The 72,089-nt window shown below is 32.0% G+C and overlaps 1 protein-coding gene across 1 annotated transcript; it reads left to right on the forward strand.

The window, feature by feature from the left end:
- Positions 1-8,124: 8,124 nt before the first annotated feature.
- Positions 8,125-51,588, forward strand: LOC129220533 (tachykinin-like peptides receptor 99D). Its single transcript, XM_054854962.1, has 4 exons — positions 8,125-8,832; positions 42,762-42,862; positions 47,373-47,463; positions 51,475-51,588. Exons 1-4 carry the CDS (start codon positions 8,269-8,271, stop codon positions 51,586-51,588), a joined length of 870 nt encoding a protein of 289 aa, XP_054710937.1. The 5' UTR covers positions 8,125-8,268.
- Positions 51,589-72,089: the final 20,501 nt, after the last annotated feature.

A 72,089-nucleotide genomic window follows, 5' to 3' on the forward strand; every position in this document is an offset into this window, starting at 1 on the left:
TCAAAGTTGAAGTCCCAAACTTTTGTGATCAACATTTTCAAACCAGGATGCGTAGTAATGGTTAAGTAATAGAAATCAATCTCCCCTCCATTGATAAATTTCTGAATCCGCCCTTGATTGCATACTTAGATATAACTGTAATATAAAAATGTAATCAAAAAAAGTAAACAATAGAAAACAAAAGAAAGTTACAATAGTAAAATTGTATCTTTTCTGTAAAAGAAAGTTTTCTGTAAAAAATAATACTACTACTTGCCCATGAAAGTCTTTTACCATCTTAAATACTAGCAACAAAAATGCCAACAGGTGCAAAGAAATGTAATTTTGTGCAAAATAATGCAGCAATCTAAAATTTTCTTCACAGCATCGTCAATGTAACTTAAAATGAAACTTCGGTTAACAACACGAACAATCTCGAGGGTGTATTGATTTTCATCCGAATATTCTGTACACAGCGAGCATTGTTAATATTGCAATCTTTTCTTTGAAACTGATGTAGCAGATGAAATTGCTAGGAAAACAAAACTCTTAGATTACTTCATTTATTTTCTTGCAGGATACTGCATTTCATTTCATCTGTTATTACTTTTGTTATTAAAGTTCAAAATGGTAAATATCATCTTGGGATACGCTTAGCTAGGAAAGAAATATGTTCCGTAGAAAGTACACTGTGTTTGCCCCCTACATTATTAATTAAAGTACAAAGTATTTTCAGTTCGTGCTTAAATGATGTATAGTCGATGAAAGTATCTAAGTACTTGGGAAGAAGAAATATTGGAGAATATTCAAAAACTATATTTTATTGGGGACTATCAATGATTTTACAGCAAAACTGTTAAGTAATGGAGGTTACTATTGTTTTTAGTGCAGTAATCTATACATAACACATCAATAATAATTAAGAATTTTCAGCATCTTTTCCAACGATGCAAGAGTTAAAAATAATTCAGACTTGATTTATTCTTCTTCAGAGGACTGCCACTCGATATGTTGTTTAAGTGCTGTCTACATTGTTGTATTCTTCTTCAGATTACTGTCATTCGATATGCTGTTTAAGTGCTGTCTACATTGTTTTATTCTCCTTTAGATTACTGTCACTCGATATGCTGTTTAAGTGATGTCCATATTATTTTATTCTTCTTCAGATTACTGTCACTCGATATGCTGTTTATGTGCTATCTACAAACTGAGAGGTTTTGCAAGGTATATTTCTCGAAAACTGGTAAGAAATATATCAAAGTAATCTTATAAAAATTTGCAAAACTAGCACAAATTTACTTTATATAGGCGAATATAACAGCGCTTTTTATTATAAAGTGATACAATAGAGAAACCATTTAAAAGAAAACCGCATTCAGATATTTTGCTCGCAAACAGAATTTTTACGAAGTTAACAGTCGAAAGCACCATAAAAATGTGCTCCTATGAGCTAGAGTTTTATTCTGCCTCTTTTAACCCGAATTTTCACAAAAGATTTCCTCAATAAGGATCTATTTGCGTGAATAGGTTTCTGCGAAACGTTTTCAGATAAGAGAAAAACAACTTGAATTTCTTGGGATTGTGTAAAAAAATTCAATTGAAACTATGACTCCCGTTCCATTGTCGTAAGCCACACAACTGATTGCTTAGTCTTTCTTAAAGTAGCTAAGCAAACTCAAATAATATGATTAAATGTTTTTATCAGTTCTCTCAAACGAGAATTCTCTCTTGTAATGCTTTCTAATCGAAGATTAACCGTTTTAGGCGCTACTCTTTTTTTTCCATTTTATCACTTTGAAAACATATTTTTCTATTTTTGGTTCGATTAACCCATTTAACCACATTTGAAACAAAAAATAAAGCCATAGGACTTACTTAAAAAATAATAGAAAGAAAAAAAAATTAAACACATATAATCACACTTAATAAATGTAAAAAAAGCGCCTAATGGATGCTTTGGACGCTTTAAAGCAAGACAATTATGGCAAATACATTAGCTATATGTGTGTGAACGGTTTTAGTTCAGTTTATATTTTACTTTCAAAGTTCCAATCTGAAACCAAATTTTAAAAAATATTGATTTCAGTTTGTTTATTTTCATGAATTCCTATTACCTACGATACCCTTTCACGGCAGCAATAACAGTTAATGGAGAAAATGTTAGTTTTGTGTTTAGTTTTGATTTCGGTTTCTATAATTAATTAATTTATTTATTTTGAAAGAAAAATAAAAGTATTTATCAATAAAAAATAATATAAAAGTACAAGACATATTTTAAAACGTTCTGACTCGTAATTAATTACCAGACGGATCAATTATTTATTTTTTCCTACAAGCACAAACATTAGTAATATTTATTAATTTAAAATTTTACGAAGTGATAAACGATTGAAATTTGTATCAATGAACTCCAATTACGTTGCAAGCTTTGATAAAACGTCTGTGAAAAGTTATAAGTGAATTCCTATTGTAAAAGTTAAAAAATGTTTTTAAGTAAGGTTGGTTTAACATTCATAGCAATTAGAAAGATTGTGCTGAAATTTATTTTTGTATTTTAATATCATGTATTTGAAATGCGGGAAAGGGTTAAAATGACCATAATCATGTTAATGAACAGGAGTTGGCTCTATTCAATTTTAAGACAGCTCCCAATTATACTGATAAATAGGATAAAAGCATCCAAAATGGAGAAGCATTTGTCCCGTACACCTAACATGATTTATTAAAAAAGAAATTAAGTTTTATATTACACTCAGGATTCTGGAATTAGAATCCTGTCAGTTTAAAATTCATATCAAAAAATTTAGCCGTGAATTTAAAAAAAAAATATTAAAAAGGTGTGTTTACACAATATGTCACAATGGGGTTGGTTCCATCAGCCAAAAGTATTACTTTTAGTCACTGAAATTCATAGATTGAAAGCAAAAAAAAAAAGAAACGTGGAGCGAGAAAAATCTTTTATTTTCCAAATGTCTACTTTTTGATTATTTGTTTAAAATCTCCGATTTTTCAAAACACGCGTTTTTTATGACGTCGCAAGCGATGCACTTTGGCGCGCACTCCAGTGGCGAGCTGAATGTTTACACTTGCGGTTTACCGCGTTTCCAGATTATGATAATTCAGAAGCGAATTAAATATTGCGCTCTACGCTTGCTATCAACCATATCGTTGCCAGTAAATATGAGCAAAGAAGCGAATTAAATATTGCGTTCTGTGCTAATGGCATCAGTGAATGCCATTTCATCACTTGTGATGTCATGTTCAAAGGAAAAAGAAAGGAAGCGTGAAAAAGGAAATTAAATCTGCGCACCGATTAAGATATTTTTTAAAAAAATATTAAACTTAGTGAAATTATTTTAAAAAAAAATTGTTAAATCCAATGTTTTTAAGCATGCTCTTTCAGGGAAAAATACTTTTAAAATTTCAGCAACAACCCCATCACGAGATGCAATAAAAAAAACAGTTGTCTGCTGTGACAACTTTTGATATTTCAATAAATCAATTATTTGCACTTCAAACAAACATTTTTTTTTTCGATTACCAGCGTAATCTATATGATCCTATTTGAGTCGCCCTTTTTGACCCCGAATCCACCGTCCACACGCAGGTCATTTGAAGATATCCTTTTTGATGTATGATTAAACACACAGCACTATTTTCATGTTAACTTTCACTTCTCAATTCTTCCTTTTCTAAAGAAAAAAAACTTACCCCCCCCCCTGTTGCGTATTTGGTTCGCTATTGCACCTGACCCATTTTGCGTGCTTCTGTAACTTAATTTTCATTCCTAAACTATTAAACATTTTGTTGTTCATAATTATTTAAAATTGGGATATTATGCATACGTTAGTTATGACTAAAATCAAGTTCTGAAAAAAAAACACGTATTTAACGTTAATAAAGAAGAAATGAAAGTATATAAAATGATAATTTCTAACGTATAACGGTATAATCTGATTTTGTTGGCATGCTAAAAATTTTTTGAAACTATAAAACAAGCAAACAGATACAACTTCAACAAATGCAGCTCAGATCTGTGTGTCTGGTCATGTAATTGAGTAAAACCGAATCTGCAGCATAGTGAAGGCTGCGCAGATCCTAATCACAGCATTATAGTGGCGCCATGTTAGGTTTACCCCAATAATAGTTTGGACCTTCTCCGTAGATGTCGCCTGCATACATAAAAATCATATATGATTCATATAAGGAAGTAAAGTCCTATTGTGACTTGTAAAAAAATTTGTGTAACAAAACTCCATAAAAATCGGTGGCGGCTTAGCTGCCTCCACTGCTCTTTAGTAACTTAACTGATATAACTGGCGTAAAGTTACATATCGTTTGTGGATGGTTACACCATGATAATGTAACTATAGCGTAACGTCTTACTAATTTCTGCGCAAGGTTACACCTGAACATTCTGTATCCTTTCAGATAAATTAATTGAAAGGTTACACATTAGCAAAAATTAAGTTTTTATCTAATTTTCTCGAACGCACACTCATTTTTAATTGTAAGTAGACTTATACTTCAAGCTAACTATTCGATAGTTTAAATTATCCAGATGCATTAAATGATCAAGTAATAATTTCTTTTTATACGTTTAAATTGAAACTATAAAAATAAATTAGTAGGTTACAATACTTGAAATTTCATTACACCAGTATACGAAACCCCCATGTTTTTTTTTTATTTTCTTTTCAGCTCTTGTTTTCAATCATTCGTTTATTCAATATTTATCAAGTTATGATTTTTCACAACCATTATACACCAATTATTTATTTATTTATTTTGATCTACAAACAAGACATTTTTATTGCACAAAGAGAAAAAGTAACATCCGGTGTTCTAAAATACAACGCGAATAGTCTCACAGATAGGTCGCAAAGCAGGCGTTTTTACCGCTCGTCCATTAATGCCGGTTTTCGTTTCGCTAATAAGAGTTTACCAGCTCTGCGCCGATGATGGTTTTTATGCATGCGCTATGAATTTTGCATAAACTCATACTGCAAGGTTTCTCCAACAATTTTATTTAAAAAAAAAAAAATACTACACACTTCAGAATTCGTGTAACGTTACTCCCATCAACACCGGAAATCTTACGAAAATTTTTGTATAATGTGTGACTAATTCTTACAACTGCAGTTTTACCGCTAAATCGTACTTTAGCAATGTTAAATGTATCCGTTAATGTCTATTGGATGTCAAAGCCTCATAATACAACTGTAACTGATTCGTGATCATAACCTGAAAAGAGTAATACATTAATAGCTTTGAAATCCATTCATCACAATTAAAAGCCAGTCTTTACATAAAATGATTTTTAAAAAAATTATGGTGGTTAAAATTAATTCTTATTTTTCGGCAATTACAAAACTTAAAAATATATATATTAAAAATTGGCGCATTGTTTATGTTTTTTGGTTTGTCCTTGTGAATGCATTAGTTAGAATTTTACGCACGTTTCAGTAGTAGAAAATAATGCCGTAATTTAAATAGCTATGTGATTTAAGAATTTTACCTATTTACAGATAGGCACAAAAAATAAGGAAAAAAAGTATCCTACAAATGCAGAATTTTATGTATTATTACGTCTGACACACTGCTGCTTTGTAGCAGAACTTGTCTACATTCTGAAAGTCACAAGTTATTATTTAGTGTTATATATATATATATATATATATATATATATATATATATATATATATATATATATATATATATATATATATATATATATATATATATATATATATATATATGATCAAGTCAGATATTATTTACTATTTACTTCCTATAAAAAACCATTTTATGTTGTTACCTATCTTAACATGCATTTGTTTCAATTTCGCACGGTCAACCACTCCCCCCCCCCCCCCCACGAATTAGAAACCTGTGCCGAATGCAAATGCTTTTCGTGGTAGTTATGCGGATTTTCCGTTTACCAAATTCTTGTATTCTGGTATTCTTCCTAAACAACACAGAATCAAGTTTTTAAATGCAATTCCTAGCAATGATCCGCCTTTATAGCGAAACCTATTCAAGAATCGCCCCCTCCCTCCCTCCCCCCCCCCCCAAAAAAAGGAAAAGAAAAAAGAAAACAATAATATGACGGAATCCCTATGATCTTCAGAACGTATGTTAATACCATAATTATATGCATATCAAACATAAATCACTAATTGTAGTTTCTTGCATAAATATATATTTCTTATTTTAACATTAAAAAGCTAATATTGACACAAGACAAAAAAGTTCTAAAACTCAGTTTGTTTTACAGTGAAAAACCTATGTTAATAAAGCACAAATTTTGAAGAAAAAATTATTCAAAGTTTGTGCTTTATTTACGTTGGTTTTTCACTTTAATCATAGTGTAGTACAAAGCTTATATGATAATTTTTCTTTTAATTTATTTTACAGCTGGAGTGTATCCAGTACAACACAAAGAAATGTTGTGTTTTACTTAATGTCTTTCAGAAAGCAATAAATAGGGCAAAATCAATAAAACCTTCGGAGCTTACTTTAATGCGTCAATAAATTATATTATCTTTAATTTGTAAAATATCAAAATTGTTAAAAAAAAAAACCTACAGGAACTAAAACCCCGTAACCTCCTACGCAAATGAAACCATTCATATAATAATAATGAGGACAAAAACGATTTGTCTTTCTTATTAACTTGAGCATAAAATTTAATTTCGCTTAGCTTAAATCTGGCGCTTACTTGTCGCAAAATATTCCCTCACTTCTAAAAAGTTGATAGCCACTTCATCCAATCTGTTGCTACATCGCTAAGTTACAAAAATAAAACTCCGAATCGATTATTCTGGATGATGCACCCATTAGTCCAACATAAGCGTCCACGGCTCTTCATTTTCTCCGGTGAAACCGGAGTTTCTCAGCGCCATCTATTGGACAAACGGAAGTCCACAACAGATCAAAAGTTTTCCCGATGTTCACCGGTTCGTTCGTGAGCTGCTGACAGAAACCATCGCGCTTTCGGAGGAGTTTCGCTCGGAATTTGCTCATTAGTGCTTTTCTACTAATTTCCAGAGGCTACAATGGAAAAGTTGCTTTTGAGAAAAATTGCTGTAAAACAGTTGTAGAGAGGATGAGTGAAATCGTATGAGTTATTTAGTGTTTTTTAACAAACGAGGTAAATTGTGTATGCAAGCAAAGGGTTTTTTTTTTTTTTTGGAAAATTATTTGTAATGCACAGAAAAACTGTTAAACTTGCTCAATCTTTTGAATTCAATTAACCAACTGGAATTTATCAATTAAGGTAAATTAAATTTGAATACAAGAAGCATCAAAATATTGAAAAAAAAATCTACATTTTGGATGATGTAAAATTTGCTTGTTTAGATAGCACAAAGTTTTAAATCATCAATTTAAAATAATACGGAAAAGCGAAAATAGATACTACCTTAAAATCTCTATACCTTACATAACTTTCAAAGTGCTTTTGCTTACGGCAACTTCAGCAGAATAAGTTATCCTGCGAAAAATCTAAGCCGAATTGGAAAGTAATGACTTTTTAATAGTTTTTTTTTTTTTTTTCAATGAAAGTAGTTCAAAAGTATCAAAACAATTTATTCTGCATGTAAAAAATTGCAGATTTTAAGTTTCAGTCACAATATCAAATTACCATTAATTATTGAATTGAAAAGAATTGTATTGATTTTCATAAAGAATATAAGTATGGTCTGCATAGCAGCTGTTACAGTTTCATCTCATTGAAGAACTAAACTACTTGTTTGATATTAGTTCACCTGGTGCGAAAATTACATTAATAAAAGCCAGAATCTAACATGATTACTCGTTTTAACTATACGTGCATGGCTTGTGCATTTATGAAACTATTACTATTCAATAAAATTTCAGTTCATATTTAGCGATTCTAAGTATCTGAAGCATATTTGTTGAAATAAATATGAAATATTTTTTACCCTTATTTAGAGCAATCATTTATTGGTATTGATTAAGAAATTGGAACAGCGTAAATTAATTGCAAAACATTTCAGTAAATAATATATCCAAGTGTACTCATTTTATAGTTGTATTAGCCATCATCGGAAGAAAATGAGAATGTCACAACATCTGCAAAACTACTCTTTTTTCAACGTAACCTTAGATTTGATGTCCATGAATGATACAGCTGTAGAGAAAGACGACCTTTACGATGTGCCCCCTTTAATAATTGCCCTGTTGTCGTGCTGTTACGGATTGATTTCATTGACTGCCATTGTAGGAAACTTCTGTGTACTCCTCATAGTTGGAACCAGTCGTCGGATGAGAACAGTGACCAACTATTTCATCGCCAACTTAGCAGTTGCTGACATAATAATCGGCTTATTTTCGATACCGTTCCAATTCCAAGCGGCTTTGCTCCAGAGATGGGTCTTGCCTCCGTTCATGTGTGCCTTCTGTCCTTTCTTTCAAGTACTGTCTGTGAACGTGAGCATAATCACCCTGTCAGCAATAGCTCTGGATCGCTATCGGGCTGTTATGTATCCCCTGAAAGCAAAGACATCGAAAATGAGTGCCAAGGTGATCATACTTGCAATTTGGTTTTTCAGTGCCACTACCAGTATCCCATACGCTGTGGCTTTGCGAGTGACATTGGTGTATGATCCACTGACGGGGAATCATACGAGGCCGTTTTGTCATAACGTACAACTTAGTCCGTTCGTGTGGAAAGTGTACAATCACATTCTGGTAACTCTTCAGTACTTCTTGCCATTGTGCTTGATCACGATGGTGTATATAACTATTGGTATAAAGCTGAGGGATACCAAGACGCCTGGGAATACTCAAAGTGACAGAGATGCCAACATACTAAAAAACAGAAAGAAGGTAAGTAATAATTAATTATATACTAATCCACGTATTAAACGGATAACCATTTGTACAGACATAAGTAACAATTCTCATTTTAGACAGTATTTTGAGAACCTATAAAATATTTTTTATCGAAATATGTTTTAGTTTACTTTTCAAAACAGTTTCATTTTTAGTTACAGAAATTTGCTAGTAAATGCTTCAAATGCAAACTAAATAAGTATATATTCTGTTAAACGAAAAAATAATTAAATTCACGCGAAAAAAATTTGAAATAGTACTGCTGTGGGCATTAAAAAGGACAATATCAGTAATTATTTTCATTTATTTTTCTTTTCTTTTCTTTTTTTTTTTTTTTTTTTTTTTTGTGTTTGTATTTTTGTTATATGTTGCGCGATAGCTTTATTGTACAAGCTTGCTTATTTAATTTCCGCTAAAAATAAAAGGCCGAAATAACCCGTTTAATTCTAACTCTTACCTTTTGTTAGTACTTATTGAATCCAAAACGCGTTTCTTGAAAATCTCGAAAACTCATTTCTGCTGATACTGCTGTTTGCCTTTCCTCGGCAGAATATATGCGTAACCGCAGTTTTTAGTCATGAGCCATCGATTTTATTTGCCTGCTTACTCTAAATTTCCAGTACTTAAAGGGTCCAAAGTAGTAACTAAAGTTTTTAGGAGAGTGAGTACACCTTGCTATGGTACGTAACAATGTATTTCAAGATACAATACTTCCGTGGACAGGTAAAGAGCAGTAACTGCAAAATTTTCATTTTTCATTTCTTTGCATTTTTGTCACCTATTGTACGTCAGGTTTATTGTACAAGCTTGCTTATTTGGTTTTCGCTGAAAAAAAAAAGCGCGAAAAAACATGTAATTCCCGAATTTCCCTATTATTAGTATTGAATCCAACACACATTTCTTCAAATATCTCAAAAACTCATTTCTGCAAATACCACCTGCCCACAGCAGAATGTGCACGAACAAAAATATATCGTAGCTATGAAACGAGACAAGAGAATACTGATATTTACAAAACTTTACAAATGAGTTTTTTGAAGCGGTAGAGAGAGAGAGAGAGGGTGTAACACCTTGACGTTGGTTCGAATCAGTAGACTAGAAAAAACATTATTGAAGCAAAAAATGAGTAATGACAAAGAAATTTGAGAAGATAAATCAGTCCTACTACACTAAAAAAAATAGTATTGTTGCATATACTAATGTACGCTCGTTCAAGGTCATATGCATTTTAAATGTACACTTAATTTTCCGATTTTTTGAGCAATCACATTGCTTATTTTTCTCATTTGACTGTTTTGATGTTCCTATGATTTTATTTTTCCCCTCGCCTCCTTTTGCACCACCACCATCGACCGGCCCCTGCCGATGCTGCTCCTCTAGCGAAAACCGTCTCCAGGTTGCGTCCATATCCTACACATACATTCACACACACACACACACACATGCAAACACATACATACATACCCACACACACACATACACACAGTGGCGGATCCTGCCGATTGTTTTGGGAGGGGCCATCCAAAATTTTTGAACAAACTCCCAAGGGCTGAATTTAGCTCCATGCCGCCCCTAGGCAAATTTGAAATCTGCCGCCCCCCCCCCCAAGAAACAAAATATCCTTGACTCAAAAACACGTAAAAAAGTGTTCCCCAGATTCAAACTGTCAAACTTATGAAGAAATGATGGCGTTTCACATTCTGAGGCGCCCCGTTGAAATAAATGATCACAGTGATCTCCCATAAAATTTTTCGTTCGGCGAATTTTGCTGACGATTCGGCAAATACCATGATTGAAAAACATTTGACTTTCATAAGATGTGGGAAAGTAATCATTATTGAATGACAAGAAAAAATTGTCTCTGTGGAAAATGAAAGAATGCTAATATTTTACTTTCAAGAACAAGAATAACAATTTAATTCAAAAAATGTGTATTATAATAGCAAATTTGAAGCCCCCTGAAAAGTTTGCCGCCCTAGGCAGCTGCCTACTCTGCCTATTGGAAAATTGAGCCCTGATAACTCCCCAGAAATTTTATTAAAATGAAGTCTTAAAAACTCAATTTTCGGGGTATCGGGACATTAGGTGAGAGGTTGGATTTAGGAATCTCCCTCGAAAATGTTTCAAAATTTAAATTTCCGAGTAATTTTTGAAAATTCGGAAACTAAAAACACATTTTGTCTATTTTTGATGATGTACGGAGAAAAGTCAGGTTTCGGGCGATGCCCCAAAAATACTTTTTGAAAATAAAGCTTAGAAACCAAAATATTCTGTCATTATACATTGAGAAGTTAGAAGAGGAGGGGTGCCCTTCTAGCTCTTCAGCTGTCCAGCCTAAAAATGCACTTTTAGGTAATGTTTGCTTAAATTAAAGGAAGTGTAAAGGTGCTTAGAATCCTTCCTTCCTGGAAATATTTTGCCTTTGAGGTACTTAAAATTCGATTTTTAATTATGTTTATACATATTTTAGAAAGGGATGGAAGATTCGTGAGCTCCTCCAAAAAACCTCCTTTTAAAGCTATCATCACGATATAAACTAGGGAGGGAGGGGGTCCTATCAAAACTCGTTTGTAATTGAAGTCCCAAAAAAATTCATTTAAGTTGCTTTTAAGCAAGTGAAGTGATAAGGGCTGGATAAGCTTGTTTCCTTTGACATTTTTTCCAAATAAAAGACTTAAAATGCAATTTTTTGCTACATATCAAGGCATTTGTGAAAGATCATGAGAAAAGGGGGTTCTCCCACTAGTTTCGAAATTAAAGCCATAAAAACGAAAATTTAGGCTCTCTTTGGTCTTGTGAACAATAGGTATACTCTGAGAACCGCAACATTTATAAATCGTCCAAGTGCCTGTAGTTGAAATCAAGAAATGACGTAAAAGATGGAGAAAAATTTTGGAAAAAAAAAGTTTTGTTTTGAAGATAGGAATATAATTTATCTCCCAATTAAGGCCTATATTTCTTTTTCAGTAAAAAACATATGTTAAATTTTGTTATCTTCTCATAATATTTTTTCCTTTTTTTTTCCTTAAAAAAATTCCTACAATCACAAGGCTTTGGGGGGGGGGCATGGCCCCCATGGCCCCCCTCTAGATCCGCCCCTGCATACACACACATACATACATACACACCTACCCACACACAAACACAAACACACACGCCTACATACACATACACACACGTGATTGCGAAAAACATAATTTGAATTTCAGCTGTCAAAATTCAAATTAATTAACTTTTTCTTTCTTTTTCTTTTCTTTTCTTTTTTTTTATGAATTCTTTCCTACACCTATTAATTATACAAGGGGTTCCAAAACTTTGACGATACGCGGAAAGCGTTGAAAAATAACAAACTTCTCACGGCAATCCAATCTATATCTGGTGCATTGTACACATATCGTCGCCTCAGAGCAACAGTGTAATATCTTAGTGTTATTAATGGGATTAGATGTCTTATTGTTGCTTTGAGACGACGATACATTGATTCCGTGGATACTTCGCGGCACCCCTGGCCTTCTCTTGCGGCGCAACAGGGTGCCGCGTCGGCACCTGTTTTGAGAATCCTTGCATTGTAGAAACATAGATAGTGGTCCTTTTAAACTTAAAACTTTCTGTGTGTGACTTCTGAACCTACACTGTAAAAACGATTCAGAAACGTTTCTGGAAAATAATGGGCAGCTGATGTGCCCAATATGTGCCAGTAACATATCTTGCAAATTCCAGGAACTTTTTCCGCTAAAATTCGGTAACCTTCCTGATATTATCCTGGAAGCCTCCTGAAAAATTCAAAAATCTTCCCGTTTAAAATCAGTCTTGTCCGTGGAAATAATATCTTGGCATCATTCTGATTTATCAAGGAAGTTAACAGAGCATTATTGCAAACATGCCCAAAGCTTTGCCAGAATTGCAAGTAAGTAACGAGAATTTTACTTGCCTGCAAATCAAGCAAAACAATGCACTCCACACTTTTGCTCTCCCATTGGGAGTTTAATTAGCATGGATGGGCCGTACTTGAAGTAAAGCCGATACACTTTATAAATGCGCTCAATTAATCTTTAAACTGGGAGCTAAAAATATTTTTCACAGCAGTGAAAAGTCTGCATTCTTGTGACTTGTAGCAATTCGGGAAACTTTTTGTCAAGAATACTTAATTTTTCCAGGAAGTGGATAAAAACCATTAAAATCCCGAAACGTGACACGGAAATACCCAGTAACGTTTCGTAATTTTTTTACAGTGTAAATGGAACGAGTGAAAGGACCAAAAACAAAATGTAAGTCTTCCTTCCTGGATCAGGGAAGCCCCGATGGGAGGTCACGGGAGATCATTGTGACCTCCCAAAAATATCTTTATCCGTACATTTGGTGAGACGATTCAGTAAAATCGTTATCGTTTGGAAAAATGTGTCGTTCCATTCGGCAAAATTATCCGCATTCGGCAAAATTTAGAGTTCCACTTGGCAAATTCAAAATTTCCGCCCTCGCAAAACTTTAAATTCAACGTGCTCATGTCTTGGAGCGATGAGAGTAACATTTTAAATCATTTAATTTCTTAATTTGCTGCGAGCTTATACATGAGTTAATTTTTGAGATAGAAGATGGCAATATCCACTATTCTTACATTGCTTCTTAGAGAGTGTCAATAAAAAACGTCAAGGTCTTTCAAAATATTAAGCTTCTTAGTTCTGTATCCAAATCTGTTGCGAAATCGGCGATTCATTTCCTGGTGCACTGTAAAAATGATTCAGAAACGTTCCTGGAAAATAATAGGCAGCTCATGTGAACAATTTCTTTCAGTAACATATCTCGCAAAAACCAGCAACGTTTTCGCTAAAATTCAGTAACCTTCCTGAAAAATCCAGAAATCTTCCCGTTTAAAGTTTGTCGTGTCTCTGGAACTTCAGAGTAATCTTAGATAGGGATAATATAACAGCTTTTGGAGAAAATCTGTATTGCAAACACGGCCAATGCTAAGCCAGAATTGCAAGAATCTAACTTGATTGCAATTCTTGCAAGCTACGTAGACCTTAGACTTATTCGCTCCCTTTGGGAGCTTAATCAGTCTGGACGAACCGTAATTGAATTAAAGCCGATACTCCTTATAAATACTCTCAGTTTATTTTTAAACTGGGAGCTAAAAATAATTTTTACAACAGAGAGAAGTCTGCATTAATGCAACTTGTAATAATTCAGGAAACTTTCTGACAATGATACTTGATATTTCCAGGAAGTGTATAAAAGCCATTGAAGTCCCGAAACGTTACACGGAAATATTCAGTAACGTTTCGGATTTTTTTTACAGTATGGATAACTTGTGACCTCCGTTTGATTTGAATTCCGTCCTTCATATTGATATTTTATGATCAGCGTGGACGAAAAAAATAAAAGAAGCAATCTTTAAAAATATTTGCCATTGACATCTCAGATCTGAAATATCCTGTGATTTGAACGATGTAAATAACAAAGTTTTTAAAAGGTAACGGAAAAATTGTGTCTTCTACACTTGTCAAATTACGTGAATTTTTGAGATAGATTGAGTGATGCCTTGAAGAAAATATCTTGAGAGGAATCAACAAGAAATTAAGATTGATTTATTACGAGAGAGAAGAAAAGAATCTTTTTGAAACATCAAATTGCTTAGAACTAAAAAGTATGGGACTCAGATAAACACTGATGGGGTCCAACTAGAGCCGCTATACGTATACAAGCCGACGCATCAGCTTAAGTTTAGACATTTTGGATCGGATTTTTCATCGTTGCGGAGCTATGGTTTCAAGAGCAAAGTTTCTGCTCTGTCAAATCGACCAAAAATTATATTTAATTTTATAAACATTTCATGTGCCACTAATTATTGCTCGAAGTGAAAAATTACCAAACGCAATATTTTGCCAGAAAAGACAACCACTTAAACATGCGCTCAGATTCGAAATTCGAAATGGCTGAACTTGAGCTGATGCGGCGACTCATATATATATATATATATATATATATATATATATATATATATATATATATATATATATATATATATATATGTGTGTTAATTGCATTCTTCTTTTTCTCCGTGTAATATTTGTGAAAACATGTTGAAAAAAATTCGATGCAAAAATGTCGAATCTCAAGTCTACTTTCCCTAACATAAAAGGCACACATGATAACGAAGCTCCAGTACTTTTAAAGGAGGAATGCCACTAAGACTAAACTTAAGTTCCAAGAAATACACAAATACATATATGCAATTATATTTAGGCTGTTCTTGATTTCTTAAGGGGCTCATTAAGTTTTATTCTAAGATTTTTGATAAAATTTCTCTTTTTTCTGAGAATGCTCTGTAATAAATTGATTGAGGCCAACGGACTTGGCATTACCCACATGATTTGGCTACCAATTTAAAACCACATGTTTTGTCTTTGTTTAAAATTAGAATTTAAGTCTCACTTTTCTTTGTTTTTTCGTTGATTTAATCATTATTATGATTCGCGGGGCGTAAGACTACATTTATGTTATTTTAAGTAAGGTATAAGCAGAGAGAAAATTTCTTTTTAAATTGTTACCATATGCACTGCAGTTATATTATTATTTAAATTCTTGTTTCACGTAAGTTTCATCGATTTTTTTTCTAATTAAAAAGGCATGCTTCAATTTAAAAAAAAACTATTTAACGTGCCGTTTTATGACGTTTTTTTTCTTTTATTTTTTGAAATTATTGAACTACCTGAAAACTTAAGGTAGTTCAAGTAAGGGGAATTAATTAATTAAATATTAAGGGGAAAATATGTAAAACTAGCAGTACCCGCACGGCGGTGCCTGTGCTAAGAATTTAAAGGAAGTTCGTTGAATAAAAAAATCCAGAATCCGTCCCACCTCTTCTAATGTGATATAATCATTTTTCTTCAACTAAAATGCGTACAAATATTTTCAAACACCTAATAGAGGCTCTTTGGAATTTAAAACTATTCGCCGAAACACATAATAATATTAATATTAGCTTTAAAACTCAAAATAATCCTTCAACTGCGTCGCTTAACGAGCCAAGCAACCACGCTACCGTAATCCTACCCTTTAGCGGGTGAAGTGGTTTTTTTCTGCAATTTAATATGTTTCGCTAAATAAACAATACTATAATAAGAACGTGATAAAGAGCAAACACAATTGACTAATACGACAATTAAAATTATTGTCTTAGATAAATGACTATCTTCAACTATAAGAACAAAAACAAAAGATGTAGGAATAAGGAAAACAAAACCCGGTAGAAAAATCCTACAAAATCAAATTATGTACTTGAATATCGAAAAAAAAAGCAGTCAAAAATCAGTTCGCTGACCACAACAGTCTCACAATAGCGTACCTATCGACACTGTCAATGTCAATTGGTATCTCGTATATTAAGGGGGTCCGGGACACAAAAATCTTCTTTTTTTTTTTTTGGCATTTGAAAAAAAAATTCAATTTTTTTCTGCTTAAAAACACGTTGGAATCTTGCTTCTATCTTAATTAGAACGAGAGATATAATTATTTTTGTTGCCTGCATTTACATAGTATTATATTTAACGTTAAAACTTTAATCGCGTTTTTTTCCATGATGCAATTTTTCCTATTTTTTGCACTAAAACTCTTATAAATCAAGAACTAATAAAGATAAAGTAATGAAATTTAGAGCATATCTTTTTTAAACAGTTTACTTTAGTTTTTATTCGGTGAATTTAAAAAAAAAAAAAGCGTTTTTTGCAAAAAAAATATGATTTTTTTTAACGAATTTTTGAATTTTTTGGAGTTTTTCTTCAAATATTTTTTATTTTTTATTGGAAAAATATTTTGTAAATCGCCGAAAAAAAATTAATGCTGAGATATTTCAGCATAATTTTTTGAAAATAATTTAAAAATTGACCAAGAATATTTTGAGTTTTAGCAATTTAAAGCAACCCCATTTTGTTAAAAAACAAATTAAATTTAAAAGATTAAAAAATATATATATATATTTATGTTATGATTTTGTTTATTAAATAGATGTTGAATCAGTGCAAAAAATTTCAAAACTCTAAACAGTTTAATAAAAGTTATTTCAAAATATGTCCTGGACCCCTTTAAGTTTTTTTTTTTAATTTATTCTTTTGCCGGATGTATTTTTATCCATTTTAGCTCAGATCCTATGCATTAAAAAAGCGTTCCTTGTAACGCCGAAACAAGTGTCAGCACTAATCTGCAATTTGTGCTATTTAACGTTGTTATTTCTTATTTTACTTGCTTGTCTGTAACAAATATGTATTTCATGTCCATTTCTTACTTTTTTCCGGAATCGAAGTGTTTTTTTTTATTGCGAAACAAGTTGAAAGTAGAAATTCACGATATAAATTGAGCTATCTTGAGTACTTAGCACTTTTTTTTTAAATCTCTTTCTTTCAGTATTCAGACTTTTTTATCTTCTATTTTTTTTATTTCTTATTTCCATCAGTAATTCCAGAGCAAATTGTTCATGGCGCATCAATGGTAGATATTATTATACAAGACACATACGTCAGCTACAATTATTCATATTTTTTATATATCTTGTCGGGGCTTTTGACTATCAAAATACGAATAAAAGACTGATAAAAAGAATTTTTACTAGTGAAATATCACTGTATCAATATTGCCTTTTCAGTTGAAATTCCAGGTATTCATGTAATTCTAAGAACATAATTAAATTAATAGTTAAACTTTTTTGCATTTTTTCTTACCACCTCCTTTTTTTTTTGAAAAGCAAAGTATGTTTAAATAGGACTTACATATTGGAGAGCTATATAAATATATTTGTTTCATCCCGTTTGAACGTATAAAAGAGTTTTCGGAAGAATATAATTGCAATTTTTGTCAGTTTTAGAAAGAGTCTTACGTAAAACGTTCATTTTACTTAACAAAGGATATCTGTTCAAAATAGAACTTAAATGATTCAGCTCTTTATTCTCTTTTTATATTGCTCGGTGAAAACAGTTTAATATATTCGTATAACTATTTATTTAAAGTTAAAAATAATAAACACCACGTACATTTATTAGCATATACTAATTATAACAAATAGGTTGATGTAGTGAGACCCCTTTTCAGAATTGTTTGTTTTTGAAACCTTATACAAAAGTTTTGAAAGAAAAATTTAAACTTATTGTTTTGTTTTATCTTGGACATTATCAATAAACAAAAGTTGATCGTTTTTTTCTGTAATGATGCTTTAAGTATTGTTAGTGATTATATTTTGTAAAAAATCGAATTGATGTCCCACTTAACCCATAGTAAGGGGTAAGTGTGTCACCCCCTTTTATTTAAATTTAAATGAGGCATATCTAAAAAAGAGGTAAGAGGTTCTTACGTGATAAAGTATGTAAATTTTTAGTGTGAATTATTTTTTTTCTGTAAATGCATCCATTTATGAGATATTTACTGTCTTTTAAATCTGTATCACGGAAAATTTCAAAACGAAAAACAAAAAAAAATTATTTGTGAAATTTATTGAAAGTCTATAGGTATATATTTTACTTTTACATATAAAGGTGTATTCAATGAACGTAATACAGTTGATTAAGATCAGTTTGAGCAAATTAGCCAAAACTACATGTTGGAAAAAAAATTGGAAACACTAAATGACTGCGTCTATGTAAAGTTGGCTAATATGAAGAACCATTATCGCTTCATCCTCGGTAATTATTCTTATATCATCTGCACTATGCCAACAAAAAGTCACTATTTCTATTCGTTCTTGCAAATTCAACAGTATCTTTCAACTTATCATCAACTTCTCACATTAGACCAATTTAAACCTTAATGATTTTCCGTTACAGTAAGGTTAACAAATACATAATCACCAGCTTTAGTAGTTTTTGTACCTAAACTATCAATTCCTCTTAATTCATCATAGTTGATTTGTATTTCATTAATACAAATATTTAATCAGAGTTGCTTTTGATTTTGAAATCCCCAGAATAATAGGGGGACCCTTTTACCCCTTATAGCAAAAGTGGACCCCTTCTCTTAAACACTTATTAATAATATTTTATACAAAAATTCTTTTTGCTGTATTAAATTTAAGTTAAACTATAAGTGAAAAAATAATTAACACAAAAAATAATAAAAATTAATCTTTGAAAAATGTCATTTGAACTCAAAAAAGTATTTTTTTTTTTTTTAGATTTTTTTGACTAAGTACTATGACCTAGGAAAAAAATCCACGAAATCCAAATTTGTGCAAAATCACTCACTGTGATGAAATTTAACATGATCAGTGCAAAAAATTTGAAAACTTATGCATATTTCAGTTTTAGGGGGGTGACCCACTTACCCCAACCAACCCTAACTAAATAATACTTATTTATTTTTTGAACAATTAAAACTCTGACGAAGCATGTGTAGCAGTTTGTGATGCGTATTCAAAATACATCATTTTCATTGGTGACCCAATTCGTTTTATAAACGTTTAAAAGTGGTTGCCGACATGGTGAAACCCGTTTTAAAACGTTTAATCGTTACGTATACGACCAAGGGAAATTTTTCAGTTTTATATTACACATGCATGCAAATATTATCAGCTATGTCAGTAAGTAAAAACGTATTTAAATGAATCTTTCGACAAGCATAATTCTCATTACTCTCCAAAAATTTAAATCTTGGTCTCATTTCAAATATGTTTCCCCCTTGCTAATTCCAATCTGTAAAACGCAGATTTACTTATTGCATTCTCTTTAATACTTTTTGCGGTGAGTATTGTCAATGCCAATCTGTTTCTTGAAGATAAAGCTTTTTTTTTAAATTGAACGGTTTATTTTATATTAAGTTCATATGAGAAAAACAAGCAGAGTCAAATTTCTAAGCATATATTTCTATGTATATGCGAAAACAAGATGGTTAAATGGCTTTTAAGACATTTTTACCCGAATCCGCGTGAGCAACGCAAAGGAGAGTATGTCTACGTATGTTTGTTCCTATGTGGCGTTTTAGAGGATAAACGCCGTGGCTAATTTTGATGATTATTACCTCAATAGATTAGTCGTAACCTAGGGAGTGTCACTAAACACATGACGATGTGTTCACGATATCAACAACCAGTTGCCTTTTTATCAGTTTGGAATTTGTCGCAAGCTACCTGCGTGCGACAAATGCAGGTAGCGTTTTCACTGCCTGAAATTTTTGTTTACTAAGTTTACTAATTCAATTTTCATCTCTACCAAGTTGCATTTGTTTTTGTCGTGATTCGGAAGTTTGAGTTTCGCGACGTGTACTTTTTTGAAGGGAGTTTTTAATTTTGCGGGAGAGATTTGATTGACGACGTTTCCAGGGTCGTGTCATCACGAGCTACACAGGCTTTTAATATAGCTGTGGTTGACTTAAGTTAGCGCATTTTTGCTAAAGATCAAGCATATGTCGCTTTAAGAAGAGTTATGTCCCTAAAGGGACTACTAATCAATAGTTTAGATCACCGCAAGTTACTGAATAATCCTCAAGATCTAAACTCTCTCAATAAAATGACAAGATTACAAAATTTACCGTCTTATAATCATAATAAATAAGTCAATGAAAATTAACTAAAAAGTGTAAAATTAAAAATAATTATTAAATAAAAACAAAAAATTCGACTGCGTAAGAGCCAAAAACACTAAAAGAAAGAAATGTCGGCCCAGTAGTTTAGAATGTTTTTAAGTACAACTGAATAAAAACATCAATGAAATAGTTTTATAATCGATACACACACGAGACAAATCATAAACTCAAAATCTCAATAGAAGGATAAACATTCTCGGCCTATTCAAATTTTACGGGGTTCCTTGATTGGTCAAAAATTAATAGGCCCCGACTGTTGATCCTTCTATTCTGCTTTTGAATTTATGATTTGTCTTGTAAGTGTATCGATTATAAAACTATTTAAATGGTGTAGTACTTAATAACATTCGAAACTACTGGGTTTATTTTTTTTTTATTTTTTTTTTTACGCGGTCGGGTTTTTTTTTATTCAATAATTATTTTTTTAATTAAACTTTTTAAATGAATTTTTATGATTTGTTTTTTTTTCTTGCGTTTTGTTCATTTTGGGAAAAAAAAAAAATTAAAATCAAAGATATTTTTAAGTGTATTTTATTGTACCATCTTTTAAAACTAACTCAAATACATATTTTTGTGACAAATATTTTTTTTAATCCAAAATACTTTTTTAGTAGGAATACTTATTTAGGACAGTAAAATTCAAAAATAAATCCAGTATTAAAAAAAGGCACTCACATTTTTCCAACTGAAATCGAGTTTTATTTGGTTTATTAAAAATATGTGAATTAATAAATAATCTTTTGTCTTAAAGTTTAGAAATTTGTTTTTTATTAAAATTTTTAATCATTTATGAAGGTTTTGAATAGTTCCTTTCGGGGTTGTTTTTTGTATTTTACTCAGCTTTACTTCCAGAAAATTTAAAACAAGTATGGTAAATTAATTGACATAAATATTTGAAAGTCAGAGTAATAAAAATAATATTCCTTTTTCTCACATTAGCTGAACAATTATATATATATATATATATATATATACTTATAATATTTTTAATGATTACTCTTAGTACTGCCTGAAGGAAAAGAAAAGTGATTTCTTTCGTAAGAACTAAAATATTAAGAAATAATATTCTGGTTTTAAATTCCACATTAAGTAGGTAAAAAACGACGCATTGCATTACTTCCTTAAACATCCTTTTGCATTACTTACTTACGTGAAAATAAAATCAACCGTCGTAAACTAAATCTCGGGCACTTTTGCGGCATTTAACATATAAACAATGCTGCAATTCAAGGTAAAATATGAAACTAATAATAGTTTACTGGAAAGTTGACTGCTTAGTTGATCATCTTGCGAAACAAGTTCTTTCCGTTTCTTGGTTAGATTCGTTGAGATATGAGCTAGGGATCAACATATCTATGTCAAAGATTGCGACCCATATTACCACAAAAGAGACAAGTTACTAGTGGTTAATGGTAGCCCGTTAATTTTTGACCACCCCAAAATATCGAGTTTAACTTTAACAGAAAGTAAATTTTGATATTCGATATCAGTTTAAAGGTTGATTGAAGTTATCCTGATAAACATAGAGCAATTAAATCTACCACTCAGTTTTCATCTCCTTACATAGATTTATTCAATATTAGCACTGTGTTAAAAGTCAACGGAAGAGTAATATTAAATCTTTTTGAAGGAAAATTAAAATTCTCTCAAAAACTGACAGGCCTTGTTCATCTTCAAAACTTGAGCATGGGAATGCCATTAATAAGTTTTAGACGTATATAAAAAATGAATAAAAAATAAAAATTGCAAGTTGACAACAGGCCATCTCTCCCATAACGTGTGAGACATATAGTGTGGGAGAGATGCCATCTATGTTATTATTTCTTGTTTTTTATCTTTTAACGGATTATTTCCCAACCACAATTAGTACAGTACATTGTACATAGCTCATGCAGTCATTTTTAGCATAAGGAACATTTAATCCAGTCTTTTTTTTTCTTTTGTTAAATAATAATTTTTCCAACTTCCGCGCATACAAGCAGCTTGCTTCTGCTTCACTGTCTAAATAGGTAGTTTTGTGATTGGATACGATTTCTCAAGATTGTTCGTAGGGGTTACTTTACTAGTGGATTGTTTGTATAGAAGTTGATGGTTTTTGTGGGGACAGAGTTGGAGTGACAGCACTTTTAAGAGGAATGTCAGAAGCAGCTACTTCAATTAAATCATACATAGCTAAGAAATGATCTGGAATAGCATCAGGGTTGAGTGGGAATATTCCAAAAGCTGTAAAAATTGATGAAACATTTCCCACGGCATTCAATAAAGTTTTTGAGCTTCATTTTCCCCATATTACTAATTTATTTAATTTTTCAAGAGCTAGAATAAAGTTATCTACACTCCACTGCCCCCTAGTTACTGAATGCTTCTTTGCAAATTTTCTCGGCACTCAAAACACAAAAAAATTATGAACATAACACCCCTTCATTTACCCTTTTAAAAAGTTTGGCATATTTCCTCATTGTGTAACATAGATACCACATAAGTATAAAGTACGTAAGTATTAACATGTATTGCAAAATATAGCAGAAATAAGTTAGTAACAAGCTAAATTCAAACATTAAAACCAGTTCTTACTTTACGGCTTCTTTGTTTTACACTTAACACTTATTAAAACCAAATCGACTCCATATTTTCGTCAAAAAATGTTCGCACTAAAATGATCTTTTCGTCCTACACACGTCACACTCGAGCGCAGTAGAACAAGAACTGACACGTTAAGAAGGAGGCGTCTATAAATAAATAACACCAGTGAGAAATATAGCGATCTCCTTTTTAATCACTAAATTTCCAAAGGTATGGCGTCTGACCTCATATGGCATCTCTCCCAATTTTACTCTACGTATAAAATCTTAAATTATGGTAGGAAGAACGTAACTATACGTGCGCCGAACATTCGTTTGTTATTTTCATTGAATGAACAGCTCCTGCATAGATTGCACAAAAAAAAATATGAAAATCCAGCCAAACACAATTTATTCAAAAGAAACACGTGTTTGAATCAGAAGAGAATGACCCATTTCTTTGTTAAAAAGTAATGTAAACAATTTTAGTGCTTTTTATGCTTTTTAGTATTTTGCAATCAGTTCTGTGCAGTTTCGTTAAAAAATATGTTATTTTTTATTATTTGTTTATTTTTTTAATTGCAATGCACATTAGGCCTGCTTATTTAAGGATATTTTTTTGCTTACTACACATATTACATGGATTACAAAGATTTTTAATTATCCGAATTTCGATTGGTCCCAGTTAGTCCTAAAAAACAAGGTTATACTGTACAGTTAAAAGCTGAAAAAAACGAAAAGGCAGGAAAGAAAATAGTACAATTATTTTTCGAATGTTTACACAAAAACTAAAAAAATTTACCTCGTGACGCAGATAAAGTGTTTCTGTCTGGCTGCATTCCATCCTTTATCCAATGTTCTCGCAGACAATAGGCCGGAAATATTGCAGGTAGCCGGAAAAGTTCCCGTTAGGAAAACATGAGATAAAAATTTTCCATAACAGCAAATATAAGTCGTTATGGCTTGGAATAAGTCTATATTCATTTGGGCTTCAGCTAATGTGTTTGCCAGTTTGAAAAAAATAATAGAATAAAAATCCTTTGAAAAAAAAATATCCAAAACGAGAAGAAAAAAAAGAATTTGCAAACATTATTCTGACACTTTTTTATATACTTCGGTTTTTTCCGTTTCATTTCACGAAATACATTATTCAGGAATAACTTCAAAATGTTTTGAGAAAAATAGTATTATCAGAATGTTGGCTTTTATTGGATCAACTCTGAATCATTCATGGTGAAAGCTGAAAGACAGAAAGAATGGCAATTTCAATAAAGTGTACTTTTTTCCCATCAAAAATGGTTTTTCAATCGCTCTAGAGCAATTCCGCTAACCGATGGTTGACCATCTTCCCGCAATTTGAGAACGATCTCCAGTATAGATCATTATCCAAAATTTTACCAATAATAAATTGTTGATCGTGGGAGTAACTGTTTGTTTAATAATGGAAAGAATAATTTTAAAGTTTAGTATTGCTAAAAATATTCTTACAATACACATTAGATCATCTCCTCAAAATTTATGAGGTGTATTGCTAACTATAAAAACATTTTCCTGATAAAGACAGCTTTTTTGTGTTATTGCGCAGTAAGAAGTTACGAGTAAAGGGAAAACACTTGTTTTTACAACACTTTTAGTAAGTGATAAGAACTAGCAAATACAGTGAAGCACCGTTTATACGTTTTTCTTTTATACGTTTTTATCTATTATACGTTTTTGAAATCGGTCTCTGCAAAGTCTAATACACATTAACCTATACCTATTATACGTTTTTTCGTTTGTACGCTTTTTTCATACAGTCCCTTTAAAAACGTATAAACGATGCTTCACTGTATAGTAATATGCTGAAAATATTTTTTAGATATATTTTATTCAGTAACATCAAAGCCAAATGTTTTTCTCTACATTCAAAAATATTTTTTAAAAAATATTACGCCACCTTACAGTGGGTCTATGGAAATACTGATTTCCCGTTATTACGGTTTGTGCGTATATTTTTCCGCTGCATTAAAAATATGTTTTATTGTACCGCTAATGCTTCATAAAGATTTTTTTAAACGTTTCTGTGCAATGTTTGATCACATGAATGAAAGTTTTATATTATCCTTAGCTCTGCATTTTAAGTGCTGAACTAAGTTAACAGATCGAGATATTTTCAGTAAGTAACCACCTCTGTCACTTCCTATGCAGAGCTGATGAGTGTTAATAAGCACGAAACTGCAGTTCTCGGCTGAAATGACTGAGCTGGCGGCATGTTTCATGAAAGTGAGATATGTTTTTGTACATAATTTAAATCAAAAGAGCTTTTAAGTAGTGTTCGTTTAAGGTAAATCCACATTTTAACTCGCATACGTATTCCAAACTTCTTGTAAGCGCGGCATTTTTTAGTTTTTTAAAATGCTTTTAAAAACCTGATTTTTTTTTTTTTTTTTTGTAAAAACATATTTTATGTGAAAGGTGATTTCCTATTAAGATTTGCTCGAAGCTTATCTTCTGTTATGTTCGGGATGTATTTTTAAATTGAAGTTCCCCTGTAGACGCTGATACTACTGCTTAAAATTTTAAATGAAATTTCTGAAATTACAAAATGATTCATGGGATTTAGGGACTTTTGTATCCTTAAAATTTCTACCTTTTAGTATGAAGCCTTAGAATTTCTACATAGAGATGTGGTTGAGTCATTTCCATGCCAGAGGTTGACCACAGGTCGTCTTTATTCTGTATAAAAAAAGAAGAGACACACCGAAACGACACATTTCTCTAAATTCATACCATAATTCCATTTTTTATTCGTTTAATTATTCAATTTTAGCCAACTTTTGCTTGGTTTTAGCGATGTTTTTACAATACATTAATTTTTCTTCAAGACATAGTTAGCACTGTAAATATCGCCAACAGTGGACAAACTGAAACAATATTTAAAAAATAAATAAGTAAATAAATAAAAAATTTAAAAAATCGCCAAATTTGTCTCCAAGTTGGTGACCAAAAGACTGGCAATCTATCGCCAAGTGTCCGCCAAATTATAACACCACTTGAGTTTGCATCGAAATTAGCAATGATTTTCCCCCAAAAAGGTTCAAAAGACCTCTTTAGAAACACTCGAAAGCAGCCAAAAGGGAAAGTGCACAACTAGACCCCACCAGGAGTCTACGTACCAAATTTCAACTTTCTAGGACATACCGTTCTTGAGTTATACGACATACATACGCACATCCGCACATATGCACATACGCACATGCACGTTCTTAGGCACTTATATACTTGTGGTCGGTTTGAAAAAAAACCTCAACATTCATTCAGGGGTGAGCAAAATGGATATTAAGGCGGATTTTTGAGTGAAATTTTTTTCGCGAATACAATACTTCCTTTTTTGTAAAAGGAAGTAAAACGTGTCTTGAAGATACAAAACAGGTAGTTATGCCTTTCGCAAAAATCCGTTATTAAAAATAAAATACTGTCGTCTTTTTTTGAGGTAATTTATGAATATCTTATACAGATGAATGCCATTTTCTAAAATTCAAAGCATTTCGTTCATTGTTCTTTTCAGCAACCTAGTGTTTGTAAAAGGAAGGGACGAAGGTGGCAAATAATTCTGTCATTAAATGTTCTGCTTTTACTTTTGATTACATTTACTCACATTTGACACATTCATAAATAGTGACTTTATTATTATTATAAACGGAAACCCAAGCTATTACACCTGTTTAGTCATATAACTGAAACCAATTAATTAAAATCCATAATTCAAACTAAGCTAAATTCATCATTTGATCTTCTGAAACTGTACAGTATCCCGAACTTTTAATCAACCCAATAACAAAAGACGCCATCAACATTGATTTCCGAGTTCATGAAGAAGACAACATTTTATTCATTGGGTCGCTCAGTGGTCAAACTCTTTGCAAGTTAAGATGCAAAAAAAAAAAAAAAAGAAAAAAGAAGAAAAAGAAAAAAAGGAAAAATCAATAAGATGCGAAAAAAAATCGTTTGCAAAATGAATTAATACGTAAACAAAATCTAAAAACTTAAAATAAAGCCAATTATGACAGTTTAAAATGCTTTTTTTCAATGCGATTTCAACTTCAACGGGACGCGCTCTGGTGGGGAAAACGTTAATTCAATATGGAAAGACTATCATCAAGAAAATTAAATAATTTAACATACAGGATGCATACAGGAACATGCGACTTAATGTTTTTACCTAAGGTTCATTCGAAACATAATACCACGAATCATGTTCCACGATATCTACCAATCACAAAGTGAATGTCTATAAAGCTAAATTATTGCAAATTGAAATTAATTAACAATCTTGTTTGTTAAAAAAATATAGTTAAAATAATAATAACCCTGTATGATGTAACAAAATTTTGAATTTGTATTACTTAATTATTTTTGTACTGAAAACGACGTTAGAAAAAATGTTGTAAACTGTTGTCACCAACGAGGAAAAAAATGGAATATTAATGTTTTAATATCCGTTTTTGAGGGATGTTTTATACATTGCGTCTAGTCACACAATAATTAAACCACAACTAGTCCTATAGTTTCATATTTAACGTTTAAAATATATTTTTCTTAACTATTACAAACAAACAATGAAGCTTTTTCCTACGCTGTTCGAAGTTTTTAAACTTTCCACAGAGTAGTTAGGAAAAGAATGAACACAATGTCTTAATTATCAGTAAAACCCTCATCTGTTAAGGACTTAAAACCTGAGTGGTAAAAAATGTTTTGACTGATGCTAGACATGCGATTTTAATGGCGTTAAAGTCGTCATTAACATAATATTCTGTGTGTAAAATAGAGGAAATTAATTAAATCTTTCTCATGCTTGGAATTTTAAACGCTGTTCAACATATTAGACATATATCTCCACTTATTTAAAATTCTGCGAGTAAAGATACTCTAATATACAGAATTTTTTATGCCTAATGTGCGCACACACAGCTTTATGATAACACGAATTTTAAGCCAACGAATGAAAAGATTCCTTCAAATTTGCAACATAAAATGGCTTTCTGCATTCCGTGAATTTGTAATCACTGCTGCACAAAATAAACTACTACGTTGTAAATATTTCATTTTGAATACCCTCGGCATTATAGTGCGTAGTTGTAATCCGCAAAACGAACTAGTGCTTGCATTGCAGCGTTATCACGCAAATGGATCGTTGAAATGCATCGCCTCACTACCCAAAGGGACTGGTGAATGAACAAGCATTCCTCTTTTAGAATTTTTTTGAAGAAAATAACGTCAAATTATGTATGTGTATTCATGCTCAGCTTTGCAGTCATGAAATGTACATCACGAAAACAAATTAAGGCTCGATATTGCAATAATTAGAGCACTCTTTATTAACTTTCAAAATCGCTCCCAATTCTGCGAATTTAATTATAATAAATACCGTCCAATCGGAATAGAACAAAAATTATATACTGTTACCAATTTTCTGAACATCAGTTTCCAATCATGAATTTTGAATTAAAAAACTAAAGAAATGCGTAATTTTGCTTTTATTTTTGTTTTTTATTATTTACAAGCTGATCGCAATGTAAATGTCCATACCAAATTTTAAAGTTTATCATCATCATCAGCAGCAGCAGTCCCAAGGATTAGGCAATATGCCTGTTCCAGCCTCATTTATCCATCCACATTTTTTGGGGTCTGCCACGATCTCTTCTGCCTTTAGGAGCATAATTGAGGGCAGCCTTAGGTTTTACCTTTACTTAGCATGCACTGTAGTTGACTTTTCCACTTGGTATGGTATTGCATCACTATATCAAATAAGCTATGAATATCCCTAATTCTTTTCTAATATCTTCATTTCGTATTTTATTAGCAACTGTACATTCCTTTATTGATCGCAGGTATCTCATTTCTGATTCTTGGATTCGGTTTAAGTCTTGGTTCTTTATTGTCAGGTCTCTGACCCATATTGCAAGACTAAACTACATAACTAAAATTGGAGAAGTCATTTTAAAAGTTCATTGGAACCCATCGCAGAGTGAATTTGATCTTTTTCGTTAATATCTTGCTTCATCCTCCGAAATATCCAACTTGGAGCCTATCAAGTCATTCAGAAACAGAAATTACAGCCGTTTACATCAGTGATCTTTGAAGCCTTATAGAAATAAACTCTTATTTAAACTATTTGTTTCCTCGTGCACTTTTAAAAGTTTAATGTCCAGATCCTAACTTTTTTCAAAGTAATTTAAAAGGTATTTTTTCCCGAGTTTATCTTATAATAAAAAAAATCAAAGCAATGACTAAATGCATATTTATCTATTTTTGCATCATTCCGATTTTATGTTTGCAAACTGCTTCAGAGTTTTGTTTATGCAGCTCACTTTAAACCAGCGCTTCCTCAACCGGTGTGTCTCGGCACACTGGTGTACTACGACAAGATCCTTGGTGTGCCACGGTAGTTTTAGAGTTGTAGAAAATGGAATAAAATAAATGTATGTATTTACCCGTGCAAGATATTAAACATAATGTTGCTAGTTGAATTAACAGTCAATTTACATTAAAAATTGCATACCAAGGTGAAAAATGTATTTTTCTAGCGTGAAAAGAAAGCGTAAGGGGAACGATAGTTTCTGATGCAACTGTATGAGATTGTCAGAGTGCCAATACCGGAAGATGCAACCAGACGATGAATTAATGACATGATAGTGACATTAGAAAAACCCCATTGGTTGATAAACTACAAATAGCTAGATCAGGGGTTCTCAAATTTTTTTGACTAGCGGCACCCTTTGAAGAATTAGAATTTTCTCACTACACCCTAGTCCATCTCTGTTATTTAGGTAAGTTTATAAACTAAGGCTACACTTAGGTTCGAAACCTCTAAAATCTTTATCTTATATGATGGAATTGCTCCATCTTTTGCATACTCATCAGAAATGCATTTTTAAATGAAAATTTGTTTCAATTGTGTTCCTCCGCAGTTTTAGGGAACAAAAGCGGTTTAGTCTTATTAGGAGGGACCTAATAAGGATGACGCTTGGCAAAGATTACTTCACACAAAGGTGAAGCCAAACGCTATCAAGTATGTACCAAACTACATTTGATAACCTCAAAAACATTACCAAAAATTCCAAGTTTACTTCCATGGAAAGAAGAAGGATCAATCGTCATATTCGAGACAATTGACAATTCGTTATTTTCTATTTATTTATTTTTTATTTATTTTTTATTTATTTAATTATTTATTTTTTATTTATTTATTTATTTTTATTCATCAGCACAACTCATGCAGCATATGTAGCAAATGTTCATTTAGGTGGTTCAAAAATACATGTAAAAAAATTTTTCCCCTAGGTAACAGGACACCCCTCAATATTTTTAGACTTGTGGATAGTAATATGCATATACATTGCAATCAAGTAATTATTTACAAAAAAAATAGCTGTGGAAATTCAATATTTCTAAATTTGTACGGCAAATGTTAACTTAAGGGGTCATTGAGCACCCTCTTAAAATTTGAGTATGAAGCTAAAACTTTTACATCATAATACTATTAGTGAGTCTAAAAAAATACGGGGTGTCCTGGACTCTAGCTGGAAAAAAGTTTTTTGAACCACCCTAATGTCAAGACCAACAAAATATCTTGTCTAGATCCTCGATTTAAAAACTTCCTGCAGCTCTTCCCATTATAAAGGTGAATAAAAAGCGCCACTTTTCTTCAAAACAGACACAAGTGTCTAAGTCATGTTAAGCTACGTAAAAACGATTCAGAAACGTTCCTGGAAAATAATAGGCAGCTGATGTGCCCAATTTCTTCCAGTAACATATCTTACAAAAACCAAGAACGTTTTCTGATAAAAGTCTTTCTGAAATATTAAGAAATCTCTCCTATTAAAGCCAGTCGTGAACCTTCTAGAAAAATTAAATAGGTTTAGTTTATTCGATTAGAACCTTCCTGATTTCCCAAGAAAGCTCCAGAGGTATTAGAGCAACCACCAAACTTTTTTGCGAAGATCCTTGATTTTTGGGGGAAATAGGTGAAAACCTCTGAAATCACGAAACGTACCACGGAAATAACCAGTAACGTTTCGGAATTTTTATACAGTGAGTAAAAGTTTGGCACTTGCTGGTCGTAATAAGCACTAAAATTCATCATAAACTTTATTCCGATTTCTAAAGAAACTGAAATAATTAAAATATTTCAAATATAGAAAAGATCAACTGTTATATCGACATGGAAGCGCTGTTTTTTTCTTTTCTTAGATTTTACTAGTGAATGAAGAAAATATTGTTCATACTGACATAAGAAATCTGATTCAGTGTGCCGCAAGGATCGAGCCAATTATCAAGTGCTCCGTTTAATCAAAAAGGTTGAAAAGCACTGCTTTAAACAATAGCATGCTTCCCAAACGTCAAGATTTCTTGGAATTTTTTAATGTAAGTTAGAAATTAAAAATTATTACCTTTTTTTTCATTATTTTGTAATCTCCTTCCATCTTGATCACAAAGGCCACATTTTTCCATAACCCCACCTCCTCCATATTACATGTTTCGCTGCATTACATTAACGTATACAATTTTATACAGAGCAGAAATCAAGCACTACGCTATATAGGGGAATTGTTGATAGTAAAATTAAGTCATTATCTCTGTTTTTCTTTACTGATTTCCTAAACTTCACGGATTAGTTTCGGACAACATTTCGGGTTAAAACGGGTTTTCATCAATTTCCCGTAAAAATCAAATACATTTCTCAAAACGGTTTTTGAATTGCTACAATTTACTTGAATGCAGACTTGTTGTGACGCGTTGTTGTGAAAAACATTTTTAAGTTCTTAAAGAATAAAAAGCAATATTTTAGATCCAGCTGCAATCCTTGATTGCAAAAACTTTAAATTTGTCAGAAACACAATTTTTATTTCTTCATTTCTTCCAAAACAAGAATACTTTTTTTTTTGCGTCGAAAATAAATACTATCTTGTGAATAAAAGTGTATGAAAGATTCGTTTTGAAATGGGAGGCTTACAGCGTATTCGCAACCCCTCACGCTACGACAATGCGCTGTAGATGTTGTTTCTCTGCTAGCGTAGTGTCAGTGCAGAAAAAACAGCTTGCCTTCACTGCATAATATGCGATGGACGCGGTGATAGCGATAAGATTCCTTAGCGATATTTTCTAGCTGTGTTCACCCCCCTAATATTATTGTGAGCATGACTTCAACAATGTAATTATGTATTGCTATAAGCAATGACTTTGAGCAGTAAGGATTTAGTAGATGTATCACCTTCAACTCGATTAAGATTCATCCAGACTGACTAAGCTTCCAATGAAACCGAAATAAAAGTATCTGGTTTCGGATGCTTTGCAAGAATTTCAGGCAAGTAAGATACTTAGTACTTACTTGCAATTCTATCTTAGCTTTGGCTACGGCTGCGATAATGCTTCAGGAGCATTTTTGGTATATCAGGAAGTTGCCAAGCTAATTTTCTTAAGCCTACCTAAGTTTTCTATTGCAGTACCAGAGACATGACTAAACTGCAGCGAGAGACTTCTAAATTGTTCACTAAGATTTTAGGAGAACAAGGAAGGTTTAGAGGAAAACATTAATGTTTTTTGAAAGATATGTTACCCTCAAAAAAATGTTCACAATAGCTGCCCCTTCTTTAACTGAAACATTTATGAATCGCTTTTACCGTGTTCGCATAAAATGCTAGTGATAGCTAATTCAGAGATGGTAAAATGGATCTTTTGTCTTCTTATACGGTCGTCCATAGGGTAGACCGGGACACGTTTACGCGTATTTTTTTCAATGAATTTTCTAATTTTTATGTTTTAATTTAGGAAATTTTAAACATTGCGGTTTTATGAAGCAGTTAATGGAGTCAAAGTTGGTGTATTCAGTTGTTGCTTAGTTTGTGTTTTTAGCCATTAAAAAAACTATTTTTAAATCCGAGTGGGTTGCGTAAACTTCACGTTAACGCATTGTTATTTTGACACCTAACGTGATTCTGGTAGTGTTTTTAACCATTAAAAAATTATTTTTGAGTCCGAGTCGGTTGCGTAAACTTCACGTTAACGCATCGTTATTTTGACACCTAACGTGATTCTGGTAGTGTTTTGAACTAATGTCTTACCATGGTTAAAATAAAGCAAATTTATTTTTGACGGAATAGTGTATAAAAATAAAGCTGAAGGGGCATGAAGACAGCACTATATGATTCTAAGCTATAAGATACGAATGTGTAACTTAATTAAAAATTAAATGGTAATTTTCAAAACTAAATTACCGGAAAATACTAAAAAGGTTTGAGACAGTTTGGAGCGAAAAAAGTGTCAATGGCACGTTTAAGTAAGACAGTAAGAATGTGAGTAAAGGTGCTCCGACGTCAACGCGTAAACTTGCCCCGTCGCCAAGTTTGGATTTATTTTTAACATGCAAAAAAAAAAAAAAAATGTAATAACATTTCAGTTTATACAAATACAATTCTCAAAACAGAATAAAATTCTGCTATTTTTATACACATTTGTTCTTTCTTTACAAGTTTATTTATTCACAATAAGCTTCAAAACGTTCAACACAAAATTTACTTAACTTGCACTGTAAAAACGATTCAGAAACGTTTCAGGAAAATAATAGGCAGCTGATGTGCCCAATATCTGCCAGTAACATATCTTGCAAATTCCAGGAACTTTTTCCGCTAAAATTCGGTAACCTTCCTGATATTATCCGGGAAGCCTCCTGAAAAATTCAAAAATCTTCCCGTTTTAAAATCAGTCTTGTCCGTGGAAATAATATCTTGGCATCATTCTGATTTATCAAGGAAGTTAACAGAGCATTATTGCAAACATGCCCAAAGCTTTGCCAGAATTGCAAGTAAGTAACGAGAATTTTACTTGCCTGCAAATCTAGCAAAACAATGCAGTCCACACTTCTGCTCTCCCATTGGGAGTTTAATTAGCATGGACGGGCCGTACTTGAAGTAAAGCCGATACACTTTATAAATGCGCTCAATTAATCTTTAAACTGGGAGCTAAAAATATTTTTCACAAAAGTGAAAAGTCTGCATTCTTGTGACTTGTCGCAATTCGGGAAACTTTTTGTCAAGAATACTTAATTTTCCCAGGAAGTGGATAAAAACCATTAAAATCCCGAAACGTGACACGGAAATACCCAGTAACGTTTCGTAATTTTTTTACAGTGTGGAGAAAACAGATTATTCTTTTTTTGCATGCTAGACCGACGCTTTGAGATTTCACAGGTTCTCATCTATTTCTTCGTAAAATCATGTAATTTTTCAGAAAAGTTTCCTGAATTGCTACCAGTTGCACGAATGCAGTGTTTTCACTGTTGTCCAAATTATTTTTAGCTTTCTATTTAAAAGATTGACTGAGCGTGTTAAATGAGGCTTTAGTTCGTTTACGGCCCGTCTAGATTGACTAAGCTCCCAATGAGACAGAATAAATCTGCATTGATGCTTCTAAAGCTCTCTTAGTAAACCGGGATATTCTAATAAATTTCATTAATCCTACCTACCTAATTTCCAGAATTGAAGGTTCCAGACCCGCTTTAACCACTGAAATTTCCAAAATCTTCAGAAAGAATCAAGGATAAAATCAGGAATGTTACTGACCTTTAGCGGGAAGTGTTCCTGGTTTTTGCAAATATGTTACTGCCAGAAATCGGATACAATAGCTGCTAATTATTTTAAAGGAACGTTTTGAATCATTCTTACAGTGTAGGGACAGGCCGAAAAATCTTCGTAACAGTCGATTGGAGGAAGTAAATTTTAACCCAAGCCTCGATTATAGTGAAAAGGTTTTCACAGACATTACTTCCTGTATTTCACTCAAGAAAGAAAAAGAAAGCAAAAATTAAGTCGTACAGCAAAGTTTAGTCCTCTGAAAATTAACTCAATTCGATCAATAAAGTGTGCACGGTACGACATGCTTTGACCACCATGTTATTTTTTTAAAAAATGGATCGAACAGGTTAATAGTTGACATCAAGGTCTTCCTATTTGTCATTTTTTAAAAAATGATTTTGAACTTTTCACCTCGATAGCTTATCGGAAGAATGTAAGTGATTAATATATTGCTCCGTTCCCCTCCAGGTTAAAATAATAGCAATGATACTGTCAAAAAGGGGGGAAAAAAGTTGGGAGCTTTAACCAAACAGCGGTGAATGATGGCGGGAAAATGGGTTAGATTTGGAGGTCCTTTTTCATAAAAATCTGCAAATATAGTATCAGAAGCATTTTTCACGCCGCGCAATATAATTTTTTTTTTGCATAAGTCAACGTTTAACTATTTAAAAATATACATATTTTTTAATGCTAGAGACAGAGGCCTAAATTTTGCTCAAAAAATCCAACCCCTTTTTTAACACTAATATTCAACTTTAGAGCTTACGTCTGTCAAATTAAAAATTGAAAAAACTATCACTTATTTACAAATATATATAACATCAACAAAAAAAAAAGAATGTTTGTTGAAGATTACAAGTTTTAGGCACCCTGTGGGACACCTAAATATTTTTCCAATGGAATAAAATTTGTTGTGGTATATTTGGGTCTGTAAAAACAAGTTTTTATCAACTTGAATTTTTGAATTTCTGGAAGAACTTATTTTCGATCTTATACACATTCAAAAAAGTCAAGTAAACACTGTTATTTCCGGAGATGCATCTTTGCTGCTTTATTTGGGAAAATAAACCTTGAGTCAATATTTAATTGTATAAACGAGATATACAGATTCCATAAGGAAGAAATATTTCCTTAGATTGTTGACTTCATGTATACAAAGCGAATATAACTAATACAATGTTACTGCCTTAGAAATAGTTCTTGGTATTCTCCGAAAAGTTCCGCTTCTAAAGTCAACAAACTAAAAGTGTTGCCACCCCAAAAATGTTTATCTGAATCGAAAACTAACGGCAACAAGGCTTAAAAACGCCAGCAGGTTTTAGACTCTAGGCCTTTAAATCATTGATAACAAGTATAGGAAATATTTAAATGAAAAAACTAAATTTGTTTTACTAGTATATAATCTGTAAACATCGTGGAAATATCTGAAATAACTTTAGTAAGGTGGGTTCTTACTTCTGCACCTTATGTTTTGCAATTTTATTATTTACTCTCACTTATTTTTATGCATCGCTCTGAATATAAAAAAATATTTATGCACCGAAACTTTTTTACAGTGGATTTCTGGCTTATGTTGAACAAAAATAAAATGTTAAATTTCTTTTTTTTTAGCCTACTTTAAAAAGATAGTCTGAAAAAGAAGACAAAAGCACGTAAAAGGTGCTAATGCATCTTAAAAATATCGCGAAAAACAAAAAAAAAGTCAAAATGTAAATAAATGAATAAATAAAACTATTAAAAATATATCGAAAAAATAAAAATTGGAAAGTAGGGTATTGAGATGGAGGAAAAGTGTCTCTCGGTCTTTCAGTTCCCCCCCCCCCTCCTTCCTAATAACTTTTGACTAAACATTCTGATTCAAACCAACTTTTTTTTGTTCAATTTTCACTTTTGCTTTGAACAATTTTTCCTTCAGTTTCGAACAGTTTTAAAACTTAAAGATTAACTACGGGGAAACTCAAGACAAATATAAATTCCAAACTTAGAGGCAAATTTGATTTTAAAAACTTTGTTAGGAAAAAATCTTGATATAGAACATGTATTAAATATATATATATATATATATATATATATATATATATATATATATATATATATATATATATATATATATATATATATATATATATATATATATATATATATATATATATATATATATTTTGATTTGAACAAGTTTCTGTTCTGTTTTGAACTATTCAAAACCCTAAACAATAACACCTACGATGAAACTAAAAATCAATGTAGATTCCGAACTTAAAGGCGGAATTGCTTCAAACAAATTTTGTTGGAAATAACTCTTGATGACCAATTTCCTACTTCGACTCTTAGAATTTTAGAGCCGTCGACTCCGACTTTGACTCAGGTACCCGAAAATTACTCTGACTTCAATTCCCCAACTCAGACTCTAGCTCCGTAGCTTCAGCAACAATTTATAGTTATTTTTTGGTAAGAAAAAAAAAACAATTATTTGACTCCAATGGATTGCACGAGAGGAAGCCTTTTGTGTGATATATAGGTTCCAATCGAAATATTTCACTTCAGTTATATAGAATTACAGGTAAGAATTTTCCAATCTTTACTTTTCTATTTCTACCAAATGAAGCGTCATGTCGGTAGCGCAAATTAAAACGAAAAATAAAATTATTTCTTAGCCTCTTTTTTCACAACGGGGTCGTTTCCAAAATTTTAAAAGTATTTTTTTCTGAAAGAGCATGCTTAAGAACAAAGAAACTGACCATTTTTTATATAATTTTTTTAAGTTTAATATTTAAAAACAATACTTAAATCGGTGCGCTTTCATTGTTTATGCTTCTGCTGATGACATTACAAATGATGAAATGCCATTTCGTGTTGCCATTCACAGAGCAAAATATTTAATTCGCATCTTTACTCACGTGTATTGGCAACGATATGGTTGATAGCAAGCGTAGAGCGCAATTTTACGTCGTTTCTTGATTATCATAACGAGGAAACGCGGTACAAAGATGCGCCTAAGAGCATCATTTGTGACGTCATCAAGATCACGCCTTGTTTGAAAAATCGGACATTTAAAAAAATAATTAAAAAATAACTGTTGGGAAAATAAAAGTATTTTCTGGGTTTCTTCGCTTTTTCTATCAATTTCACTGACTAAACTATTAATTTTGACTGAAGGAAACAACCTCATTTAAAACAATTTTTCTGCGATGAAAATAATAATGTTTTTAATTTTCGATTCTTTAATTAACGATGTTCAGCGATCAAAAATCGGCAAATTTGTCGTGTCAGAAATGATCATATCGGTAGCACATAAGTAGAAACCATTTGTTATTGAACTGATGCGTGCGTTACCGAAGTTTTTCACAGCTATTTCGTTGTGTAATGAGTTCGTTGACTATACCATGATTGAAAAGTCGTTTAATTTCTCAAACTATGCTTGAGAAACAAGATTTTCTATCAAGAACTTGAGTTCCTTAACAAAATGTTATCTCCGATTCCACTTTTTTCTTTTATACAATGGGGTTGTTTCCTTCAGTCAAAATTGGTACTTTTTGTCACTGAAATTGATAGAATAAGCAAAAAAAAAAAAAAAAAAAAAACATGGACCCAAAAAATACTTTTATTTTCCCAACAGTTATTTTTTAATTAATTTTTTTAAATGTCCGATTTTTCACACAAGGCGTGATCTTGATGTCGTCACAAATGATGCTCTTAGGCGCATCTTTGTACCGCGTTTCCACGTTATGATAATCAAGAAGCGAATTAAAATTGCGCTCTATGCTTGCTATCAACCATTTCGTTGCCAATACATCAGAGTAAAGATGCGAACTAAATATTTTGTTTTGTGAATGGCAACACTGAATGGCATTTCATCATTTATGATGTTATCGACAGAAGACATAAACAATGAAAGCACACCGATTTAAGTAATTTTTAAAAGTATTAAACTTAAACAAATTATTTAAAAAATGGTCAGATCCTATGTTTTTAAGCATGCTCTTTCAAAAAAAAAATACTTTTAAAATTTTGGAAACGACCCCATTATTCAGACCTTCGTTTGTAACTACTTCCTATAAAGCAGTAATTTTGTTTTAAAAAAAGTAAATCTGTTAAATTGCGCAAATCTGCCTAATGTTAGTTTGCATTATTTCTCCCAAAAAAGTGTGTTGATTGTTGGAAATAGCGAAAGTGTAAATAGAAGAAAACTCTGGATTAACAAAATTCGCTTCGGCATGAAATTAGCGACGAATATACTCGTCTGTTTGAAGCATTTTATTTGAAAGAGTATAAAGTATTTTACCAGGTTTTTTTATATTGTTTTGTGTGAATTTGTATAAGTATGGGGTTTTAATTTTATCTAAAGTTCGAAAGGAGGATTTGATAACATTTGCTAAAGAACTAAGGCGTTCATCTCTAAACATTTCAAAAATAATTAATTTAACTGACCTTATTTTGCTGCAACATTTAGTTTCAATGGACAGTATGCAAAATATGTTCTTGAAAATATTGTCGCAGAACGGAATGAAAAATTTTCACCGAGAAAGAATGTTTAGAATTTGAACTAAAAAAACAAAAGCTGAGAATTTTAATCGCTAAAACAGTGCGCCAACTGTACTTTCTTTCTTACATTATCGGCTGAAGAGATTCGCGAACATGTGTTTAATGTTATAGTTTTAGTATTGTGCTAGCAAGGAACCTTGGCGAAATTTCGCTTATCAGTAAAAAATTTTTATGATGATTGGAATAAAATGACAGAATTCCAAAAGAAATAATGGAAGATCAATCAAAGAGAAAACTAACACCATTCTACCGTGAGAAAATTTTACTGATGATTTGCGTAGCATGACATAATTAAATCATTTAATTTAGAAATTAGAAACATAGGAAACGGAAAAAAATAAAATTAACCGATTTGGCAACCTTAGAAATAACTCGGCTACAAATATAAAACAATTAGAGCTAGCCAAAAAAATATCATCTTTTTCTTTTGAAAAACCATAGTATTGTCATATAAATAAATTATTCAGTATTAAATGTTATGAAAAATGTATTTCCATCAAAAATTTATAAATATCGAATTCAACATCGTGGAAATGGCTGCTTTAGAACAACAAAGTACATGTTTTGCATTAATTTCTAACGTTTAGTAATGCTTCTTGATTTCTCATTTCTTTCTACGTGGGCCAGAATATCCACAAGACTTAAAATATTAATTTCAAACGAATAAAACAAAAAAATCATTCATACAAACAAAAATTACTAGGCTCATTATCATTTTATACCCTACGGCATGCATTTGTTTTACCCTTTTCCTCCGGCATTCGGCGGTGGCTGCGGTGCCCCTTGTAGTTTATTGGAGTTACGAATAGATATGCATACTTTTGAAACATTTCCCGAAACTTATTTAAACTGCTTCATATTTTCAAAAATTAGATCGCAAAAAAAAATCATATCTCAGAAATTCTAAAGAACGGATCTGATAAAAATGATAGCCGAGTTAAAAAAAAAAAAAATATTTCGAAGCATAACTTTCCAACTTCCAAGTTACACCCTGAACAATCTTATTATTTTCAAGAAAACTCATAAAGTGGCCTATATTTTTGTTTAATCATTTTTTTCAAATAAAAGTGTTTGTGCAATGTACTACCTGGCAAAGCACAAAAATCGCAGCTGCAGCTGAGCTCAAAGTAAGAAATTCCTTTTTAAAGATTTACGCCATTCATATATTTGATTCAGATTCCACTTTTTCAGAATTTTTCAAAGAATATTTCCCATTCTCAAACGACCATAAAACACTGTATAGTAGTAAAATATGTTATTAAAAACCTTCTCGTAACAATAACTCCATTTTGATAAAAAGTACGGATACTACTTTTGAGCTTATTACGGTAATATACTATTTGTTTTTGCTTTTTAGATTGCGCTTTAGCTGGAACTTTTTACGCTTCGGTCCAAAACGGGCTCGAGAAATAGAAGATAAAATTCAACTCGTAGTTTTGACGGGAGTGAATCGGAAGCGGTTAATCGTAGGTCAGTCATACTGAATACAAACATTTATCCACCTTGTCGAACTGATTGCGAATTTAAAGGATACGTTTGGCAATGGATTCGCACACCTAGAGACCTCTTTTTCTAGCGCAAACAATTTTTCATGCGTCGTTTTGGATCCTTTTTATGGCCCTCTTGTTGTGGTTCGTGGGGGCTCCTTGCAACTGCGACATTGTAGATCCGTTACTGGATACATTGGATCATACCTATATCAATCATACTCCATCACGAAAAATTCTTGATAGTATTCGAACTGAAAATGCGAAGAAGATGTAAATTGCCTAGATGGCGTAACTATTTTTTCTAGTTATATGTGTGGATTTCAGAATTTGTTCACAAGTGATAGTTATAGAGTGAATGATGTAATGCCTGATCAGATGTTGAAGTTAAGTTTATTAATCAGCTCAGTGAGCTTCTTTTTTAGTTGTGTATGTAATAAAAACCAATAAGTGTTTTTTATCTATATATCTCTTGCTCTATGACACTCTGTTACTACCAATTTTATTAAGTTTAACCCTAAAGTGCATAATATGTTCTTTGGGCTTCTGTTTCAAACATAAGAAAAATACTTTAAAAATGATAGTTTCATTTACGTATGGTTTATGGTTAAAATACCACTTGACAACATCGAACTTTAACTGGAAACACAATAAATATTACTCTCAAACGTTGACAAAAATTGTAAAAATGCCTAACTACTTAAGTAGTCGTAAAACTCTATTTGTCTTAAGAGAATTTGTGTTAAAAGAAGTAAGCATTTTGATGCGCACTAAACTAAAATAAATGTCTTGAATTTGGAATGCCCCAAAAAAAAAAATATTTTCCATCAGATTGGTGCATTTACGAGTTTCAAATCTATTAAACAGGATGTTCAGTGAGTATTTTCTTCGCAACTACGGAGATTCAGTTTGTTCTTAAAATATTTTAAAAGATTAAATTGAGTATGTTGCCAAATGGCAACACGATGCATTTAAAGATTAATTGTATTGCTTCTTTATGATATTCAGAGTTCGACATTATACTGATAAAAGAATAATATTTAATGAACTTTCGCTGAACTTTTTTTTTTTTTTAATGTGGAGTGATTTTTTAGAGTATTTTTAGCGTTTGTGAATTGCGAGTTTTCTTTTCTTTTCTGTTTTGTAAAAATAAGCGGTCTTTCCAAAAATCTTTTATATTTATGCTATGTACTTTATATAGAGTTACATTTTTGTTTCGTCAACGCGTCATTAAAATCTTAAGAAATGAAAAATTGTAGCCTTTTCATCGGTGTTTTTTTTTTTTTTTTTTTTTTTTTTTTTTTTTTTTTTTTGAGCATTTATTTTTAATACTTCCATTAGATTTATTTTTTTGCCAAATAAAAGTTTCCTTTGAAATTGAAAATGAAATTTTCCGCTTAAAGCTTGTATTAAAAATGGTAATTTTTTGATTATTTCAAAGACAGTTTCAGTGTTAAATTTAATGTTTTTCTTCTGTTTTCTGATGAAAAATTAACTGCTTTTCTACCGCTTGTTTTCGAAGTGAATTTTGCTGTTTATGTTTCTTTCATAAATGGCGATAAGACAATGGTTCTTTCTGAGACTTTCGGGACTTCATCAGTTCTTCTTCAGATAACCCAGCTAAGATCGAGGGTTTTTTTTTTAATAAAAAATAACAAATTTTATTCATTGATTTTATCAATAATTTGTATTAGTTACTAATTCATTTACTCAACAATGTAATGAAATATTTGTTTTTTTTTTCTCTTGGTTTAATGTGTTTATTTATTTATTTATTTTTTCAAATATGCTAGTTAACTTCGATTAATCCATTCGATTTTCTTAAATAAAAAATAACAAATTCTCTTCATTGGATTCTGAAATTATCTGTATCAGTTACAAATTCAATGGAGATTATTTCCCTAAATATAAGTTAGGGGGCCGGGCCCGTATAAAAAGTTCAATTTTGGTATTTTTTGACTCATTTTTATTTTTGCTCCAAACTTTCAATATATTTACTCTGCATCTGATTTTGAACATTTTTGCAGTTGGAAGTATACATCTAGGATTAACGGTTGCTAAAATAAAGGTCTTGCAAGTTAAAACAGATCACCCTGTATATCATAATCTGTGCACACTGCATAGTTAACTATAAGTTACACCTTACTTTTTTTGTTTAGGTTATAAAGATGTTGTTCATCGTCGTCCTTCTGTTCGCTCTATGCTGGCTTCCTTTTCAAATGTACAATATCTTGCAAGAAATTTTCCCCGAAATAAACAGGTAATTCTTTTTCTAGTTATATTCTTACATTATGTCTATACTTTTAAAACTGCAGGTTGGATATGGCAAGTTTTAGAGTGAAACGTTGTAGTACCAGCGGCACCTCCTTGAGAGTGCTATTAGACTCTCAAGGCACCTCAACAGCACCTTTATAGATGCTGATTTGGTTATGTATCGCGACACCTCTTACTGTGCCATTGGTAGAAAAAAGGCACCCTCGCCTCTAATGCTACAATGTTTTACTCTAATTACGTGACATATGCAACCTGCAGTTTTAACAATGTAACGTTTTTGGCAATATTCCTTACAACCGATAAAAATTAATCAATGCTCTAGTTTAGGATGATTAAATATGGATAAATTACGATGTTTATCCAGCGTAATAAGACTCTTTCATAATTATAAGTCAAACTTTCACCTAAGATCATTTTTAGGATTGTTTTCACTTGAGTTTATTTCCTTTGTACATACTACTCTTTTTTCCAAAATTCATGTTTGGCCAATATTGCCATAACTTTATTTAGAAAAACGTCATTTCTTGTATAAGTAATTATTTAAACAAATGCATATGCACTACTGATTTAAGCTATATATATATATATATATTTCAGCGTTTACATATTAACATTTTTCTACTCAGTTTACTTGGAGGTTTTAGGTTATTCGTTTCGACTTCAACGTAAATCGGTTGCTTCCCGAAATTGAATAACTGGAGTGGAAGATGTGTTCCTATATTTCTTTGCGCAAATAAAAGCGATCGAGAAACGAATCAGCGCTTGGATTGTCAACAAAGCAAAAAGATTCGCCTGACTGCTCTTTTTCATAAATTGAACCAAATTGAATAAATGTCACCACTTACGTCAGAAACGATTTCGCCGTCACTTTTACTTGGCTTGCTAACAGGCGTTTATTGCGTCAGATTGGACCAAAACTTGTGTACATTTATTTACTTTTTGCCTTTAATGTTTTTATGCGTGCAAAGTATATACATATGGATTTGGTATTATTTTAATATGCTATTTAAAAATACTTACCATCTTCTTTTACCATCATTTTTGCAACTCTTATCAAATTATTGTTTTGACGTTTGTTGAGTTTGGAAGATTACTAAAAAGAAATCTAATGGTTTACAAAGTTTCTACATTATGAAGTACTTATTAGTATTATTCCTATTAAATACCAGGCATCAGTACGTTCGCAAATAAATAAATAAATAAATAAATAACGCTAGTAAATGAAAGAATAAATGAATAAATTCGACGTCTTATACGTGGCATTTTTGTAGCCTACTGTTTTTATGGGTATACTTGCAGTTCTCTAAAAGTATCTGCAAAAATCTTTGAGGTGATGGAACCAAAGTAGAACTTTTTAAAATAAAAGCTAAAGAAGTATTGCTCTCAAAAGAAGGTCCATAAAAAAGTTATTTCAAAATCGATCTTTAAAAAGGTACGCTTAATCCCGCTTAGTTGAATACCGTGGAATATCCCACTTAGCGTAATTAATTTTCAATGTACCATCCGTTGAAGTTCGTTATTTTGATCCCGGATAATGGAATATTCCGTTTATTACATAATTTTTCGTGGAAAATTAGCTGTTCCATTAAGCGGACTCGACTGTAAAGCTGTTTTTGGATATTGTCATACGCCTATTCTAAATAATACTATGAGCAGGGACATTAGATACAAGAAGAATTTACCATACATCTCGTTAAAAACGTTTAGGTTCAAATTGACAGTTCTTAAATTTTTGACCTGTTCATTCAACTCCAGATCCGTGTCTGGCATACATTAACCCTCACCGTAAACAAAATATGTTATTTATAGTTCCTAATAAATGCAGTACGGCAAAAAAAAAAAAAAAAATACTCAGCCTGACTACCGTTATGAGAATTTTCTTCTGAAGGAAGAGATGCTTCCTAACAGCGGGTAAATGTATTATTTTACAAATGTTCGTAACATTTTTCACAACATGGGAAGCACTTCATATGTTTATTTGTACTTAATCTGTCATAATCTAGCTAAATTTGACGTTTATTGATCAAAAATCAGGATTTGGTCGAAATTTCAACGTAATTATGGTAGATCAAGAAATTGTCCCAAAAATTTAAATTTTTCTGTGTGCAATTTGCTTTACTACTGACATCTTTTCCGCATTTTCCATTATATAAATCAGAAAAAAGTAGTTTCGGCCCACCCTAGTGTATGTCAACGTACCTCGGGTGCTTGCATTCGCTTGCATAAGGTAGACATCTTTAAAAATCATTTTTTGTAGGCAATCAATGCAGTTTAGGCTTTCAAGAAGTAATTATCGCCCTACGTAAATGTAAAATATAATTTCATATCGCGAACAAGTTTCCCTTATGCATTACAATTCTTTAAAGTTAAATAATAAGAGAGGAATAATTTATTTATTAAATGTTAAATAAATAAGCCGGCTGGTGGCATGATGATTAGGCGCTGGCCTTCTACGCCTGGGGACCCAGGTTTCTGCCTTGGTTGGCCAGTCGGTGGATTTTCGAGATGCAGAAAATCTTCTGCGTCCATGTCGTATGATTATGTGGTATGTAAAAGATCCCTTGGGTATTCGTTTGGCTTAGAATATCCCTCGGCTAAATTAAACTCCTAGTTCAATTTAGCATCAAATGAGAGCCCATATGCCTCCATCTGGTAGAAACTGGGAATTAAAAACATTACTGCGTCATGCATCAGCGCCTTAATGGTGACACACGAGAGACTGATGCATGGTTGGGGAATGCACTAGGTCTGGTTATGGCCCACACGCCTCTTGAGGTGGGTCTCTTGTACAGCCACATTGGAAAGAAAAAAAAGATAAATAAATGCTGTTAACGCAGAAATTCGTACGAGTTTTTGCTTAATTGTATTTTGGAGATAATGTGAACCCAATTGCAACGTGTTAGAAGCTTCCACTGCTAAACAGCTATTGCTAAAATACTGTTAACCAGCAACTACTTTTATTATTCCTTCCTTTCTTTATAGATTATATTTGTATGCTTGTAAGTTGGAAGTTGATAGCGTTTTCTCTTTTAAAAAGTTCTTAAGAACAACCCCCAAGCAATGCGAATGAAATGATTCTGCTATTTGGTGCTTTCGTAATACTGGTTTCATGGATTTATTTTTTTTTCTTCAACATAATCAGAAGTTTTAATTTTTAAACATTTATTTGAATAAAATGATGAAAATAACTAGTAGTTAAACATAGAGGGAAAGTGAAATACCCTGGAAAAATGAAATGTAGAAATATTTACTCTGCTTTCAGCTCCACCAATTTGGTATTATTTTAACTATATCATACCATATGTACTCCATTCCAGTCAGAAAAAATACTTTCAAAGACTACCGCATTTGGTAATACAGGCAATTTTTCAAAAATGATACTCATATTGTAAAATTTTGTAAGTCAAAAACGTTTTTTGTTACAATAAAATGATAAAGTTCTTGTTGTTAACATTTTAAATATTGAGACCTCCTAATATTCAATGCAGTAAAAATTTAGTTAATATTGAATTTAGTTGTATTTTAAATAAGTTGTACAATTAGTCAAGTCCATACGGGGCAAAGTGGATGGGGCAAAATGAAATAGTTTGTTTCATTTACTCACTCAAATAGTATAAATCGCTTTTGTTTTCATTTATTAATTAATTCATTTACATTTCTACATTTAGTAATTCAATTATTTATTCATTCACTTATTTTCTTATTAATTCATTCTTTTACTCGTTTATTTATTTTTCTTTAATTAATTGATTTATTCATTTAATTATTCGTTTATAGTTTCATTATCTTTTCATTATTTCATTCTACCTTTTATTTACTGATTCTTTTGATCAAAAACATGTTTTATAATCGAATAGAAAATATTTCATTATTTTTTTTTTTACTTTGCTACAAATTTACTGTCAAAAATGAATACTATTTCAACGCTAGTTTTATTATAAAATAAAATGTTCTTTCTTTATGTACTGTAATTTTCAAAACAAATTTCCAATTTGTTCATTTTTAAAAAAACTCAGTCGTCTTAATCATTTTACCGAAGAAATTCTTTGCCCCACATTTCCTTACTGTATGGTACTTGATTGCATTTAATACAGTAGTAAAATGTTCAAATGCGCATTCTTGGAAACTGTGATAGCGTTTAGCATTTTTCATCCGTTGTAGTTGCATTAAAAATTAAATTTTCTATCTTAGCTCGTTAATAAGCTTATTTCGTCTTATATGCAAATTTGATAATTTTACGAAAGATTCAGTGCAATCTTTTAAGGGCACTTTTTTTCAAGAAAAACGTAATTTTATTTCATAAAAATGCAAATTTTTACTTACTTTAAGGAATACACTTTTTTTAAAAAAACCGCAGTTCTTATGAGAAAGGGAGTTTTTATTTTAAAAAAGCGCACTTTTATTAATGGAAAAAAAATATGCTTGAAAAAGTTTGACGCACTTAGTATGGTTCATTTTTTTTTAGATACCAGTAGTTAATTATTTTTCTTTTGCAGTTACAGGTACATTAACGTTATTTGGTTCTTCTGCCACTGGCTAGCAATGAGCAACTCATGTTACAATCCCTTTATTTATGCCATTTATAATGTAAGTAGCACCACTTCTCTTATTATAATTACTGCCATTACATTTTAGAAATTTGTCTATTTTTTTGTAAAATTATGAAGAAATAATATTTGAGCTTGATCTTGTTGAATCCATTTAAATTTCCATAATCCATTAATTTCTCGTTTAAAATAGTTATGCCATGAAACTTAAAGTAGAATTCCGAAGCATTAAATGATGAAAAAAGGAAGCAATAAGGAATCTGTAATCCAAATATGATGAGAAAACATCAGAAATTTTTCTTTTGAACGAAGTATTACGGGAAGTGAACGAGTTTTGCGCAATTAAACTCACAGAAATGTGATACTTTAAAAATCGCCGCGACCTGTCGGAGTTTTTAAATATGTGATAAAAAAGACACCGAAAACTTATTTTCTTTCACTATGTTTTTTTTAAAAATAAATTTAGAAAATAAAAACTAAAAACTTGCTTTGTGCAGAATAACCCTTTCCGTACACGCAATTATGTTTAATTCATGTGCCAGTAGAGAAAAGCTGCTGAACATAAATGAAATTACAATAATTGACTAAAAATGCCAGACTTAACTTATTGCTCATCTTTCTTAAATATAAAATGTATTTTATCGTAAAATATAAAAATCTTCTGTGCGGATGTTTGTCACCATAAGACTTTTAAACGGCTGGACCGATTTTGGTCAAATTTTTTGTGTGCAATTAAGTTGAGACAAGCATGGTTTCGAAGCTCGATGGATTGAATCGGAAACGTTTTTGTTAATTAATCATTAATTTAAACATTCGATGGTTATGTCTCTCAAATGATTAATATTTATTTTAACCTATTGTTGAGCGAGAACTGAAATAAATATTTAACCCGTTGCCAAAGGACAATAAGAAAGCCAGCTCTGCTTTTTGTAATGAAATTGCCTACTGTGATATGTCAATTGAGAAGAGACAAAATGTAGAGAGAGGGAGTGAAGCCTTCATTTCTTGAAAGCAACGATTTTAGGTCCCGTGAAAGTACCGTACCTAGCAACATTTGTTTCTCGGCTCAAATCCGTTTGAGTTTTGGCAACAATGTCAGGAATACTTTAAGGATTATCTAAGTAATCAGTACATTATTGAAGGAAAAGATGCTGGAATTTAAAGACGAAACAAATTTTATTTTCGTCCACATAAATTACGACAGGGTAGTTCTGTACTCAAAAGGTCAGTGCAGTAGGAGATCTTTATCTTTGTTGGAAAGAACAAATTAGGCAATATATGAAGTTTAAAAAGTTTTCGCTCAAAAGATCGGACTACTACTCTGTCGGAGTTGACTTCGCTCATTGATCGGCTGGATTACAGTAAGGTGGTGGCTTTGCGACTTTGGCTATAAACAATAGAGTTGCGTGACATGCATTTGTTTACATTTTAAAGCTACTGTTAATGTAATGTATTGTATTTTTTGTTTATTTGGCGAAATAGTTCAAATTGCAAAGAATTATTTTTCGTTTTTAAAGAGTTTAGCCATTTTAGTTGAAGAATGTGTTCATTTTACATCGGGAGGGGGGGGAATGAGTGATTTTCGCTTATTCAGAGAACAGTTTTTACTTTTATCATTTTTTAAAACGATAATCCTTTCGATTGTTTTATTCTTTTTTCATATGGGGGATGTTGCAGCGGGATTTCCCGTTCGTTCTAGATGGATAGTTAGTTTTTTATACTTAATATCTGAGGACGCTTTTTATCCTTTTTAGTATGGCTGAAGGAACAAACCATCAAGTACGGAAGAAAAAATACTTAATAAAACAACTGCTCAGTGGATATTAGATAAATCAAGTTGCAATAAATATGCGCATTCTGACACCAAGCAGCTAAAAACATTTTCTTTTTACTTATTTTTTCAACAAAACAGTTCAAACACTTGATAGTTTATTGAATTTTTTTAACTTTTCAATTTACAAAGATTGAACAGAACAACGTCTGTCGAGTCATCTAGTCATATTATAAGTATTTAGGCTTGTTTGTATTGAGTGAATCTGTTAGCTTCTTTTGAAGCAGCTAACTTCGTTTTGATAGTCTTTCGACTCTGTGCTAAATGGTAGAGGTAACAGTGCTATTTCACTTACAAAGTACTGGAAGGTTTGGCTGCAGTAACTGTCGACATCAATAAAGTTGGATGTTTCCTTAGTTTAGATTGTTATCAACCAAAAAAGGCCTATTCCGTCCATCCAATGTTAGAACAGCTATAAGCTGTTCCATGTTGAGGTAGGGGAGATATTCTCAAGCTTGGAGAAAAAAAACTTGGAGGAACGAACTCTTCTGGAACACATATGTGGTTTCAATCGTTGGTATTTTCTGCTTAAATTATACATGTTGCCCATGTTTATCTCAAATAAATTTTACGAAAATAATGCTATATCTCGAATTTTCTGTTGCGTACATGTTTCGAGGTTAATACTCCAACAATCTTAATCAACAGCAGAACCGAAAAATTTCTTCTTATATTAACTTCCGCATTGTCCTTTGAATTTTATATGAGAATGGATCCCAACATCATACTGATTACTAAAGCTAATAAAGCGCACGTAACTACTGTAAACTAAGGAAGGCAATATTCAAGTAGTTTAATACAGTTATCGATAGCCGAATCGTATGAGCGACTAAATTATTAAAACGCGGATTTTTTTTTTTTTTTTGCCTGCATGCCTCGAAGACTACTTATGTTGAAATTATTCATTTTTTTTTAAATTTTCTATTTAAGTTCAACATTTTGCCCATGTTTATGTTCGAAGGAAATTTCGTAAACAAACCTCTATATCTCAAATTTCAATTACGTATTTTTTTCGGATTAATGCTCCAACACAAAAAAAAAAAAAAAAAAATAATAATAATAATAATAATAATAATAAATAATTGTAATAACGCAACAACAAAACAACTAAAATAACGCAATCAAAAGTACTTACTTATCTTATCAACTTTGCATAACAGCAGTGAAACACAAAAATTAAAAAAAATGAAGCAAATAATCAAAAATAATAATAACTAAATAAAAACTATGAGAACAGCTACAAAATTCAAGATATGATAAATCTTTGAACGTTCAATCAAATTGGTCGAACAAAAAAAAAATCTGTTGAAAAATTGTTTGCATTAATTTATATATTACTTATTCCTATACATTTTTACATATACCAAAAATTTCACCTACAAATTTATAGGCCTAATGCTGAAGTAGAGCAAGTAATAAAGTACGATATATTTTTTAGAACTCTTTCTTAGAACAAAGCATAAGATGAATACTGCGTAAAAAAGAGACCCGTAATATGTAACGTCAAGCATACCTTATTAAAATTCATACCAGACATAAGCTACTTCTTGAACCAGAAATGTCTTTCATCTCTCGGGAAGAAATTTAAAATTGAAATAAGGATGATTGTTTCCTAAAAGCGAACAGAAGACTGTTTACTTGCTCAGCTCCAAAGTTACAGTACCTAGGCTTCCCATTTCATATGGCTATATGTTTCTGCCGGACTAGTTCGGATACGTTATTAGTTAGATATGAAAAATTGTTCTCTGACAGGAGAAATCGAAATTAGCATGTGTGGGCAAAAGAAAGTCAGGTGCCTTTTTGGATTACACAGCTATAGGAGGGCTTGAGTGTGCTTCCTTTTTTTTTAAATGCAATTTTTTGAAAAATTCTTTCTGACAAGGCAAAAAGAAGTACTTACTTTTTGTATTGTTTTCTATTGTAAATCCCCAATGAATATTGAACACCCTGTACACTATACTGCCTTGGGCAGGTAAAAGGCAGTATCTGCAAATTTTTCTTTTCTTTTTTTTTTTTTTTTATCCATTGTAGGTTAGCTTGAATGTACAAATTAGCTTGTTTCGCATCCACTGAAAAAAAAGCCCGAAAAATTTCTAATTCAGACATTTCCCTATAGTGTTAGTATTGAATCGAAAATTGCGTGTGTGTATTTGTTTGTCAAAGTAAGCTTGTGTGCAGTAACTACATATTTATCAATTAATATTTTATTTTACTTTTCAGGAACGCTTCAATACCGAATTCAAAAATAAGTTCCGCTGCTGTCTATCGCCATTTCGACAAGGACACGAAGATGGAAAGACCTTGGACACATCGTTATCTTCTAGGTATGGGTGACTAGCCGCCAGTTCCCGAAATCAGAGTTTCAATCGAGCTCAGTCTCGAAAGATAACAACAAATAATGACTTCTATTCCGAACGAATTGAAGATAGCTTATGAAAAGATGTGCTCTAAATGCAACCGTGTACATGCCTCATGATAATGCATGAATTTTACCACGTTCAGAAACTCAATCTCAAGCAGTTTTGAATATGGCATCATTATCTGGTTTTTAAAAAAAAGTGCACAATTCCATCGATCTACAAACCCAATCACAATATTTGTGATAAGTGTGTTCAACCCTCATTGGCATGTGCAAAATGCGAGTGCAATCTTTTTGACTGCATTTAAACTTATTAGTATCGGATTTATCAGGGAGCTCTTGAAACAATTTCGGAAGATTTTGGGAACATCATGGTTATTGCATATTTTGCAAAGATAATGAACAACAATTCAGAGTATTGCTCAATATAACTGCATCACAACTCATTGTCGATCTGTATGAAGGAGCATCTAAATGCAAATTGTAACTTTTTTTTCCAAGAATAATACATACCATTTACGAGCTAATCTTACTTGACTGTAATGCAGCATTTTAAATGTTATATATGGTGCTCAAGTTGTAATTTTGTGATCGTGTATATATAAATGTGAATTTGTTTCATTTTGTTATTGAGTGGTAATTGATGCTTTATGAGGTCAGCGAAAAAAATATTTTATTAAAGCTTGTGAAAGTTATAAAAATGTACAAACGTATCAGTATTTTCACCTATACATATGATCATGCATTAATGTTGTTTATAAATGTATTAAAATACACTCACTTACGGCTTTGAAAATTTTTACAAAGATAAGGCAGTTCTATATGTTATGGTCTTAATTTCAGTTCAATAAAATGATAAATACATCGAAAACTTAAGTAAAATGACACAGCGTGTATAAAGTACAGATAAAAGCATTTAAAAGAGAGTTATAAAAAACTCTTATAAAGGCTTTAATTTGTTGTGTCATTACACTTCCTCCACAGTTCAAAGTTTTCGACTGCTTTCTTACGTTATTTTTTTTTTATTGGCAAAAGTACTAGTTTAAACTTTTACTTCATTGATTTTATTGACTGTTGGAACTTCAAATTTTTACTAAAATATTTAATTTTGTTTTCCATTCATATCACGGCCCAGTAATTTTTTTTTCTAAACCGTTTAGCACAAATCAGTAATGGATTTGTTTTCACTGTCGGGTTTGTTTTACGTCATGATTGGTTTTGTTAAAATAACTCTCCCAGAAAAGTAAAGGGGAAAAAAACATGAAAAATGGCTTTAGGTATACTTAAAATGTAGTTTAAGAAGTCAGCAAAATTAATAGCCAAATATTCTGCCCTCCTAAGCCTAATGGGCGTATCTCAATTTTTTTTTTTGCAATTGCATTTTTTCGTTGCTAAGGAATGTTTGAGAGGTAACCCATTTTTTTCCTTCGCCTAAAGGCCGTATCTCAATTATAAACTGTCAAAAATCACTAATACAATTCGACGTAACTCAAAAATATTATTACTTTGTAAGCTAAAAGCAGTATCTCAATTTCCTTAGTGTAAAGTTCCTTAGTTAAAGTTTTACGTTAAAAGTGTGTGCGAAGTTTAATTTTATTAATTGTCGATTTGTAGAAAATTACTCTTTTCTTGAGATACGCCCATTAGGCTTAGGAGGGCAATATTTCTAAAATAGCGTTTAAGGTCGATAAAATGTGTATGGATAGATCTATCTCTCAATCACTTAATAACTTCTAATGACATACTATCTAACAGTTATTTTTACAGATATTAACTCTTTAAAATTTTGCATTTTAAGTTGCTTAATATTTGTGTAAAATTGCATTTTGTCCTATATTTAAAATATATATATTGCACAGCTTTTTAAAAACTTAAACTTAAAATATTTGATGCGTTCAGTGAAAATGATTAAAGTAATTCAATTATAAATAGTTTGTTACTTATGTTCAAGCTTTTCTCCATATTTAACAAAACATTATTGTATTTCAACGAACACTTTATTTTACATCACTACGACTATGCGTTAATATGCATCAGTGTCTCTTATGCATATCGCTATATTTCGCTAGAAGAAAACATTGAAACTTATTTTGCACAAATTAAAGAAATATACATTTCGGAAAAAAAAGAAGCGATATTCTAAACGTTTATTAACTCGCAAAATTAAACAATGTCTATGCGACTCAAACTATGATTGATTCTTTTCTCTCTTTTCTACTTAGAAAATGAGAAAAAAATGCATAATACCTATTCAATGAATATTTGAAAGATACTATTTCCAAACCTAATAGAATGTGAATAAAGAACAGTATTTATCCTAAAATTTTAGACATTTTAAACCGTTAAATGATTTTTACGACAAAGTTTAAATTTCAAATATCAAAAAAAATTCAAATAAATAGTGATATTTGTAGCTCATCAAATTTGCTTCAAGTCAGTGATTTCCAAACTGTTTTCACCGGCTACGGCGGGTTGCGAAAGACAGGATGCAGTGAATATGTACACTAACTTTCAAAACAATAAGGTCTTTTGAGGTTTTTTACGAACATACGGGAAGGTCGGGTAGTATCGGACACCTAAGCCATTTCAATCATAACACTTTTTGTTTTATTTGTAAATAATTAGTTTTTACACTAAATTATGTTGCACTAAGTTTCCTAAAATAAATTGTAAACTTTGGTTTAAAAAAAAAAAACATGGAGTCGTATTTTAAAACAAATTTTTGTCAAACTCTATTTTTGGCCATTTTTAAACTTTGCAGGGTTGTATCGGATAAAACATTAAAATGTTGAAATAAAAACAAATAGTTCAGAAATAACATTTTAGTATGCAAAAAAAAAAAAAAATGAAACGAACAATTAGTTGGTTATTTAGAATAGCATAAAAGTCAAAAAATGAAAAGCTTTGATCCTATCACCCCCCCAAAGTACTTTTTGGGACTAAATACCTTTCACTAGCTTCTCTAATTTTCATTTTATTAAGTCCAACTTTTACAACGGCTTCTTTCATATTTGTTTCTCATCTTATTTATGTCGTGTTTTTCCATTTCAACCTGTTGGACAAAGAAAAACACCGTCAGTATTTTGTTTTAGTGCCAGTAACTTTGTCCGATACAACCCGAAATTGGTTTGTCCGACTGTAAAGCTACAGTTGTTTAACCACCACTAGGTTATTACTTAAGCTAGACACTTTTACAGCTCATAATACTTAGATTAATATACTATCAGTCTAAAGGTATAACCATGAAACAATATAACTAACTCTATGTGTAAATATATGCCCCAGAAGTTAAGTTCGTGCACTGCAATTCTCTCAACAAACAAACAACTAGTTTTCCACACCAGAACGAGCGATTGATTTGAACCAATATGGCGTCTGTGGCTTTCCTCCCCAATACGACACACTATGTTGACCCAGTACGTGCTGCCCCTGGCGGCGGAATTAAGAAGCAGCCCTTGTCCGATACTACCCGCTGTCCAATACTAAACGACCTTCCCTTATATTCATGAATAATGAAGTCCCCAATTTCTTGGAAAGGGCAATAATTCAATATTATGTTTTTATTTCCAAAATGCTATTTTTTTCCATTTATAATGTTACAGTAAATTATATAAATAAGAAATTAAATGTATAACTTGTAAAAAAGTTTTAATTTTGTGTTTAAATATTTATATTTTGTGCATTTAACATATTTTTCCTTTGGAAGATTTTGTAAGTTGGGAAGAAAAAAAAATAGGTCGATTTTTGGTTTATTTTTCTGCCTTTTGGAAATTTCAAAAAATTCTCTATTGAAGTAAAATTGTTTTGAGATATTAATGTTAGCAACAGTTAAAAATTTAAAAAAATTTATTTTTTTTTTTTTTTTTTTTTTTGCAATTTTGGTTTATTTTGCTGCTATTTGGAAATTTAAAGAATTTACTTTATTGAAGTAAAACTGTTATGAGATATTAATGTTACCAAGAGTTAACATTTACCCCCTCAAAAAAATTTTAAATTCCGTATATTTTCTATTTTGTAAATTTGTTTCAAAAATATCGATTTTTTTTTGCATTTTTGGAAATTTTTGGGACGATTTTAGAACCTACAAATATTATCCTAAGAGGCTAAAATTTTAGAAGTGATCTATTGATGCTAAAAGACAACTTTTGAGAACCCAGGCGTTTCGAAATCCGAAAAAAAAGTTTTTTTTTCATTCCACCGTACTTCGTATGGTTCAAATTTATGTGGCGACAATGAAGAACTCACGACCTGTGCATGCTGAATAGCTAAAATGTTTCCTTTTTTGTGTCTATGGGCTTACTGCTGTGCTTGTCGTGACTTCTGCGATTTTCTATTTGTACTTTTAAGCTGTCTTTTTTTAAACCTTTTTGCAATCTTTGTCGATCTCTTCACTTACTTCCTGATTTCTTCATCCAACAACTGTAGAATATCCATTTTTTTTGCTTCAAATTTCCTCACCAATTTGCATTTTGAAATTGACACCTGGTGGGTTCTTGGAGCGAAAGAACTTTGTAATCTTCATCGCTGCATCAACAAGCTTAAAATTTCAGTTGGATCATCGATTGAGAAGCTTGCTTTAATTGAAATCAATGTCCCATACCTCGTTTAAAATTTTCTATTTCCTCTGGGTATTTTATTGCGGCTGCTCAGTGTGTGCATGAGACGTCGATTTTCATGTTTTCGAAGAGCCGATATTTCTATCAAAACATCGGTGTTTTTTTTAAATTGATGTATTCCGTTAGAATTAATTTTTCACATCGTTGCTTACGATGCGTTTCCAATATCGATATAAGTACGCATGAAGAGAAAAATAGTAAATAAGATTGCCCTTACCGTACTTATGAAAATAAAATTACGGTGGATGTCACAATTTTGGTCAGTGATTTTGATCTTCATGTTTTTAAAAGAATTTTACAGTATTTCTATACAGAAATATAATTCTTTCATGAAAAGTTATCGAACTTGGTTTTCCCTTTCTACTGAAATTTAAAAAAAAAATAAACGAAATACGTTATTAGTTTTCTCTATTAAAAATATGGAATGAAACCTTAAAAGGCAAAGATCGCTACAGCTTTGACTGTCAGTTGGCATGTATATTTCGAACCCTATTTTATTAATATCTTCTATCATTTAGTTTGAAAATAAAAAGAGTTTTGTAAAAAGTGTATTAATATCGCATTATTTCTGTTTAATTGTCTATGGTGTTCAACTGGAAAATAAAAGATGTTTTCGAAGCACGCTTGTCATTAATATTGACTCTTAAATATGTAGTACATTCAATACATGAATCTAAGGAACTTAAGGGCGGGTGGCCCAAAGCGGGTGGGTTTTCGAAGAAAGCTCGAAATTTGTAGTTTTTGGATTTTTATCGCAACAATTTCAGTTTTAATCCCTAGCAGTGTGACTTTCAAAATAAAAAGTGATTTTTGTATTATTTCAAATCCAATATTTATTTACTATCAAACTTTACAAACATTTGAAAAACCCGATTTGTCCTACCAGGGAGCTCAAAGCGGGTAAGCTTAAGTAATTGCGATTTGGTACATTTGCCAAATAAATATATGAAGTTCTAAATGATTAAAATAGTTGACTAGCTACCTGCCATTATATAACAAAATATAAAATAGTTGTACTTATCCAATTTAAAGTCAGCACATTTGTTTATAAAACATAAAGAAATAACTGATTAAAATAATAGACTAACTAATTGCCATCTTAAAAAATAACTTTTTAAAGTTATATTTATCCTATTTAAATAGAAAATCTAAATCAGCACACGAGTCAAGAAATTATGAATAAATATATGAGTCAATCCTATACCCGCTTTGCCCGAAAGCGTGTTTTTTATTTCAATAATTTTAACCTTAAGTTTAAAAAAGAAACAAATGAAATGACTATCGTAGTCTGTAGGTAGTTGGTGTAGGAGTAACAAAATATTACTGACCATCAAAAAAAAAAAGGCCGTTCTTTGACCAATCACAAGTTACAAAACTTCATTTTTTTAGAAATATATCATTTTTTTTTTAAATTTTAACCTGGTTGCACCACGTCGCTTCACTGCTGTATTTGTTGGGAATGATTGAAACACTGGGGCGTTCATGTAAACATGACATACATATTTAGCACCACTTACACATCATGGGGGGGGAGTTCATACGACCCCCATCCGCTTTGGCACCCCCCCCTCTTCTTTTAACTGTACTTGAATTGTGTAACACAATTTATAGATATGTATTCTATGTTGCATACATTACTTATGAATTGAAAGTAGCAGCGGCAAAACCACGGTCGCTAGATCCTGCAACGCGAGGATTATTACGAGTTCTCAATTATCACAGTTCAAGTTATCGATTTTCGAATTTCAAGTTCTCAATTTTCAATCCACGAGTTCTCTATTATCACAGTTCAAGTTCTCGATTATCACATACCGAGATCTCGATTCAAAATCATCAAGAAGTCAATCGATCGAGAACTCGATTTCAAAAGATCTCGATTATCCATCGCTCAATTTCAAAAGATCTCTATTGTCAATCACTCGATTATCAGAAGTACTCGATTCCCTAGATCTCAATTAGCAAAAGTTTTCGATTATGCCCATCACTAGTTTCGGCAGACTCCAAGAGAAATATCGCGATATGATGAATCGAAATCACAGTGAGCCGCGATTCAATCTCTATCAAAGTCAAACGCAAACTGGTAAGCATATCTCTTTCATACAAGTAATATTGCAATAAAATTTTCCCAGCGTAAGCAATGTTCAATTACAATTTATGTGCTAGAAATCTGCTACTAAATTTATTTAATTAAACACATTGTAGGTGGCAATACCGCCACCTGTTTACATGTATGCATTGAAAATTTAGCCATTTGCATAATACAACATCTTCTTGGGGTGCAAATTTCAATTGTGTAGAACGTCGCTTTTTGGTGCAGCAATTCTAATGGCCAGTACTGCACATACATGGTGTCAAAGTTAAATATTTTAGGACCTCTAAGAATCATCCTGACAACTCAAAATCATATAGCAATTAGAGAGCGGATGTGCCTTCCTGACCTGAGAAATTTAAGGTATGCCAGTAGTATTCCAGACTGTTTGGAGTTAAATGCGCCGATGTAGCCGATTGAAAATACTTCGAACACTTACATGGATCCATGTATCTTTTGCTTTCTAGAATGCATTTTTTAAAATATTTTTCACTTACAATCTCTTTTCTATGGTGCTTATGTGTGAATTATCGCTTCAGGAAAGTATTTGCCACCCCGCATTGCCATATGATTTCAAGTCGTCAAGATGCACCCTCTACCACTCTTAGGAGTTCTGAAAAGTTTAACTGCGATGCCTTATTTGCATATACCGGGTAATCCAAAAGTCAGGACGAAATTTGAAAATGAGTAATGGAGTAGTTTTCTTCAGTCAAAAGTAGTACTTTTTTACTGGAATTGATAGAATAAGCAAAAAAATAACATAGACCCAGAAAATGCTTTCATTTTCCCAACAGTTATTTTTAATTAATTTTTTAAATGTCCGATTTTTGAAATAAGGCGTGGTCTTGATGACGTCACAAAAGATGCACTTTGTCGCATTTTTCTACCGTGATTCCACGTTTTAATAATCAGAAAGCGAATTAAAATTGCGCTCTACGCTTGCTATCAACCATATCGTTGCCAATACACGTGAGTAAAGATGCGAATTAAATATTTTTCCCTGTCAATGGCAACACAGAATGGCATTTCATCATTCGTGATGTCATCGGACAGAAGCACAAACATTGAAAGCGCGCAGATTTAAGTAATTTCTCAAAATTATTAAACTTAAACACATTAATTAAACGAGCTGATGTGTGCATCACATGACTTCCTTTTACATCAATTTAATGTCATTTCCCCATTACTGGCAGTTTTAATGTGATTCAATAGTTTACTTTCTAAATATCACCAACAGTGGCTAAATTGAAATCAGATTTTTAAAAAAAGAAAAAAAAAATGCACACTTTGTCGCCAGGTTGGCAAAAAAATTTGGCGAAAAAAAATTGGCGATATTTCGCCAAGTGTCCGCCAAATTATAACACCACTCGAATTTACATCGAAATTAACAATGATTTCCCGTCAAAACGATGCAAAAACAACCTTTAGAAACACCCGAAGGGAAGGTGCACAACTAGACCTCACTAGGAGTCTACGTACCAAATTTCAACTTTCTAGGACATACCGTTCTTGAGTTATGCGAGATACCACACATACACACATACGCACATACATACGTACATACAGACGTCACGAGAAAACTCGATGTAATTAACTGGGGAATCGTGAAAACGGATATTTGGCGTGTCTATACGTTCTTAGGCCCTTATCCACGTGTGGTCGAGTCGAAAAAAAACTCAACATTCATTCGGGGGTGAGTAAAATAGAAATTAAGGTCGATTTTTGAGTGAAATTTTTTCACGAATACAATACTTCATTTTTTGTAAAAGGAAGTAAAAATGGTCAGATTCTATGTTTTTAAGCGTGTTCTTTCAAAACAAAATACTTTTAAAATTTTGGAAACGACCCCATTCGAAAACAAATAAAGATAAAAAGATGCGGTTTGAGCTAAACGGTTGGAAAATAAGCCGAGTTTTGTGTGGCAGCGAACAAAAATTGTTCTATTGGCAGTCACCAGATGGAACTGTAGGACAGGGTTGCCAACTTAGGGGTTTTCCCCCTAAATTTAGGGGGGAAATTTTAGAATGCGATTTTTTTAGGGGGATAAAATTTTTAGGGGTAAATTTAGGGCTTTTAATTTTAGGGTTTGATCAGGGAAAAATGTTTTTCTTTTACCTTTGGAAATGTAATTTTTTCGATTGTTTCATTTATTTTTTACTTACATACATTTTTTGAGCCTTTATAGCACATGGTTTTGGTCAGAAATGACATAAAAATACTTTATATTATATTACTCACTCCAGCAGCGAAAAATAGCAATGGTCACGTGACCTTTTAATTCTATGCATGACGTCACAGTCAAAGGATCACGTGACTTTCTGACGTCATTTAGGGGTTTTTAGGGATTTTATGAGTTGAGTTTAGGGGGAAACGTTTTTAGGAGCAACCCTGCTGTAGGATTTCTGATGTAGCATCATGCAAAGCAACAAAGGATATAAAAAGAAGCAACGGCATCAGGGCCAATTTAGGGGTTTTCCCCCTAAATTTAGGGGTAAAATTTTAGAATGGGATATTTTTAGGGGAATAAAATTTTTAGGGGTAAATTTAGGGGTTTAAATTTTAGGGTTTTATCAGGTAAAAATGTTTTTCTCTTATCTTTGGAAATGCTATTGTTCGATTATTTCATTTATTTTTTTGCTTTTATGTGTTTTTTGAGCTTTTATAACCATTGATTTTGATCAGAAATGACATAAAAATGATAAACAGCCTTTACTCACTGAACAACGAAAAATAGCAATGGTCACGTGACCTTTTTACCCCATGTGTGACGTCACATTTTAAGGATCATGTAACTTTCTGACGTCATATGAATTTATCCAATCGCATTTAGGGGTTTTTAGGGGTTTTATGAGTTGAGTTTAGGGGGAAACATTTTTAGGAGTTGGCAACCCATCCTGGCCTCAGGAAATGGTAGTCGGAGTTTATATGCATCGAAATGCTGTTCATAGTTGAGAAAGCCCGCTTAGTGAAACTGTACTCTAAGAACTATGGAAAAAAAGCTATATTGTTAACACAACTAGAGCACTCTCAAAAAGGTTCACGAAAGTTTTCATTCACTGAGCTTCATTTCATCCGTTCTCAAAAGTGTAACTGGTGAAACGTTCTTGTCAAAGAAACTGATGATTCACGTCAAGGTGGTCACGTAACATTTCCTTTGTTACTTTCGAAACAATTTTCAAAACATCATGTCTCGACTTTATCGATTGGACAGACAAAAAGAAAAAGCGAACCTTACACCAAAAAAAGTTCATGCTGCTTTTCGACCGTTTTCAAATCGCTCAGCTCAAGTTGAATTATTTTATCTTCTTTTAAAGGATCGCCATGTCCAAATACATCACTTTTTTTAAACCTTTTCTGAACCATTTTTCCGTTCTCCTAAACGTAATGTTTCAAACTAAGTATAATTCTTGCAAAAGAGTTACAAATTAATTTTACTCAAAGAGTAATTCTATAGGACGGAAAAATCGTCTCTTTTGCATCTACTGTTTAAAGTTAGTACTATTAAATATTGCTGATCGTGAAAGCTAGTAGATCTCAACACTTAAAGCATAACGCCAAAATTAAAATAAAAAAGTTATCTTTATTTTATTTATATATTTTCAAATACCACAAACAAAAGTAACTAAAAACCAGTCAAGCCAAAACGCGAAAAAGTTTAAAAAAATAAAATTACATTTCTCAAAATATTTTTTTAAAAAAATGTGTGCATTTATTGTTACTTAGCATCTTAGTATTATCTCAAAATGTTTTCCGAGTCTTTTAGGATAAATTTGATTTGTGTGATGGAAAAAATATATAAAATAACATCAAAAACTAATGCCTCAATCCCCAGTCTACAATATATCTCAAAATATCCATAAAATATCGAAATGGCTCTCAGCAATTAATTTATAATGTCGAAAACTTCAATGCATTTAGTTTTAGGAATTGGCAATATTTTCAAAAATACTTATTATTTACACCGTTCTACCGCTTTTCTTCCAATATCTATCACAAGGTTACCCTCTAATAAATATTTATGATTGTCAATTTTAATTCGAAATATTACATTGAAGAACACTTGTTAAATGTTATACTATAGATTCTTCTTACGAATAAAAAACATTGTGTCTCGAACACTTTTATAATTTTGAGGGAACAACCCCTGAAGAGCAGGAGGAAATTAATGTGAAAACATAAAAGTTTGCAAACCATGTTGTTTTCAATGCCTGTGAACTGCTGGTACATTATTTACCGTTGCGTTTGCCTTCGTTTTGAAGAAAATAATACAAACACTTAGTCACTGTGAAGTATAGTGATCAGCAATTTTGTCATATGAAATTCAATAGTCCAGTAAAATTTGCGATTGTCTGTCCTGGTTGTTAGTGAAACTAAATTGACTGCAGCGAAAGGACGATTCAGAAACGTTCCTGGAAAATAATTTTTCAGCTAATGTGCCCTAATTCTGCCAGTAACAAATCTTCTGGAAACCTGGAACGTTCACCGCTAAAAAGTAGTAACCTTAATAAAATTATCCTTGAATCTTTCTGAAAAAATTGGAAGTCTCCCCGGTTAAAGTCTGGCTGGAACTTTCGAGAGATATTCGGTTTCTTTAATTTACTTTATTAGAACCTACTGAGATACTAAGAAAGCTAAGGAAGAACTGCAAGTAAGAATCAAGCATCTCACTTGCCTGCAGTTATTTGACTTGCAAAGCTGCAGCTATCCAGTGACTTGTTTGCTCTCGTTCAGTGCTTAGGGAGCCTGGATGGACCGTAGTCGATAGGAATCCGATATACTTACTAAACAACTCAGTAAATCTATAAAAGGGTAGATAAAAATTTTTTTAACAGCAATAAAAAGTCAGCATTCCAGCAACTTGAAGCAATGCAGAAAGCTTTTTTGCAAAGAGTCTTGATTTTACGGGGAAACAGTTGAAAACCCGTGAGATCCCGAAACGCTCCACGAAAATAATCAATGACGTTTCAGATTTTTTTAACAGTGTGACATGTGTGCTGATTGCGATGATCATATGTGGAAAATGAACACTGAGGAGAATGAACTGTCGAATCTAGATATAGCACGTTGGGTGCCGACAATGTACATGCATGCTGAATGGTCATATGACAAACTTAATCCTCATACAAATAATAACCGATGATCGAGTAACCCGCGTGCTTCAACAATGGTACTCGCGCCACGGCATGATAATTTGATAATATGTTTTGGTAATGTTCAATATGCAGGGACAAGGTGAGTGATATTATTGTGACAAGGCTGAACTCGATATGGTAACTTAATAACTGTTTTACTGGTAACTTAATAACTGTATAACTGTTTTACTGGTAAGACTGTGTCATTTCAGGGAATTGAGGAAACGAAAAAAACGGTGAACAATGAACGCTCTCTACTGGAGTTTAGGGTTAAACCACTGGAGTTAGGGTTAAAATTTCAGCTGTCAAAATATCACCAGACAGGCAATGGCTTCGTTCGAATGTAGAAGCACTTTTCATCCGTCATACATTGACGGGTGACTTTCTAGTAAATTTTAGAAAGTGGTAAATATTAATGCTATTGAGTTTTTGATAACTTTTATTAAGCTTCAACGCATTTTTCTGAATTGAAAGTGAATAAAGTTGACCACGTTAAATGCAATGTTTTATGTTGTTTCTGCATAGCAATTCAGTAAAGTTTTAACGTGAAAAGAGAGAGAGAGAAAATTTGTTGCTCACAACTTATAGTCTTCGCACTCAAAAACTAAAACCAAATTTTGAAACATTGTTTTTTTCTTAAATTATTTTTAAATGTTCGTTTTTCATTCTCGAGTTCCTATAATTCACTATTAACTACATCATAACTCTAAAAAATTTAATATGCATACATTTTAGACTGTCATCTAGACTTTATTCACTTTTCATATCGTACAGAAATAAACATTAATAGAATACGTCAGGGTATCACGAGCCACATAAGCAGAAAAATATTTTTAAAAAATTGCTAATCAGCTAAAGATGATAATTTCTGCCTCTCTTCATGTAGGTTCATATGCTAAGTAAAATCTATTAGGAAAAAAACTAATTTTTTTTTTCAAAAAAAAAAGACGACTTTGTAGTTGAATCGATTACTTCAGAAAGGGCGTAAGTCCTACGGGAATCCATTGGACTTACGCGCCCTTTCTGAAATATTCTATTCAGTTTTCGGACACATTACCTTGATAGTCAGGCAATCTCGCCCTACTTCATCTGATTAAAACTGAAGTAACTTCAAAGAACTTGTGAAAGTAAGCAAACGTATTTAAAATTAACTAAATTAATGCAAATCATTATACGAGCAATGGAATGAAAATTAAAGTCAATTTTATTCCAGCAAAATGAAAATGTAAAAGGTTTTCAGCTGCGTTTAAAAGTGTCACTCTTACCTTTCACTTTGCTTAAAAGCTGTAGTTACATATAAAAATTCTCTGAAGATGTCTCTAGTGAATACGTAAAACTTCTTATACACAAGTACTCTTGAAAAAGTCGGCACAGGCCCACTATGTTTCAGAAATCGTTGAATTCAGTTACAGGGACAATTTACGCGGCGGGGCATGTTACCCCGCCATTACTCTATGTGTAGTATAGCTTTCTTCAATATTTAAAAATTATTAAGCAATCACGAATTGCTAATTGTTCTCACTCGATTTTATTTTAAACACCATTGGTGGATTGACGTCCTCCGTAGCAATTACGAGCAATCAAACCATAGCATTTACAAGTAACTTACCATAACATGGACTAGCAAATTACCGTAACATTGACGAGAAAAATAACATAGCATATTGAAGAGAAATTCATCATTCATTATTTTTCATTTTGTTAAGCTTAACGTCGCACGCATACACACACACACACACACACCTACATACACATACATGCAAACACAGGCACACACACACATACCCATACACGCTCGCCTACACACAAACACACACACAGTCATACCCATACAAGCACGCCTACACACAATCACACACACAGTCATACCCATACACGCATGCCAGCACATTCGTGCTTGCGCGGAACATAATTTGAATTCAAGTTGTTAAAATTCAAATTATTATTATTTTTTGCTCGTTTAATTCACTCTGTTAAAAGAAATTGAGTCTGAAATATTTAACAATCTGAAATTCAACTGTTCTCGTATAGTTGTTCACACTGCAAGGTTTTAGATCGAAAATTTCAAATAGGGGTAAAATGACGTTTAAAGAGTATTTGTTAAAAATCTTATCTTTGGATTTAGCTTCAAAGCCTTTTATATGTTTATTAATGTTTTATCTCTTCTGCGTGCTCTTCTAACCAAATCTTAAAACTCAAACTAAATCTTCTTTCAAAAAAAAGCCATTAGTAACAATTTGAAAAACCAGGAAAGGTTTGCTTTAATTTTGTTTGCTTCGAAAAGACCTTTGAAAGGAAGAGACTTTATAAATGTAAATTAATGCGTAAGGGGAAACATTTAATTCAGTATTGATTTTACCCAAGCAGTGCTGCTTAATTGATTGCTAAAGGCAATAGGGCGTTGGTGAAAGACATTAATGAAAAGATGAATACGTTATAAGATAACTTACGGTAATAGGAAAAATTACCACTGTTTAAATAAGAGTGGTCACCATTCATAAAGCAATTAGTTTCTAATGATGCTTTACTCACCTTCGATTTCCAATTAGTGTAAGTAATGCCCTTGATCATTCGCTGAGTAAACAAGAAATGGGTTTGATTGTGTTTCCTGAGGCAAAGCAAATTGCAACGGAATGCAGATAATATTAGAGTGATCTTAGAAAATTAATGGGGCGGATTAATTGGATCACATAGTATAGTGATGTTCAAGAACTTATAGCACTATTTGTAATGAGCTGCCTTTTGGTTAGGTAAAGCATACATAGTTGCCAAGATTGAATGTGCAGTTCAAGTGCAGAAGAATTAGAGACTGAACGGAGATTAAACGTGACTGTAAATGGTGTGAAACGAAACATTTGGACAGAAAAGTACCGAAGACAAATCAGGTGTGTTGTTTTGGGGATCAGTAGGGGATGGAAAATGGAAAAAGGACCGTTGTTTAAGTAAGAGTGGTCACCATTTATTGGCAGTTAGATTTTAATGATGTAACGCACTTCAATTTCTAATTAGTGTAAGTAATGTACTGGGTCCTTCGTTGAATAAACAAGAAACACATTTGATTGTGTGTCCTGAGGCTAAGTGAATCGACCTGGAATACAGAGAATACTTAAATGATATGAGAAAATTAATTGGGTGAATTAATTTTGCCAGATAGTATAATGCTATTTGAGAACTTGTACTCTTTGTAACGAGCTGCCTTTTGGTTAGGTAAACAACACATTGTTGCCAAGATTGAATGTGCTGCTCACGTGCAGAAGAATTAGAGACTGAACACAAATAAAACTAATAGTATATGGAGTGAAAAAGAAGGTTTAAACAGAAAAAGTAACAAGGAAAATTTAGGTGTGCCGTTTTAGGGATCAGTAGGGGATGGAAACAGGAAAAATGTTCGTTTTTTTAAATAAGAGCATTTATACGCCATTAATAAGCAGTTAGTTTCTGATGATGCTTTATGTTCTTCAGTTTCCAATTGATGAAAATAATGCGCTTGATCATTCACTAAATAAATAATAAACTAGCTGCGTCGCCGGGCTTTGCACGGTCCACCTCGAAAATAAAAGTTATGTCAAGTGACGCGTGTTCAACAATCAGGTTTGAAAAAAAAAAAAAAACAGTCCAATTTTGCGGTAGTTTGTGGAAAAACTATCGAAAAAGGAAACATTTTAAATTCCTCGATTACAGAAAAAGCCTTTAAAACAAAAGCCAGATTTTAATTTCTTTACATTCGAGAAAAAAATGGGAACACTTCTTTCTTCTAAATGATTTTTTTCACGCTACAAATTTTAATTAAAGCATTGTGGTGGAAAGTTGAAATGAAGCACTGAATAATAATTTGAATGGAGGAAACCTTCGAAAAATAGGGATTTTATGTCGAAATCTAAGTTATAATTAATGTATAGTTTTTAATTGATATCTCCGCTAATTATTATTGGAGGATTATAATAAATATCCAAACATAAAGATGGGAAGATTACGAAATCATCAATACCTGGTTCGATGGTCAGTTCACTGTCGTTCGGGTGAAGTAACTTGGACATAGATACGTAGATAGATACATAGGTATGTAGGCTCTGTTTTTAATTACATAAGATGGATTTGATTGTGTGTCCTGAGGACAAGGGGATAGCAATGAAATGTATATAATACTAAAGTTATCTGAGATTATTAATGGGGTGCATTTACATAATAATATATTTATTGTTATTCAAGAACTTGTAGAGCTATTTGTAAAGAACTGCCTTTTAGTTAAGTAAATAACACATTCTTAACAAGATTGAATATTCTCTCATGCGCGGAATAATTAGAGATACAGCAGCGATAAAACTAATATATGGTGAGAAATGAAACGTTTAGATAGAAAAAGTAAAGAATACAAATCAGGTTTGCCGTTTGAGGGATTAGTGGGGGATGGACACATGAAAAAAAGATCATTGTTCAAGCAAGAGTCGGCACCTTTCATAAGCAATTAATTTCTGTATGCACTTCCATTTTCCAAAAATGTAAAGAATGTGTTTGATTATTCGCTGATTTAACAAGAAATATATTTAGTTGTGTGTCCTGAGGCAAAGTGAATCTCAGAAAAATAATGGAGTTAATTTATTGCATCATGTAGTACATCGCTAATCATGAACTTGTAGTGCATTTGTAAAGCATTGCCTTTTAGTAAGGCCAGTTCTTTACAAGATTAAATATGCTGCTCACTTTTAGAAAAATTAGACACTGAACGGAGACTAAACGCATATTTTCTGAAAAGCAAAGGGTTTGGACAGAAACGTTAGGAAGGAAAGTTAGGTGTGTCATTTAAGAAATTTTTTTGTAGAAGGGGAGGCTTCCCCCTCTCTTCTTTTAGGAATGTAGTGTATTTTTGCTCAAATTTATGTGTTTTGTTGGGTTTTTTTTTTCATGTAATACAGGGTCTGTATAATAAGTAACGAGACTTTTTTTTTTTCGATTGCGACTGTACTTCTCAAGAGCGCAGAAACTGATTAAGACGGTGGTAGGAGTTACTGGTGGGTCTCACTCCGGTTCGCAGTCACCTGGGAATCTTTGTTCGAGCAGCATCATCGTTATAATGTAGCCATGTGGCAAATGTCAGTTCCAGCTCCAAAATGCTGAGAACATTTGAGTAGCGTTACACGATTAAGTTTTGCGTGGAACTTGGTAAATCGGCCTCAGAGACTTTAGACATGTGTAAGCAAGTGTTTGGAATTAATTGTCTGTTAAAGGCGCATGTGTTTCGGTGACACAAGTGTTTAAGGGATGGCCGAGAGAGCGTTGAGGATTAATCTTAAACAGGGTGTCCGTCAACTAGCAAAACGAATCAAATGTGGAACGTGTGCAAGTTGTGCTAAATTCGGACCGCCGGTTAAGTGTAAGAATGATTGCAGTTGAAGTTGGACTTGATAAAATGACAGTTCACAGCATCATCGCTGAAAACTTGAGAAATGCAGGAAACACCTGCTTCATCCTCCCAGACTTCCTGGTCAATAATGGTATCTCTGCACTTTCCCAGCCCGCCTATAGTCATTATTTAGATTCAGCCGGCTTCTTTATATTCCCGAGGATGAAAACATCCCTAACAGATCACCATGGAACTCCGGAGGCCGTGAAAGCACTGGTACAAGACTTTTAAAGGACATTCCGGAAGCAGACTACAAAGCAGCCTTCGAAGATTAGAAGATCTGCTGGGTTAAGTGTGTGCTAGGCCAAGGGTCTTATTTTGAAGAATTTTAGGTGTGAGTTAATATCTGCAATAAATTCCTCGGACACAGCTCAGTCTCATTACTTTTTATACAAACCCTGTATGTATTGACCAGGTTGAAGTAACCACATTTCGTCCTCTTGCACAATTTCGTTCCTCTAGCCTGATACTGGGTGTCGCCAATGGTCATTTTTTTCTGATTGGCGTCCAGAACACTATTTATTTGTTAAAATCGCATGAGTCTAATACATTGCGTTGCTTTTTGGGAGCACTTATTCTTCTTTGTGACAACTTGAGTCATCGTAATACTATTTAATTTTTTATTATTATTATTTATTTACGGGAATGCTTTATTTTATTTAAAAATTTGTAGATTTAACTTAAACTAGTTTAAACAAATTACAACAGTTCTTCTGCGATTATTATGACACTAATAAGATTAATATCTCGCAACTCTGCTATTTCAACATAATTTTGAAAAATGAGATTCAACGCAGTAGTTCAATTGTATATTTAACTCCAAGGAATGAGAAGGAAATGTAACAAAACATTATAATCCATCATTGTTAACCAGATTTAATATTTCATTCTCGCTTCCAAGCTAATGCATTTTGTCGAACCTTTGTTTTTTTGTTTTGTTTTTAGTTAGGTTACTCATACAAACACACTTCTACGGGTCTGTAGCTAGAATTCTTTCAGAAAGCTCGAGGATTATTTTCTGTAAGCTTGAATAAATATTAATTTTAAGCCAAAGACCAATTTTTAATGAAAGGTAAAGAGGGAAAGCATCATTACGATTCAACGGTTTTAATTTTGGATACGAAGTAGTAGCTTTAAAGACAACAATATAGTGCAAGTTTCTAAGAAAGAAGTTTAATGTAACTTTTAAGTAAACTTCCATCTTATTTGAATAACAATAAGCCGAAAACCGTTTCTCCATTCACTTTTATGTACGTCACTAGCTATTAGTGAACGAATGTTTCTATGAAGTATCATTCTTTGCATCTACAATAGCAGTACATTTATACTTATTGTGATAGAAGTTTTTCTTTTCTTTTTTTTGTTTTTCTCTTGAAAAACATACTTTTGTAGAGATGAAATAAAATATTTCAAAACATTACGATGGTTTTGGAGTTTATTATTAACATTTGAGGCAGTGAGAAGAAAAGAGAATTAAGTGCACATTTTCAAGTTTTGAGTAAAACGCGTTTAAAGATAAGGTGCTAGGTAGACTTTCATTGATTTTTTTTCTAAATCATGCTATACAACAGCACCTACCAGGGCTACTAATACTATCCTTTGCCCCAAGACAGAGGAGAGTTTCACCTACCATTTGTACTGATTACCTTCAAATTTTTAGTTTTGCCACTTACATCCCTTTACTTCTTACTGCCTAATCTCATCATAAAACATTTCAATTATGCATGACCCTAAATTACATTTCTCTTAATGCATTGTTTGTTTCTATCATGTTTACTAAATGTAAGAATAAAATGAAACAATGTTGAAATAAATCGATATAGTTTCAATTTATATTTGTTTATGTACAATAGGTTATACTAAAAGTATAAAAGAACTGAGATTTGTACGAACAGTAAGCTATAACCATTAAAAGTTTTACTTTACGTTAACTTTTTATTGGTCAAGCAACACACTGAATGAAAAACTTTACTCGATGCTGTCTTCTAAGCAGCTAATTAAAAAAAAATATTTAGAAGTGAAATAAATGCAGTGTAACCATAAGTAAATGATCCTGTTTTAAAGCTGTCTACGACGAAACTGTTCCGCAGAAATTAACAATTTTCTGTAGGACATAATAAAGGTATGGGAATTAGTATCAGCTAATAAAAAATTAGTTCAAAACTTATCCGAGAGAGGACGCATTAAATGAAAAACATATTTACGACTTGTTCATAATTTAGATTTCACGTTCTTTGCACATTTAAAAGGGAAATAAATTAAAGAAATGGAAAAATGTGATTAACTGGAAAATAATTTTATAGAATTTGTTTAAAAAAAAAAGAAGTTAATAAAAACAAAGCGCAGCACAACTTTGAAACAAAGGAGTGTCCATACGTTCCATTATAATATGTATGTACCAATAACATATAACTAAAATGTTGTCAACTTCGCCTGGTGAAAACTTTTCGACTCGTTAGTTTTCATGTTAAAGGAATCCTAAAAAATCATTTAACTGAGAAACGATTCATTTGCCGCCATTCAAATGATTTGTGGCTTTCCCTATCTCCATATTTCAATCCACGTAACTTCTAGATTTGGAAGTATTTAAATCTTCTTGCAAATAGTGCTGATCCAAGAACTTTGCCTGATTTAAAGCATATCATTGAACGACATTTGCGTAGAATTTCCAGAGCACATTATTGTAAACTGTGGAACATGCTTTCTAACGGTTCCAACAGGTATACGAGAAAGATAGCTGTCATGTTGAACATGTTTTGTTGCATTAATATTTGAAACAATCATGAATTTATGAAAAATACATGATTCACAAAAAACGCCTTTCTCTTTTCGTTCGTTTAAAAAATTCAAATATCTCCATTATATTCTACTAAAATTTCGTTAATTTCTGAGCAATAAGTTTCGTCGCCAGGCAACTTAAAAGTACGATCGTGGAATTTCACCCATATTGTACGTCATAGGGAATCCTGTAAAAGACGATCCAAAAATTACGAAATTTGTAAAATATTTTATAGTAAAAGTAGGGGAATGTGAGGCAAAGTAAAAATAGCGGGGCAAAGTGAAATGATGAAATATTTACTCTGCTTTTACCGCCTCCGATCTGGTAATATTTTAACAACGTAGTAACACAGACGGTAGTCTAATTCAGTCGGGTAAATTTTACCTCTGAAGACCAAGCATGTATGAAAATACAAACAATTTTCAAGAACTGATATATATTGTATTATATTGTTTTACG

The sequence above is a fragment of the Uloborus diversus genome, chromosome 4 (genome assembly GCF_026930045.1).
Source record: "Uloborus diversus isolate 005 chromosome 4, Udiv.v.3.1, whole genome shotgun sequence".
Taxonomy (NCBI): Eukaryota; Metazoa; Arthropoda; class Arachnida; order Araneae; family Uloboridae; genus Uloborus; species Uloborus diversus.

Excerpts from the sequence above, each read along its gene's own strand:
- LOC129220533 (XM_054854962.1), top strand. The coding sequence starts at position 8,269 with ATGAGAACAGTGACCAACTATTTCATCGCCAACTTAGCAGTTGCTGAC. Across the intron at positions 8,833-42,761 it reads TACTAAAAAACAGAAAGAAG|GTTATAAAGATGTTGTTCAT; the intron begins GTAAGTAATAAT and ends TTTTTTGTTTAG. Across the intron at positions 42,863-47,372 it reads ATTTTCCCCGAAATAAACAG|TTACAGGTACATTAACGTTA; the intron begins GTAATTCTTTTT and ends TTTCTTTTGCAG.